General features: G+C 34.8%; 3 protein-coding genes across 7 annotated transcripts in view; 2 read left to right on the plus strand and 1 right to left on the minus strand.

Moving 5' to 3' along the window:
- Positions 1-4,818: 4,818 nt before the first annotated feature.
- LOC129262546 (alpha-aminoadipic semialdehyde dehydrogenase-like) lies at positions 4,819-34,380 on the minus strand. The gene is made up of 18 exons (XM_064099648.1): positions 34,019-34,380; positions 31,630-31,683; positions 30,892-30,957; positions 29,294-29,374; positions 28,447-28,570; positions 27,095-27,227; positions 25,386-25,430; positions 24,608-24,685; positions 23,642-23,699; positions 21,514-21,595; positions 20,722-20,816; positions 19,689-19,773; positions 18,859-18,965; positions 16,893-17,009; positions 16,188-16,285; positions 10,566-10,639; positions 9,156-9,231; positions 4,819-6,392 (listed from the first exon to the last, which is right to left on the minus strand). Exons 1-18 carry the CDS (start codon positions 34,199-34,201, stop codon positions 6,338-6,340), a joined length of 1,611 nt encoding a protein of 536 aa, XP_063955718.1. The 5' UTR covers positions 34,202-34,380; the 3' UTR covers positions 4,819-6,337.
- An 11,451-nt stretch (positions 34,381-45,831) lies between these two features.
- Positions 45,832-61,315, plus strand: LOC129262545 (kelch-like protein 24). 5 transcript variants are annotated; one of them, XM_054900672.2, is made up of 3 exons: positions 45,832-46,170; positions 53,719-55,055; positions 58,362-61,315. In XM_054900672.2, the coding sequence occupies exons 2-3, from the start codon at positions 53,787-53,789 to the stop codon at positions 58,848-58,850; spliced, it is 1,758 nt and encodes a 585-aa protein (XP_054756647.2). In that variant the 5' UTR covers positions 45,832-46,170; positions 53,719-53,786; the 3' UTR covers positions 58,851-61,315. The 5 variants fall into 5 exon arrangements, with proteins under 5 accessions (XP_054756647.2, XP_063955721.1, XP_063955719.1 ...); XM_064099651.1 differs by lacking the exon at positions 45,832-46,170 and adding an exon at positions 53,004-53,257; XM_064099649.1 differs by lacking the exon at positions 45,832-46,170 and adding an exon at positions 53,004-53,057.
- Positions 61,316-66,416: 5,101 nt separating this feature from the next.
- LOC129262543 (DET1 homolog) overlaps positions 66,417-72,089 on the plus strand; it is a 13,756-nt gene continuing 8,083 nt past the window's right edge. The window contains exon 1 of the mRNA XM_054900671.2: positions 66,417-66,675. The gene's annotated coding sequence lies outside the window, so the exon portion shown is untranslated. The remainder of the gene's footprint in view (positions 66,676-72,089) is intronic.

Below are 72,089 nucleotides of genomic sequence, written 5' to 3' on the forward strand. Positions count from 1 at the left end.
ATGATTGTGGATTTTTATATTTCAACCTTTGTAACTCGGTTTAAATGCCGTAGTTATGCATAGATCATAACATCATAATTAGAACAGATTTAAACAGCACGAGGAAATGAAGGAGATTTTTAAAACCATATTTGGTATGTGGTTATTATGATTAAACATGTCAAATGGAATGGGAGAAAGGAATTTGTCATCCATGGGCATCAAATTTCTCACCTATATCACCACGCTGCTATTTGTAAATCTCATTATTAGCGGTTAATAAGTTGCAACTCTTGACCAAGCCCCTGGTCGTTCATGGCAACTGTCTTTCATACATGTTGAGATTTCAATGACGTCATCATCAGTCTAGTAAGATTACATTTCAATTCATATTTTTGTTGATCCAGAATAACTCTTGATAAACACGTATTTGAATTTAATTATTATTGTAACCCTTTATCATGGTGAAACCTAAGAAAGAAGAATATATCGAAGAAGAGATCGTAAAAGAATCATTAATAATGACTTCACGAAAATGAAAGACAGGAGTTGACACATATGACTGAGATGCCTGGCTTTCTAGCATAGAACTATAGTCACATTAATCAACAAATTTATCAAGAAGTATGTTCCATAATAATGATAATAATACCAATAATAATAATAATAATAATAATAATGATAATAATGATAATAATAATAATAACAACAATAATAATGATGATAATAATAATAACAACAACAACAACAATGATAATAATAATAATGATAATAATGATAATAATAATAAAAGCTAGTTTTTATATAGCGCTATATACGACTCAAAGCGCTTTCCAGCATATCATTGATTATATTTAAAGTTTTTATTTTACAGTGCGTCCCAGAAAAAACGAAACCGAGATTAAGCGATGATTTATCATAACTTAATCACAAATACAATAGACAAATGACCTACCAATGTAAAGCTTAGAATCTCCTCTTTCATCTGATATTACTTAGATTATTCCCCATTCACGCATATGTGAGCAAAAATAATTTGAAGAAAGGATACCAAAAACTCATTTGGCGGGGGATATCTGAATTTCAGAAAGAAAACTACATGCCTAAAAATTTCAATATCTGCTTATTATTTGATACCTTAATCACAAAAAATTGTCAAGAAGTAAAAAAGTTATGTTCCCTCGAAACAATGCTTTTATTTCCATAATTTCATTAGATAAACGTGTTTTCACCGGTTTCCAACAGAAGCTATCGCATGATTAACAAAAGACTTAATGCATGGCTGATCGTCAACAAAACGGAGTGTCAAGTGAGTTTGAACGCTAGCCAGTAAAACCTCTAAATTTTATGAAATTATTAAAATTCAAGCCTTATTTCAAAAAACCAGAACTGTGTTATTTCTTGACCATTTTCTGTAATTGAGGTATCAAATCAAAAAGCAGATATTGAACTTTTTAGAAATGTGGTTTTCTTTTTGAAACCCAGATACAGCCCGCCAAATGACTTTTTGGTATGCCCTCTTCAAATTGTTTTTGCTCACTCATGCGTGAATAAAAAATAATCTAAGTAATTTCAGATGAAAGAGGAGATTCTAAGCTTTACAGCGGTATGTAATTTGTCTACTGTATCTGTGATTAAGTTATGATAAATCATCGATAAATCTCGGTTTCGTTTTTTTGTGGGACGCACTGTATAGTATCTATATGGTTTGCTAAACGTTCAAGCTGACCTTTCTTATAAAGTCATACACACGTACAATATAAAATATCCATATGTATATATTGTACTAAATTCTGTAATACCATCTTTACACTGTTTGTATTGTTCTTTTTATGAAGTGTGAAAATAAATGAATCAATCAATCAAGGAATCATCCGTGGTGTAAACAATTTGAATAGTACACAGGAAAGAAAACAGTGTCTCACAGTGTGTGACACAGTGTGTTCAGTGTGGAACAACAGTGTGAATCACATATTCAAATAGTCGACCATGTAGACACACTGTGAACAGTCACACTGTCGAGGTGTCCGCAGTGTGAAGATATCTCCACACTGTTGAATTTGAGCATATCCCCTAGTCAACTATGTGAATACACTGTGATCGAATTGTGCGACACTATATTCTATCAAGTACCTTCGGCCTTTTCTATATGTAATGAGCAAATATAAAGAAAGGGAAATTCATAAACTAAAAAACGATGACTGTTAGGCCTTATTTTATCATCTAGACAACCATCAATTTATATCCAAAACATGATATGCAAAATTAATAAAACAATCTGTTGAAGGGGAATAGAAGCTCAAAATATTAAACATAGAGGAGGCGCTCAAAGATCAACACCAAAAGGTTTATGAGTAATTTTTTTAAGATGACCCTGTTAATAATTACACAAATTAATTTTTACCGCGTACTTTGTGACTGGTCTGTTATAATTAGGCCAACGAACTTTTGATAAATGCTAATTGCTTCATCGGATGAAGTGGCACGATTCTTTCATGTCTTAGCGGAAAGAAACTTGATCTATTTAGAGACAATAATAAGGGACCTGAAAAGTTCGTTGAAATCAATATCAGGTTTGAACCAACTTAGTCATATATGTCTTCAAATGTTCGTAGTCTAAAACATGACTAAACATATTGTCCGATTGTTTTTTTTAAAGAAACTATGAACTAAACACAAGTCATCTAATCAAATGTCATATATCGGGTTGTGCACAAAATATCCCGAAATCATAATCTTTTTTATGGTTAAAGCATGATACACACCACGATTTATATGTAGTGAACATCACATTCTTGTGATAATCTAAGGATATTTTATTACAATTCGTGCATGAATACTTCATGACAATGCCCTCTACCGAATGATACTCGAGACTATTCAATGAATACCCATGAAAAAAAGTAGGAAAAAAGAAAAAAAAATAACAGTAAAACAAAAAGAGGAAAAAAATGTGAAGGAAAACGAAAGAAAGTAAAATAGAAAAAAGGTATGAAGGGAAAGAAGTTTCCATCCTAACAAAGAAGGCTCCAAATCAAAGCAGTTGCAAAAATAGTCATTTTCTGACTGGTTGCCAACTCAACACAAGACAGAAGAAGATTTTTCTTCTTTTGGTTCATTTTGACATTTGCTGTTGGAGAAAGAGCTGAACGATCTAGGTTTACCTTTTTATTTGGGATGATTTGTGCATGTTTAAGGGCGTAATTAATAATAAAGATAAAAATATATATTACTTGTGAGCAAATTATACAGTAAATGATCATGAAACTTATATCACTTTCATTACAATAAGCGAAAACTAACAGGTGGACAATACTGCACAATGGGCAAATTCTTAGTGACTATGAAAAATAGAATTATGCATTATTTTGCTTTGTCAAAAAAAAAAAAAAAAACAGTTATTCGATAAGTTTCTATTAAATTCACTCAATAGACCCTTGTTTGAAGCAGAATGTTCTTTAAAAAAAAACAGATTACGAGACGTGAATACATTAATTTTTTCATAGTTCCTTGTTTCACCTGTAATTAATTGGCAGGTGCAATTAGACAATAGTGTTCAGTGATACGTTGTCCTAGCAATGTAGGCCTGCCGTTCGAATTGTGCACTTTTGCGAGATTTGAAGTTTGTTGTCACTCGATTCATATTAGCCCATCAAATTTGGTATTATTGTTTCTGATGTACATCCAGTATTAAAAGCAAGTAGCCTTTAGTTTTGAACAGGGTAAAAAAGGTATGGGATTACCCCCCCCCCCCTGCCAAAGGGGGGGGTGGCAAAAAATTACAAATGCACTGAATCACCTGTGCGTCAGTTGGGGTCAATTTACTCTCCCTCTCCTCTCCCTCGCTCTTTCACCCCCCCCCCCCTCTCACACACACTCAACCTTTCTCTCTTTCACCCCCTCTCTCTCTCTCTCACACACACTCAACCTTTCTCTCTTCCACCCTCCCCCTCTCTCTCACACTCACCCTTTCTCTCTTCCACCCCCCCCTCTCTCTCTCACTCACACAAACACAATCAACCTTTCTCTCTTCCACCCTCCCCCCCCCCCTTTCTCTCTCACACAAACACACTCAACCTTTATCTCTTCCACCCTCCCCCCCCCCTCTCTCTCACACACTCACACTCAACCTTTCTCTCTTCCACCCTCCCCCCCCCCTCTCTCTCTCTCACACACTAAACCTTTATCTCTTCCACCCTCCCCCCTCTCTCTCAACCACCTCCTTATTCTCTTTGACTAATCCATCTCTATTTCACTTACAGACTTACTCATGCAAAATAAGGCTATGAGGTTAAGAGTTAAGTGTATATTTTAACTCGGTGGCCCCTTTTTATAAGCTCTACTTTCTCAGGGGTCACCAAACCATCATTCTGGGGTTTTTTGTTGTTTTTTTCTTTCTTGTTTTTTTTTTTCTTTTTTGGCTATATATTCTGTTTGTACTTGTATAAAATTATCTATATTGGTATGTATTTGTGCAATTTTTTGTACCTTATGATGGTTGAATAAATAAATTAAACTGAAATTGAATTAAGTATATCTCTGCCTCATACTAGAAAAAAAAGCATCCTTATAATCAATGAATTATTTAGATGTTACTGGCTCTTGTTACTTCTACAGGTGAATAAAAAAATCCTCATAATGCAGAGATTGCTGAACTTGGCAAATGATTTTGAATTGTTGATACTATGTTTATGAGCTTGGAACTTCTAATATGATTGGCCTTTGTGAGATTTGAGATGGATCCTAATTTCCATGCTATGGAACCCTGAATAGCACCTACCTGAAAGAGGCATTTCAGACTCTGGTCAAAATGTTCACAAACAAATATGGCAATATTGATTAGGTTTTAAAAATAAAGTTTTATTCACAGAAAACAAACTGTCATACAGTTCTTATTATCAATAGCAACCCCAAATCAAATCAAATCAAATAAAATGAATAATCAAAGAAAAAAATAAGCAAGTAATGAATACAAAGGAAAAGTGACACACAAGCATTTATTGAGCCTCTTGATCTCTATGAAGAGTGTACCTAATCGGAATACAATTTACTTTCAGGGCAAAAAAAAGTGTTTGAATTTTTAGATCGAACACACTTATAAAGTTCACATACTTCTCTTATATCAAAGTCTTGACACTATCATTTACAATGATATTGTGCCTCTATCATTTCATTTGAAGCAATTCTTACATTTTACAGAAAATTTTTTTTTTTCACAACCAAAGTGGTAGTCCAATTTTTGACATGATTCATCTTATTTGGCAAAAATAATGTATCATGTATCACATACATTTAATGAAATATACATGTAATAACATTTCAGAAGAAATTCTGGAGACAAAATGCCACTTTTGATCTCCATATGTGAAGTAATATATAAACTCTAGCGAAAGTTCAACTATAGCATGATTCCTGTATTATTGCATTATAAATATTTATGATTGCCGTTAAATCTCATTACACTTGATATCTGGTATGCTTGTTTGCATGCAAGATGGTGTAGAGACACAAAGCTTTAATAATTCAAATCAATCATGAAATTTCTAGTTGAAATGAAGTATATTTGAATGCTTGAATTATGCCAAGTATTGTGTATTACATAATTAATTATGTCACTACACAATACAGATACAAGATTTCAGAGTAGATATCTAAACAGCTGCAAAATAGACATTATATCAAGGAAGTGGGGGAAAGTGCAAACATTGTATACAGGCAAGCCAGAGTCCAAGGACAGGGATAATAATTTATCTGTAAATCTGTCCCTATGCAAAAGCAGAAGTTAATATTACCATTACCTCTGCATATGCAGCTTATAATCAAAATGCATGTTTTGTAATATGAATATTAGATTACATGGCTCTATCATCCAATATTGAGAATATTCATTGCAGATTAATAGTTTAAAAAAGTTTTTTTTGCCAAAATGTGATTACAGAGTGAGCCATGACCCCGCAACCACTTGTACAATTTGCTTAAATTTCCTTAGTTTGAGAGTCCATTAATGCCAATGCTTTACGGTCTAAGGCATTTACAATGATGCATCAGCCATCACTTGCCGAGTACTCTTTCCACTAACATCACAATAAAAAACCTCTGCATTATTTGTTTTATTACAAATTTTTCTACAAAAGCTAGTTGAAAACTTCTCCAGGTTTTCACTGATGAGTGTGACAAGGAGGCCACCGCCTATGTTTGTCTTTGACATAACAAGCATAACAATGAAGTACATACCACCACACTTCCTCATCCAAACTACAATAAATTGGCAAAATGGATTGAGTGTGACCATAATCATTTTTCGATGGTAGTGCGTGTATTTCCAAATCATCTATTGCAGCATCATTTTGTCAGTCAGTTATTCAAACTTGACACCTTGAGCCAATGGAAGATCCTTGCTATAGTTCACAGTACTGTATGGGGAAGAAAAGCAAGATTGTCAATGTCAACATGGGGAGTTCAGGAAGGGAGAAGTGGGACTAGGGGAAGGGAGAGAAAGTGAGAAAGAGAGAGAGAAAGACAGAGAGCAAACAATGTAAAAGATATCAGGAGCCATATATACATAATAAAAGAGGAGGGAAAGAGGATGGCAAAGAGAGATGGGGTGAAGGTGGATACAGCCGGTCGAGGGTGAGAAGGAAGAGGATGGGTGAAAAGGGAAGAGGCGAAAAAAGAAATAGAGAGTGGGAGAGGACAAGAGAGAGAGGGGGCAGGGATTGATGATAGTTGATGTAAAAAACGGAGACATGGGAGTCAATGTTTGTTGGAAATTAATGAAATTAAAGGTAAATCTATCACTGTCAAATATCTTGGGACCATAGTAATATGTTTGACTTGGATGAATTCCTGAATGGGTGGAAATAACACATGGTTGGCATAATCTGGTCTGTAACAAAATGCTTTGAGGTACTTTTTTAATTATAGGTCAACTTATGCAGACTTAACTTACAGTATTTCAACTGAATTTCCTCATCCCATGACAATTTCCAGACATGAGGCTTGTAAACTCTCCCTAAGGATAAGGTTTATATTACATCATAATCTAAATAAAGATTCTGATGTTACTTCTGACTTTGATGCCCTACCTTTATAAACAGTTACAAAGTTCCACGCACTTTGAGCAAAGTCACATCATATTGCATGCAAGTTACACAATAAGATAAAGTTGAATTGCAAAGTGCGTGTTTTCTGAAGTATTCATAATCTAATTAAAAACAAGGTCACTAGTACATATGTAAATCTACTTCACTAATGATTACAGCCATTTATACTGTGCTGCATATCAACGTGTCTCTATAAGTTGCCATCAGGCAACTGAGTATTGGTTTTAAGATGATAAGGATATCAACCTGTTGACAACTGAATTCTGTTTAAGTTCTTATAGCCTTTGAACATGGACTACCCAGTTCCAATAGGTTAATGCTGACATGAGAATCTGTATCATTCCATTTTGGTGCATTCAAACTCCACAGCAATATTATCTGAATGAATTTCGTGTTCTTCATATGTATGTTTTTCTTCATTAATATTGAATATGTACTTTATACTTTGCTGACTTGGTAATACAATCAACCTTCAGTTTTCACACACAATATAAAGCACAAACAATGTTCTGCCCCTTCAACCCCAAAACATTGCACTTTTCTTGAGATAAATGGAATAAAAAAGACACTATAAAATCCTGAAATATATGGACCTTTGACCTTGTGACCCCAAATACAGTAACTTGTGCAAATTGAATAGCAAAAATATATAAACATTTATCCTCAGTTTCCATACAAATATCTTTAAATCAAACTGTTAATTGTCATGGCTTGTAGATGCAAACCATTGAAATGACAATACATTTAGTGAAACAGGTAATTGATCACTCACATTCATTTCAATCAAAAGTGGAAAGAGTTAATACCAATAAGAATAGCATATTGTAATATGGTGCCAATCCCATAAACTGACCTATGAATCAATTTAATTTGCTAGTATGAATAGTTAAAGAAGGAGAAGAATTAATAGGGTTAAGAGCCCTAAATAGTTATGTAACAATCACCATTGATCTCAAGTGTAAATATATAAAAGTCATTCAAATAAATATGAAGGGGAGGGGTATATACCAGTGGACAAATCTGTGGCATGACTAATTAGGTGGACTTTGACCAACACAAGACTTTACAGGTGGGTCTGTATTGACACTAAATTGGGAAATGTACATTGGGGCAATGTAAACATGCAAGTTCCTAAATATCTTGGGTCATCTAGCCATTTAAGGGGAAGTTCACCCTGAAGAAAACTTTGTTGTAAAAATAGCAGAAAAAATAATAAAAAATATTAGTGAAGGTTCGAGGAAAATTTGTTAAAGATTAAGAAAGTTATTAGAGTTCAAAGTTTTGTATTTGTGACGTCATAAACGAGCAGCTGCCCCATATGTTATGTAATATAAAATGCATGAAATATCAAATTTTGTATGGTTCCTGATGACTTAATTTTGTTTTCTATTCATGATCGGGTGTGAAATGATTTGTCTATTGATATACAAAAGGTACAGTGAAAACCATTTTCGATTTTCTGAGAAAATGACATTTCATTGATTTGTTACCATTCGCTTTGTAGGAATGCGGCTCGCATATGACGTCACAAATCAAGTAATTGAAATTCTAATAACTTTTTAATTCTTTGATGAATTTTTCTCAAACCTTCAGCAGTATTTTTTATTATTTTTTCTACTATTTTTACAATAAACTTTTTGTCAGGGTGAACTTCCCCTTTAAATAGACATGTTTGTTCCAGTAATTTTAATAAAGTTGGTATTCTTGCAATGATATTGATTTTTTTTGTGGAAAAATATAATGTAAGCAGTGTCACAAGAAAAGGTTCTCTTCAGTTGCCCACATATTTTAAAACACATTTCATAATTCAGTACTAGTGACTAAATGTTGATATATTATCTTTGTTCGTATATATGTTTCTGTTGGTTTTTTTTAAATCACTATCCTTGTTAAAAACTCAAATCCAGCATGAATTTCTAAATATTTCATAATCCAAAATCTATATCTAAAAAAAAATATCAAACTCACCTTCACAGTAATCATTTTCATATATCTTTAATTTTCTTTCAGTATAATGATGACCTGAAGTTGATCATGTGTTTAAACAGTGATGATAAAGTTTGTTAAACTTACCAAGTAGATCTCCTCATATATTGCTTCCATGCATCACTACCAGACTCCCTACCACCACCTGTATGCTTCTCACCACCTGTACAATGTAATACATAGTGGTATAAGATTCTGAGCTATAGACAGGCCATGGATACAGGAGAGGAAGGGGGCACCCCTCTCCCACATGTATGTATAACAGTGCATTGTGCCTCCTCTTTTATGAGAAATACTCTCAACTGGGTTTAAGTGATTACCTTTATTTTTGCTTCGCAGAAAATAAATTGGCCCTCTTTATATATATATACATGTGTATATATATATATATATATATATGTCTCTTTTTTTTATGAAATCCTGGATCCACCCCTGTATGAGATCAAAATCAAGTGATACCTACATGCAAATGGCTGTGATTAACTTTCCTATTTTCCTGTGTTTCTATCAAATATAACTAAATTTCAGTGATGTACATTATTCACAATGCAAATTTAATATGCTTACATGTATGTGTTGAAATATTGTGATTTTTCTTTCAAAGAAAATAAACTAAAATGATCTGAAATACATAAAATGTTAAATTAGCTGGTTATATTTATAATGATACCATGCACATATTAATTTATTAACGTAAGCTGAAAAAAATTGGTGTGTGAGAATCGTTTAACAGTTATTCATAGGGTATATTGTGGTTTTACAGCAAGCCATAAATACCAAAATATGAAAAAATTGTGCAGCCCTAGACCAAAGTAGTCATGTTGAATAAACAAAATACACGGATTGTCCATAGCTAATTGAACCAGTGTGGATTTACTGAGAATACCAACCATGATTAATTACCAAGGAATGAAACACAAAGCAATTAATATCCTACTGCAAAAAAAAAATGTAATCGCTCATTAGTGGTAATTACATGCACTATGTAGCTTTCTGGGTGAAGTACTTCATAAAGACAGAAGCTTTGCACTCAATTACTATCAAAACTAGTAAGGTGATTTATTTTACATGTCTCATCATGGTGTTACTCTCTCTACAAAATTCCAAATGACCTCACAAACTAATGACAAAAACATGTCAAACTCATTAGTCTATAAAAACAAGCAGAATGTTAAATATCAGAACCCATGTGCATACCAAGAAAATCATTGAGGATGAAAATTTCTTCTTCCTCTCTTGCATGTATGTTTAATTGTATCATTAAAAAAATGAATAAATTCAATTCAATTCAAAATGGTTTATTAAAAATACTTTCTTTGCGGCAAAGACCGAATTGCAAAAATTTACTTTTCAAACAAATCATCAATAAAAAGGTGAGAATAACTTAGTACTACGTTATGTTACCATGATCATTTAAAATTTTCTCATATGTAAGAAATATGTCAAAAAAGTTCTTAACTGCAACAGCTTAAACAAAAATAACTTTTTATAACATACCAAATGCTCCTCCAATCTCTGCTCCACTTGTTGGAATGTTGACATTTACAATGCCGCAATCTGAGCCTTTTGGTCTATATAAGTAAGAAAATTGAAATTTGTGACTTACGTAGTTCATGATAATCATAAATAACTTCTTGTGCACTTTGAAATACATAATAAGATGCAAAACTGAATGATGGAACAGATGCATTAGTTATTTGAAATGGGAACACCTTGACAACCATTTGAAATACCTTCAAAGTAAATCAAACAAACTGAACCTACAATGTATGCAAAAACATTGAAATAGATAAAAATCATCTCGATGTTCAGTCAAAAATTTCCAAGAACCATTCAGAAAAGGTGTCATTTCACACATGAGCATTTCAAGAGCACATGACTCCAAAGCTTTAAATTGTCATAATTTTAGGGCAAGCCCACTTTTACATCTATAGACTTGATACAAATATATATACATGTACATTACAGCACAGATGGGAAAATATTAAAAAATGCACATCAAATCCCTAAGGCCAATGGGTGATTTCAAGTTCGGTGTTCGGTGTTGAGAGCGTAAAAAGGCCGCTGAACCAAGCTCCAACACCGAGCTGGGTTCAGAGGAATGATACCGATTGCGTTATCGATAACACATGACGTCACACCTCTGCGCTGCGCTGCTTAAATCATCTCAACTTCATGCAAGAAGTCTCGACGACGAAAATGAACTCGGAGAGACATGCATTAAATTCTCATCGTACAGAATACCTATGTTTTAATCAATTCAAGAATTCGAAAGAGTGAACACTATTCTTCATCAAAATATATACAGCTCAAATGATTTGTACTCATCTTAACTGTAAAAGCTAATTTTACGAAGATGTTTCATCATGTTCGCCGCCTGTTAATGAGTTTGAGATTTCCAACACCAACACCGAACTTGAAATCATGATTTTCCTAATCCCTGGGGGTTGGTGTTGGTGAATGGGGAATTGCACATAGATTGTCAACACCAGCCGCAGTGCTGGGTTCAGCAGACGACATTCAACACCAGCCTTCAACACGAACTGCCGAAAATACGTCATATTTTCGGGTCAATCCCAACACCAGCCTGATTTCAAGTATGGTGTTGTGGCTGGTGTTGGTGTTGTCACAACACCAACACCAAATTTCAACACCGTACTTGAAATCACCCAATGAGAGGGACATCAAAGCCAATCAAATGGGTATCTATGGCCATAGCTTTGATGGCTTTAGATTAATATAAGCCCTGTGACTCAATATCCATTTGCAAATCTTTGTGCATTTAGAATATCAAATATTAACTTTAAGAATACTTTTGCCTCAACATTTTAAGTAACATTTTTTTTAAATCTATTTATATTCTAAATGTATTCATATAAATGGGTAACAATGTATTTAATTCTTTACTTTAAGAATATAATACTGCACTATGTGACTATTGATCAAACAATACAGACATCCTGCGAAAGGCTTACATTTTATTTGGCAAGGTATTAAAAGCAGTTCTAACCAGTCAATCTCCCAGTAACACTCAAGACCATTCTATAAATTTTTTTTCAAATCAAGATATGACATTATTTTTTTCCTGTTTCCTTATTAGGCCTGCACAATTATAAACACAGCCCTTGAATATTTTATACTTCAGGGTACAAACCACTGAACTAGAAATACGTGGAAGTCGTGTTCACCCAAGCAAAACATCGCCGGCGAACTCGATAAGTCACGTGACCGCCGCCATTTTGCTAGGTCAATTGTTCGAGAACGCGCCGCAGAAGGCAATTGAAAGTATGTGCAAGATGCAATATGTTTTCTCTATATTGTATAAATTAATACTGATGTATACTTAGTGTGGCAAAGTGTATGTAAATGTCATTAGGCCAATCATGTACAAACATATTTCTATATGCACAATGTACTGGGACCTGGTAATTCATGTAGTTTTAAAAAAGGGTTTAAATCAGGGTGACCAGATTTCACAAAATAAAATACGGGACACTCGATAAAAAAAGATCATCAAAGAAGGCTACATAGTGTTATACTTGTGAAAAAAATATAAAGAATTGGAAGGGAGGATAAACGAAAGAATGAAAGAGAGATAGAAAAGAAATGAGAAAGAAGAAAGAAAAAATGAAGGGGAAAAATGAAAGAAAGTTAGAATAATTAAAAGGACGATGAAAGAAAGAATAAAAGAGAAAAAAAGTTTCCGTCATTCTTTGAATTCATCGAATATAGAAAGAAAAAGAAAGAAAGGGAAGATGTAATAAAGGTGAGAAAGAAAAAGTAAGAAAAAGGAGGAGGAAACAAAGAATGAAGGAAAGAAAAATGTTTTCATTCTTTGAAAGAAAGAAACAAATAAAGAAGAAAACAGGAAGGGGAAGGAAGGAAGGGAGGGAGGGAAAGAAAGAAAGAATAAGGGGAAAGAATTAAAAGGAAAAATAAAATAAAGAATGAAAGAAAGAATGAAAGAGAGGGAGGAAAGATTGGAGGGAGGAGAGAATGAAAAAATAATAATGGAAGGAGAGAAAAAACGAAAAGAAAAAGGTGAGGAAGGGAGAAGGAAGTAAATAAAAGTATAAGGAAAGAAAGAATGAAGGAAATAAAAAGGGCAGATAAGAGAAAGAAGGAAAGAAAGAAAATTAACACACAGAAAGGATTAGGAAAGAAAGGTAGGAAATATTAAAAGATAGATGGACAAAAAAAGCAAGCAGGAAGGATAGAAGGATGAAGGATAAAAATTAAAGAGGAAAACGTTCAAACTTCAAGCAAACAAAAGCAATCCAATCATCTAACAGAAATGATAATGATATTTGGTGTTTTTTTGAAAAAATAAGTGGTTTAGAAATGAATAAAATTTCAAAGTGAAACATTGTCAACTTACAAATTAGAGGAAACAGCGCCGGCATCCTACACAACAAGACTCAAAGCGAAAGCTAAAACAACTACATGTAGATCCAGTTATGTAAACTAAATAAATTTGTTCCTCCTATTAAATCGGTAATCTGAGAATCTATAATATGATCATAAAAATTTCCCGCCGATTTTGTAATTATTTTGGTGGAAAAAACTGTTTATCATGTGAGATTGTTTGCACCATTGAGAATCTGCTCCGATCCTACATGCATAGAGCCTGCCACACACAGGCATGCAGGAAGCCAGCTCGTTTGCAATGTATTGGGTTAGGATAAAAATCACCCGCAGAACTTGCAAAAGTTTAGTTATCGATTTATTGTTGTCTCTGCTTTGTCATCTGTTTGGTTATTTGATGAAAATTCGTCACTTTTCAATGTATCAACTACATTTTGTTCAATATTCTAAAAATGGGTTCGTCGGGACGCAACTTTTTAAATGGAATTACCATTGCTATGCTTTTCTGATTTGTGCTCTAATTAGTAAACTTGTTAGAGTTGACTTGGTTTTGTTTATCCATCACCCATTCCTTTATGTAAAGGTGTATTGATGTATAAGCACATGTCGTGCAACATCCATGCTCTTCCAAATTAAATTTCATAAGAATTCAAATTCTATTGTGCCCAAGTACTTAGTAGATATTTCATGGCTGAGCACACGAAGGTCAAACTTTGAAGGCTCATTAAAGTAACAACCTTCTTGTCCTCAAACTTCTATTCAATTTTTCACCCTGAATGTGTGATTGAACAGTATGAGAGGGAGGGAGGGAAGGGAATATTTACTCAAAATTTATATAGAGAAAGATGAAATGAGAAAGGCAAAATGGTAAAGATGGAGAGAGAAAAAAGAAACAGACGATCAACGAGAAGAGATGGAAAGAAGAGGAAGATCAAAGAGAGAGAGAGAGAGAGAAAGGGGGAAATGACGAGGAATGAGAAAGAGGTGAGGAGAGAAAGGCGAGACGAGAGGGAGATAAAAGAGGGCTCGATATAAGGGAGACGGGGAAATAAAAGAGAGATATAAGGGGGATAGATAGAAAGGGAAGGTAAGATAGATGAGAAAGAAGAGGAAAATCAGAGAAAAAGAAGCCAAAGAGAAAGGAAAAATAATAAAGAGGGAGATCGAGATGATATAAAGGGGAGAAATAAGAGAGAGGGACATGAAAGTAGAAATGGAAGAAATAGAAGGGGATGGAGAAAAGGGAGGATAAGAGAGATGGACAAAAGAGGAAAATCAGAGAAAATGAGATGAGATGAATAGTTGAATGAGAAGGGAGGTTTAAAAAAAAAGCTAGAGAAAAGGGACATGATTTCTAATCATTAAAAGATTTTTTTTTTAATGCAACCAGCTAGTAGGCCTTTATGGTTCAGACAATTGTAGGCCTACTCACACAGCATATTTGTTGTGGGGCCTTTCTTTGTCACAGTGTGCGCGTGAAAAAGGTCGAGTTTTTATGATTTCATGTCTGTATGTTTACTCCCCTTTAATACAAAATGTGACTAAATCAACATTTTCAGTTATGAAAGTATTCAATAACATATAGTTCATGATGTAACAAAGCAAACTAAAACGTTAAACAGCACAAGGAACACTTTCTTTGCGTTCCTTTCTCCCATCTGCCTACACGCAGCATAATTTGTCGACCAGCCAGTATTGACCTAGCAAAATGGCGGCGCGCTCAGTCGAGCGTGAAGCCCGATGCTCTTCGTTGCCGCACGGCTTTGTGTACGTTGGGAATAGGGACACGTATTCCACGTATTCTAGTTCAGTGGTACAAACATGTATACAAAATGTTCTGAAATACCTATAGAGGGCAGTATTCACATCACAATATGATGGGCATTGATTCCTAGATTTTGTTGCAACCAATTATTCATTAAGACATGTATATTAACATCTAATATGAAAGTAAAAATTCAATAAAGAATTATCATTCATATCAGGAAAAAGTTTTTTTTGTTTTTTTTATTCTGAAAACTAACTTAGATTTGAATGATAAAGGTGGTGTATATTCTGAAACAATTCTCAAGTGCTAAGTGAAATTGCAAATTTAAAAGCTTCAGCCCAGCCACTGTTTGTGTGGAAACTAGAAGTAGTTAAAAGTATAAATCACCAGTCAATTGAATATTTACTAAAGGATGGTTGGGTGGGATTAAGCTGACATTTTTTTTCAAGGCAAAAACTTCTCAATGCTGCAGTCACGTTTTCCCTACGGCGGCCATACTCTGAGTCGAAAACGGTTGTTTTATTCAAACCACCTATATGTAGCTGGTACAAAAAATGTTACAACGGCTGTTTCCGACTCGCCCTACAGCCACCGTAAGGGAAATGTGACTGCGCCATAAATACATGTATAAACAAACTTTAGGGATATTCTTCCTGCTCCTGTATACATGTACATTACAAGATGATTATGCGCCCCCCCCCCCTCAATAGAGTACCGAAGTGTGACGTCATTTGCCATGGTGTCATGGCGGGCTGGTTCTAAACAGTTGCAGTTGACAATGTTCTGAACACATTTGTATTGGCAAATGACTTTGGCTTGTCTGAAAAATAGGATGCAAGCAATCATTCCGATAGTAGCCATTTTCTCCTATGAGAAACACACGCTTTCATTCCAGGTTCAGTTGTTTAGAACCAGGCCGTCATGACACCATGGCAACTGACATCATCGCTTCGGTACTCAATAACAATGACTACGTAAGCACTTACCCAAGCCAGTGAAAGATCTTTCCTAAGTCTTGTGTGAAAAGACTGCTGGAGAGTCCTTGTTTGACCTCATTGTTCCAGGACAGAGCTTCATCAAAACTCTAAACAAAATGGAAAAACTTTATAAGTTTTAAAAAGAAACATGAGCTACGTGTACATGTATGATGATATACATAAGACAGGTATACAAATCATGCATTTCAAAAGAAAAATATAGAAAAAAATATGCGTGTGCTTAAATTTCTGCATTAGTTATTCTTATCATTATCACACTAAAATAATTATTGTCACCATCATTACCATCATCATTATCACCATTATCAACATCAGCATCATCATCATCATCGTCGTCGTCATTATCATCATCATCACCATCATCATCATCATCTTCATCATCATCACCACCACCACCACCACCAACACGATCACCACTATTGCACCACCACTACCACCATCATCACCAAAATCATTATAACCACCATAATCACCACAATAATAATCATCATCATCATCATCCCGACCAATATCATTGTCACTATAATCACTGCTACCACCACTATCATCATCACAAGCCTAATCATCATTAACATTACAACTTTCATCATCACCAGCATCAAAGTCATCAGCACCTCCACTACCATCTCCATCCAAAGTTATGTTTTACCCTTACACTTCAAATAATAATAAAAAAAGGTTATTGGAGTTTACCTTTGTTTTCAGGATATATAGAACAGGTGCGAATGATTCTCTAAGAATGATTTCAGAATCATGAGAAAGTCCAGTTACAATGGTTGGTTCTACATAGTATCCTGGTCTGTCTATAATCTGAGAGAAAGAAAAGATTATTAAAAACTATTATAATAAAGAACTACTTTTAAGAATTCCAAATTGTTAGCAGTACATTAAAACATAAAAGAGACATCGACATGCATCTTCAACATATTATAATCATCTACAGGTGTACCCTAATGAAAATACCAGAGACCACCTGCTCTAAATAACAATCAAAACATTCCACATTCATCGCGTATTTAAAAATTCAGAAATTTCTTGTTTTATTAAGCTGACAAAACAATGCCAACTAATTTCCTATAAACACACATTTGTAAAATCTGCAAGATAATATGTTATACAGAACAGGCAATTTTCAATTCATCAAATGTTATTGTAAATAATGTGATTACTAAGAAATCAAATTTGAAACAGTGGTTATCTTTTTCGATTACACAGTATTACAATAGATTAAAATAAAATCATGTGATAAAAAAATGATGTTGGTCTTCGACTGTCAAACTGCCTTAATTCCAAATAAATAAGTACACTAGTGTACCAATTATCACATCATGCAAATTGACTTTTCAAAGCTTTCTTCCACAAGGTCACCTTCTAAATGTCAATTACATTCCTTCTTGTTTACAGTTTGAGAGAATGAAAAATGAGATAAATACCGTGTTTACATGTGATCGGCTTTTGGTTCAGAACCAAAAGCCGATGCAGAATCGGCTTTTGGCCAATCTTGCACCGCGTTTACACGCTGTCACAGCTCGCTATGCAGAATCGGCTCGCGTTGCAAAAACCTGAAATGGTCCGCACCCAAACAATATACGTCATAATAAAGACAACGCTGGCTCTGTGCGCTTACAAGTACGTCATAATGGTAAAGTAAATGAAATACGCGATAATTGCCGATGCAGAATCGGCTTTCTGTTTACACGTAGAAAAAAAGCCGATTCTGCATCTGCTCGCGGTTCTGAACCTACTACTTTGGTGGTGCAAAATTGCCGATTCTGCACCGAGAGCCGATGCAAGTTAATCGCGTTTACACGCAATCGAAACGCCAATTCTGCATCGGCTCGCGGTTCAGAACCGCGAGCCGATGCAGCGTGTAAACACCTAGTAGATATCTCATCTCTGTTATTTAGCTTGGTTGTAAATTTCGCATTACTCAAGAGTATATTTCATGTTGGTATGTCCTGTAATATACAATCTTTGAATTAAAGATGCACCTGTTATATGGCCTAGTGATCTCAATACTCACATGTATTCATATTAAAAACTACAGTGTGTGCACAATTCGATATTGAATTATCCTCAATAATAACTACTCCGGAAATTGTTTGTTTTTGAATTATTATTGTTCATGTGAACTTTTCTCTTACAAATTAAGACCTTAAGATATCCTCAAACAGACATGTTCATGAAAATATCAGACCAGGGTCCCGTAACACAAAGGTTAGCGATTAATCGTATGCTTGATTTTCACGATTGATTGTACATTGTAGTCAATGGAAACAATCGTAGAAAAGTGTTTCTACGATCATTGCTAAGCAATGTGTTACGGGCCAGAGTACATTTTTATTAAATTTAATTGATCACAGACTTAAAACAACAATCAATAGTATAATTGATTGTAGCTTCTATGTCATTGGCATTATTGGCGTTCATTGAAAAGGAGTTGCATTCAACTACATACACCCAGAAATAAATTGTGCCAAAAGACACAAAACAGTCTGGCACCAATAACAGATGCTTACAGCCAGCATTCAGAACCATAAATGAGTATTAAGTCCAAAATGCTTGCTTTAGATGAGCTAAAAATAATAATGTGTATGATTTTTATTTTGTTTCAATTTGATTTAAATGGCAATCCTTTGTGCAATATGCCATCATTTACCTTTCCTCCAACTTCCACTTGTCCACCTTGCGCTACAGCATCTGAAACAGCATTCTTAAACACTTCCATGCCCTGTTTAGAATGCATGGGACCATATAATGTGTTGTCTGTAAGAATACAAAGAGAATAAAATTACAACATTTAAATCCTGTTTTATATATTAATAATTATAATATTGTACCTCATAGCACACAAAACTTAAGGTTCATAAGTACCCTGGATGTATACAGTTATATCCTCCTCACGCACAGGCATTTCAAGGAAAGAATTTTCCTGCTAGGCATATATTAATTCACCTAGGAAAAGTAAAGCACAACACACATTAATTTCTTAATTTCTTGCTGAAGAAATAACACAATGGCTGGAATTTGAACCTATAGCCCTCTTTTCGAAAGGCGAGTGTCAGAACCATTTGTTGGAACAATATTAGAGGTCGAATGACTTTTTAACATAACAATGTTTTAAGTATAACACCAAATTCTGATGACAATAAGTCATACAATGCTTTTGTGTATGGATCAGGCAAAAATATTATTTTTTCACATTCTTGGGCTACTTTTTACAACCTACTGCCTAAATCTGCAACACTAGATAAGCTTTAACACTGCAATTAATGGAGAGTTTGTGGGGCTCTTTTTTCATTTCCAGGGCTCTTTTAAACATTCCCTCTTGTGGACGGGCACTTTCAATGAAAATGTGTATGAATCATCTAACCTCTGACAAATAAGAAAAAAATCCTATTAATCAAGTTGATTTTGACTCATACAGTATATTAATAATCATATTTCCATTCATAACACTGCATAAAACAAATCAACTTAATTCTTTACCATCCAGTGGATCTCCAATCCTTATTGTTCCATAGGCCTTCTTTAGTCTGTTCACAACCTCATCATGGATGCTTTCATGAAGTATCTGACAGGAAATAACACTTTTACTTATCAATAACAATTTTTCATTCAGAGATAGCATTCAAAGTGAATTATATTATAGAAAAGGCCAAAGGGTATTTGAATCTGTAATCAATCAGACCCAATTTCGCAAATCTGATCTTACAAAAGTTAAAAAAAAACATTCTAGCCAATCAAAAATGTGATACATTGAAAAAATAAAGTTATCTTCAAATTTTGTATTAAATGGGGTTTGATGTGAGAACAGACATCATAAAACAATAGGGACTATATCCATAGCCCCTACTCATATCAGCTCTCCCCCATAAGTACAAAAACTTCCTGCATGAGCATAGAAGTTATTATCATTATAGTAGTATTACAATACTGTAAAAGCCAATACAAGAAAAATGAACATTTTAATAATGACTGATACAATTGCACCATATGAAAATGTAAACTGTGACAGTATCTTCAAAGGAAACTAGCTATTACAAAATCTGAAACAACTTCTAATTCTAAGCAACAAAAAACACAATAGAAGTAATCAAGGAATGGTTTAGGGAGAAGATGAAATAATGCTTTTCTCTTTGAAATAAAAAAATCCTTTAATTAGGAAGCATACCTGATAATCAATAAGAATTGGGGACTCAATAACACAATAGACAAGGAAATACAAATTCATATGTACTTAGTAGGTACATGTATATGTGTAGCTAAAAACTTGAGTCTGTTATCTCTTAAAGGATTACAACATGTAGGATTTTAAAGTGGATTTCCCAATCCCTCACTACCAGGGTACTATTGTAGTTCTTAGAAACTTGCAATAAAATAATTGTTAAGCACTTTCTAGGAAAGTATAACCATACACTGTACATTTATACAGAAAGGGAATGATTAGAAGGTAACAATGGTGAGCAGGATTCCTGCTAAGATGTAGCTAAACAGGTAACATGGATGGGGGGGGTCTTACCAATCTCCTAGTAGTGGTACATCTTTGTCCTGTTGTACCCACACTGGCAAAGAGAACGGCAGGTACGACCATATCAAGATCAGCATCATTCATCACTAGGAGAAAATAAAAAGTAATTGCTGATTTATTCGCAAGGAAAAAAGAAACTGATTTTGCTCTTTTTTTTGTTCTGATTTTAATACACTACAATGTTTATTCCTATGAATGTATCAATTTACATCAAGCTGTAAAATTTAGAAGAGAGAGCCTGTAATCATAGGGAAAATCATGATAACTATATTTAGTTTTACTGAATGATGCAGTTCTGGGAGACCAAATAGGTTTATTTATTATCTTTATTGCCAGCCTAAGACCCATATTACCCCATCTTTGACTTGGGTCAATACCAGTCTAATTGAGCAATAATGTGGTATCTCCTTACAGGCAAGTCAGCATTAAAATCCTTACAATGGGCACTGAACCAGGAATGCTCAAGTAGTTTACTACATTAGCTGATGCTTTACAATATGGTTACCACACTTGGCACTGAAATGTCTTGAAACATAAACCGATTTTAATTGGAATGAGATATGTCTAAGTTATACATGTAGGTCCTAGAACACAAAGCCTAGTGATTGATCATGCAACTTGTTTTCACAAATTTTGCTAATAATGATCAATGTATTGTAAACCAATGTTTAAAAAAAAAATAAGTTCTATAGTTAATCACAAAGCTTTGTGTTACAACATGCTCATTGACTGCATTGTGTTTCCATGACTTACTGCAACTGTTCTATCAGTGTTTGAGCTTACCAATTATAGCATTGTTTCCCCCAAGTTCAAGAAGAGACTTTCCAAATCTATCTTGCACCACGGTGCCAACTTTCTGTCCAACCTAGAATGGAAGAATTGAAAAATTATTAATTCTTTCTTAAACAATTCTAATGAAAGTGAATCGAGTGTATGTCCTACCCACTCAGCTTTCATTTGATATAGATTGAATTACAAGTGGAAAAGGTTTTTTAGAAAATAATCTTTGGGCATAAATAGCTCTTCAAAACCTGTTATGGTTCAGATCAACTATAGGGAAAGGCAGGGTAAGTTGAACCATTTTTGCTTTTTTCATGTTAGAACTTATATGATTCTAATCTTATAGAAATAAGTACCTTGCCTTAATATCTAATTCTTAGGAAACATTTTTACCTATATATAACATTCTACTCCCACACTGAAAGTCACTGTCATCTTTGAAAAACAAAATGTCAAATGGCTCAACTTGCCCCATCCATGGGGTATGTGGAGCCACCTTCTGGGGTAACTTGAGCCACAAAAACTATGTACAAAAGGTATGGGACAAGAACTACATGTAGCATGACAAATTTTTATTTAACGTCTTTTCATTTGCTAATTCTCTATAAATAATAACATCCTCTAAATGTAAAACAACTGTATTCTGAATTTGGTCCTTTCTGCATGCATTTTAGTGGTTTTCAAGTTTTCTTATTTTAATTATATATACATATTATCATATGAATTACCAGTGCTCAACCTGCCCCATGTTGGTTGGCTCAACTTACCCCAGTCCGAACTTTATGTGATATTTTCACATCCACACATTTCTTACGCATCCATCATGTAAAACACTATGAATGACGATCCATACCTGGACTAACAATATTGTTCTTATGTCTTTAATACATTTTAAGATGCGTGAGAGTTAGGGCTGTTATCGATAATGTTGTTATCGCTAGTCCTGTCGATAATTGCTTGTTTTTGCCATTTAGCGATATCGATAACCTTTCTCTCTTTGTCGATAATACCCGCTATTATGTAGGGACACAGTGATTTTCCGCGATTTCACTGAATTCACGGAAACAGCTCTTTGAAAGTGGCTTTTCAAACGGAAAATCACGGAAATCATCAAACTGCACAGAACAGCATCAGAAATTACTCCAAACTCTCAACAAAATACTAGCCACAAAACACGATCTCACCCCCACTTCGCTATTATAGCGAAGTGGGGTGAGATCATGACAATCCAAACATCGTGTCTGCATTCAACTCCATTCGATCGAATCGAAAACATCACAAGCGCAAGCTCAACTTGAAGGCAGCTATCACACAGCCTAGCTGTGTTCGAACTATGTTCGAAGATGTACAGCACGATATAAAAATATCGGATAGGCGAAAGATGTTGACTGCTCAGAACGATGTCGAAAAAGCCCAAAAATTATCGATAAAACTTCATCCAAACCTAAAAAATGCTAATAACGTGAAAGGTGAGGATGTATTTATGCTAAATATGTTTGTTAAAAGATGCTATGTAGTCATTTACATCCGATAAACGCGGATTTTAAAGCGTTCTTGGTACAGTGGCAGATACAAATTTTGACCAACGCCAGTATGTGACATCGCTATAATGCATATAAAAGGCGTATTGATTATGTTCTTTTGTCGATAGTTATTGATATCGTTAATATATTTTTAGCATGATATCGACAGAGAATTTTCTCAACGATAACAGCCCTAGTGAGGGTAAAAAGCGCTGATCTATTTCACACCTTTTTTTACTTTTTGGACTGAAAATTGTATTTTTCCCTCTGAAAAATTATTTTGTTTCAACATTGAAAACAATGTGGTGGGGTTAGGGGTTATGCAATTGGTCATCAATATATGACACCACCACAATATCTGACTTATTCATTATCGTCCTGGGGGTGGTGGCAAACTTTATGGAACTGTTAAAAAAACCAACTGGTCACATGACTAACTAATTATTGAACCAAACAACAATTAGTTCTAATGCACAGTGACCAAAGTACCTCTAGCCATATACCCAAGTCCTTTAGAAGCGTACACTGTATGGAGACGCTTTATTAAAATGTGATATGAGCTTAACAAAATATGTTTATAATTATTATCATAAACTTTGAATACTCACTGGAGTGCTTCCTGTGAAAGACAAAAGAGGAATTCTGGTATCCTTTGCCATCGCTTCACTGTCAGAATAATAAAATGGTGCATATCGTATTTCAAGTAATGTTTAATGAAACAAACACATTTTAGGGCTAAGGCCTTGAAACATTAAGAGCTACAATAAAAAAACTGAGAGATAGCACCACCAGTACCATACAGAACAAACTTATTGAGGTGCCCTGAGTATACATCATCATTGTACATACCATGATCATAATGATTACACTGCATGAACAGTCAATAGTTGTGAAAATATTTTCTCGCTATCTTTTGCCTTTAAATCTTTTATGATACATATGTACAAAATATCAGTGATACAATCATGAAGATGAATCAATACAGAACTTACAAATATTTAGGGAATATCGGATGGCCTTGAGTGGGATGTGTAGAAATATTGTTCTTCAGCGAGTAACAATATATTACTACGCATCCCACGAAAATTGGTCATCCAATATTATTATTTATTTAGATATTATTATTTAGATACCCCCACTCCTTTGCCACACCTCCTGGCAACTACATGTAATACGCATGCAATTTCATTGTGGCGTAACAATAGCTTCATGCGCAGAATCAAATATTAACCAATGATAATCTTGTGGGTGGGGCAAAACATTCATTTCATCCAATATGGAAAATATTGGATGGTTTTCATAGGCATACACATTAAAAATCAGTTTAGATATTTTGTCTCTTTGAAACAACCTCGCAAGATGTCAAAAAATATCTGCGCCTCTAAAACCCAACATCTAAATAATAACATTTATTATTATTTCACTTCTGTAGGTTATTGAAGTAATAAGAAAGAGAAAAGCCATACCTATTAAAGACTCAATAAATTCCTTTTGAAATCTAAGCTGGTGACATACAATATTCATTACCACACATTTTATGTTGAAATTCATGTCTCTTGGAGAGTTTTACTCACCCGATATCCCCTCCTCCACATAGCAGTGTTACAAGACCAGGGGGCATACGGTTTGCGTCCATTACTGACTGAACAATCCTGTCAAAAAAATATTTTCAGATATAAAAAAGTAATTTCTAAACAAAATATTGTTTGTAACTATAATACACAAGGGCTGGTTACATCCATCATCATAATCAGCGGATGATGATGATCCCAGAAAAATAACATCTATGAGAATTTCCATGAATATGAACATCCAACCCCCTATATGCAGCACCTTCATGAAATTAATTCTCTCAATTTTACATCACATATGAAAAGCTGTGATGTTCTTAAATTATCATGAATTTAGCATTTCATTAAAAAGTGGAGTAAGAATGGAGGAAAGTAGATATACAAAAAGTTCATTTCATGGAACTGCCTCCAAGTGAAAATGAATGACAAAGAAACCCCAGACAACAATTCTCAAAACACAAATTATTCTCTTATGTGTTTCAAATTATTGTAACATGCATTTTGGGGAAATATTTCCATGAAAATTAATCTTTTAGGTAAATGGGCCTAAGCAAGATCTCGGTCTCCACTAGAAACATATCACTTCTCTGAGATCACATTTTACTACTTCTTAAGATCTCTCTGCACCTACATGTATGCTGATGAAATTCAATTCATATTTCATGACTCAACTACATGTTTTGTATAATTCTCTGAGAAAATAAAAAAGGTGTATATTGAGAGTAAACAAAGTGCAATTTGTGTTTGAGTTTATTGTATTGATTATGTTTAGAATACTTACTTTGTTGTTGCAATGTTTACAAGTGGAGTTGTTGGGGCTCCTTTCCTACGAAGTGAAACAAAAATAACAAAGGAAGATATAACTCAGAGACATTTCTAATTTCTCTCAATCAATACAAACGATGAAATTCATCACTAAATACAGGTGATTGAGGTATCTTTATTGAAAAGCATCAATAACAAATTGCATTGCTTACAGATATTTATATTTCTCAAATACATGTTAAAAGTCCAATCTATAAAACAAATAACAGTCAAGGTCTTACCTATGAAAGTGTATTCATAAACCTGAGCACGAAGGGACTATTACTATAATTGCTAACTCTACAGTGTGTATCAAAAAAAAGTTTACACTTTGAAAAAATCCTGTAAAATTGTACATTTGTAATATCCTGAACACTTTTCCACATTTTAACATTGGTACAGGTCCATTTAATCAAATGACGATATAACTGTCGAAAAATATTTCCGCTTGAGTGAGCACCACTTACTTTTGAAAAGTTAGTGAAAAATGATTTGCGCAGAACTTTGAAATAGTTATGCGAATAAAAGTAGACCTCAATCATGAAGAACATGTAGAATTTAGCTATTAAAATTGATTTGAAGATATCTTTTACCTTTTTTGACTTGTTTCCTTGTCCAAAACACTTCGAAGAGAGCATTTCACCCCACCCCTCTCCCCCACACACAGAGGCCATCGTGACAATATTTGCTTTACACTGAGCTGTGATTTACATGGAATGGCTTAAGCTTGACTTTCATTTTGTTAATCATTGCCAAGCTTGGGAAAAGTGTGGAGAAACAAGTATTAAATGAAAAATGAAATGTAAACCCACTGTCAATGATAAAAACTGAGTGAAATAATGCTGGAGATGTCTGATTTAAACTTTTGTTCAGATCCAGTTATGTCCTCAGATCCAGCTCGCACAAAAAGGGTAAAGGTTGTGCTTACTAAGTCCTTAATTTTCGATTTGGGTGGCAAAATTGTTACAAAATGCTTGAATGTATCCGTCTTATTTCAATTGACTAAAAGTGCAAGGGAAATGTATGAGAAATGTTTTGCAGGGTGAGTTTGATTTCGCCGTTTCCCCTTAACACAGCGTGAAACAAGCATTTCTGCGCAAACAGATTTCTGTGAGCTTTACAAAAATGGACAGTGCTCACTCAAGTGTAACATTCTGACAAAACTTTTACTTTCATTGGATAGATGAGACCCAAACCCAAGATTATATGTGAAAAATTTACCCACATGTTGTATATTTTTTAATTCCCAGGGCTTTTTCAAAGTGTTAACTTTTTTTTGATACGCACTGTAGAATAGATTGTCATCTTTACTTGGGAGATTAATAAATCATTTTCTTGGGAGGTAAAATGCTAGGAAAATGAAAATACATTTTTCTCCCAATATAAATATATTATTGGGTATATGCAGGTAGACAAATAGCAGTGTTTCTCACTTAACAAAGGTAAAAATTAAGAATAGAGAGAGAGGGGAATGACAACAGCAAAATAGAAAAGAGGCTAAAACAGTTCAGTTACAGAAACAATCACAAAATGAATTATAATATTATTAGTATTATCTAGGCTACAATTAATACAAATGCCCTTGTGTGCATATCTGTGTTGGTCAATTTAAATACACTTTGCCTTCAGAGCCACAACCTTTTAAATAAGAAAGAGTTACTTCATTGATTTCCTTGTCATACTTACCACATGATTGAGTTTCCACAAACCAAGGCAAGAGATGCATTCCAACCAAAGACAGCATTAGGAAAGTTGAAGGCTGTGATGATTCCTACAGGTCCTAAGGGATTCCACTGCTCAAGAAGTGCATGACCAGGCCCTGTCAAGATTATAGCAAAAGTTTTTTGAAAATCATTCTTACGACGATCCTTCTTTCACAAGTAAAACAAGTACCCCTTTATAGGGTTCCACTTCCAAGTGAATGAATGACCAGGCAAAACTTATGGCAAAAATTTGAGAACATTTTAAGATAATTTTTCCTACAGGGACAGGGGCTTCCAATCAAATGGGCCGAGGCCCATCGGTAACTTATACTTAAGAGACCCTAAGCAAGATTCATAATGTATTGCAAAGCAACTTATATTCAGTGTACCTGTATGTCCCTACAACCATTGCTTTTTTCATATCTCTGAATCTTGATAGAGATTTCAGGTTAGGCTTGAGATTGGATTTTCTGTTCAGAAAGAGAGATTGCAGTTAGGGTTAGTGTGAGGTTTGATTTATAGATACGGCTTGAAATGTAAATTTCCCTTTGGAGTAAGGTCACACAAGCATATATAAAAGCATAATCTTACAAGATTTTAAGAAGAAATTGACAAGTTCATTGCATATTCCTCACTACTTGCATTCTTGATAAGAAAAACAAACAAAAATCATTTGCAGCCCAAAGGCTGAATTACAGATTTTTTTTTTGTTCTTTGGGCCTGATGTTGCCATCATAAAATGATGAAAAGCGGCCCATGACTGCCACATAATAAACCGTCATTAAATAATGTGACAATAGTAATTACATGGAATGGGCAGTCAACCCAAACCAAATATAACCAGGGGCCGAAGCCATTTGCCCCTGGGACTGAAACAGGGTTCCCCCTTCACAGCCCGTACGGATGCAAGCTAGGGTTGTCATCCCCAAAGGGAGCCTGGTCAGCTAGGAGCCAAGCTAGACAAGAAAGTAACCTTGATTTCTAACCTCCCCTACGAATTACAGATTTTCAAACATAAAAGCAAATATACAAATATACATCAAAATTACAACATAATGAAAATTAAAAGCAAAAGTTCAAAATACATTTTAAAAAATAACGATTTTTTATAAGTCTACATGCCTGAGGTAAATAATATATAAGTTATTGTGAAATAAGGGCTTGGTAACATGACAACTGCTGTACAAATAGTATGTAGGCCATCATGTCTACTTGTACTACTTGCATTATCAAAAAGGAATTACAACATCCCTCCTTCATATGCCCAAGGTTGACAAGACTAAAAAAATAAGAACTTTTAAGTGAAAAAAAAACATCTTAAAACATGATTCTTACTTTCTGATGGGAAGACGTGTCCTGCTAACGTTCTGGAGAGACCAGTTGAGAAGTCCAACATGTCAATGAATTCTTGCACTTCACCCAATCCTTCTGATGCAATCTTTCCAACTTCTAAAGATATCTACACAGTATACAGAAAAAACACAGTTTGCAAATCTTAATATCAGGGTAATTGGTTCATTACAACATTTGTTTGCATTTGAATCAAGTTTACATCAAATCCGTTTAACAAAATCAATTTCAAATGTTTCATTTTTATGGAACATTAACTCTCAGCTACCCAAATGACAGGAATTCATTAGCTTAAAACAGTAGCTTGTAACATGTTACTGATAATCTAGTGTCAAGACTCAAAGAGCTTTGTATCAAAACAACTGCTGTACCATTGAGCCATCATGTCAACCTTTGTTTCTAAAGTAGGAGCTTCATGATAGCCTTAGCTTCACTATCCATATATGAAGAGTGTTTAGGTGCCCGTCCCATTTAAAAAACAATCCATCCCTCTGATAGGATGTGAAATGAGTGTCCTGTGTAGATGAAGCCTATTTGTGTAAGAGAAGGGGGAATCTCAGTGTAGTTGTCCAACTGCACACCCCCAATCAGTGATTGGGAGGAGAGACCCATGCGTCACAGTAAATTAGTTAAATCTTCGCCTACCAGGCACAGGTGTAAATTTGATTAAAAATGCCATAAGCATTAACAAAATTACAGCATTATGTGCTGGTTTTAAGTTTTTGGAATGATGGTCCATGATTTTGATCCATAGCACTTAAAAACTGATAAAGGCTTAACTCTTTAATCATGAAACTGGCACGTACATGTATATTGCACACACTTTACTTACCAAATTTCCTAAGAATTGTTTCTTCTCCCTCAGAGCCTCTCCTACCTGCCTAACAATCTCACCTCGATTGGGTGCTGGTATCTGCAAGTGCACAAAAAGAAAATTAAAGTACAGAACTTCAAGGTGAAGAACATCACTTAGATAAGTTTCAATCTAGATGATTAACAGAGAAATTTTTCCCTTTCCAGAATTTTCAGGACAAACTATAGAAAATAACTCTGATAAGTTCTATTTATACACACAAATTGGCTACTTAAGTCAGGAAGCAATATAACATTTCATACAGTGCTTGATGATGAATCAAAATGAATACATCAAATAAGTCCAGGAAACTGTAAAACTTTGTCAATGTCTTACTCGAATCAAATCATAAATTCCTCTTCAAGTATCCAAAGATATTTTACGACACCCTTACCTTGCAGGTACAAACCTTCGCAAAACATCGCTCCATATTCTTAACTACAATGGTAATATTCCTGGGGCTTGCCCTATCCACCTAAACCCAGCTCTTCAGGTATGTGACAGAGTGAGGTTTTACTATACAATGCGTATTAATAAAAAGTTTACATGTTGAAAAAGTCCTGGGAATTGAAACAGGGATAATTTGTTCACATATGTTCTTATTTTGGGCCTCATTCATCAAATGAAAGTAAAAATTTTGACAGAATGTTACACTTCAGTGAGCACTGTCCATTTTTGTAAAGCTCGCAGAAATGCTTGTTTTCATGCTGTGACAAGGAAAAAAGGGCGAAAACAAACTGACCGTGCTGTACATTTCTTATACATTTCTTTTGCATCTTTAGCCAATGAATTGAAATAAAACAGATATATATGAACATTTGTAACAAGTTTGCCATCCAAATTAACATTTTAAAACCCTAGGTTACAAGCACAACCTTTACCTTTTTTTGTGCCAGCTGGATTATAGGGCATAACTGAGTGTAAACAAATGTTTATTTCAGACATCTCCAGCATTTTTTCAAGTGGGTTCACATTTTATGTTTCATTTAATACTTGTTTCACCACCTTTTTCCCAAGCTTGACAATGATTAACAGAAGGAAAATCAAGCCTAAGCCATTTCATGTGAATCACAGCTCTGTGTAAAGCTGATATCATCACGATGGCCTTGATGGGTGGGGAGGGAGGGGGTGCAATGGTGCTATATGAAGTGTTTTGGGCAAGGAAACAAGTTAAAAAAATAAAATATATCTTCAAATCAATCTTCCTAGCTAAATTCCATGTGTTCTTCATGACTAACGTCTACTTTTATTCATATAACTATTTCAAAATTCTGCACAAATCATTTTTCATGAATTTTTCAAAAGTAAGTGGTGCTCACTCAAGCGGAAAGATCTTTTGACAGTTATATTATTTGCTTAAAGAGATCTGTACTGTTTAAATGTGGAAAAATCTTCAGGATCTTACAAGTATATAACTTTACAGGATTATTTCTAAGTGTTTTTTTTTTTTTTAAACGTACTGTAGTATATTGATGACTTCAAACACGACACAATTATGGATACATTAGAAATCCTTAGAACGGCTTCATGTTAGTTCATTTATTGAATAATGAATACCATATTTCAAATCTACTTACATCTGACCATATTTTGTAGGCTTCTTGTGACATCTGAATAGCTGTTTCATAGTCTTCGATTGAGGCCTGGACAGAATAAAATTGATGTTTATCATAACATGAGAATGAGGAGAGAAGGAAAACAACATAAAGAGGGAGGGGAGAAGACAACAACAACAAAGCAAAGATTATTACAGTATTAAAGAATTGAAGTTTCTTTAGGATTAGTACGTATACTGTGGAAAACTTGGCAAAACATTGTCAAATTTTAAAGTCTTTTATATCCATTCTGCTATAAAGATGTGAACTTAAAAACAAGGGTATAGCAATCACAATTGTACATGTCACTAAAATTGAAGAAAAGAAATGTGGTAACAACTCATTAACAATTATTCGTTACTTTACTAATTTTTACTTCCAAATGATAGGTAATTGTCTTGCCTTTTAGTTTTTACTGATTAATCTAAGTTTCGTCATTGATCATGCATGCAATTGGGTAACACTATGACTTTTAAGTAGCGTACACTCATTGATCAACCAACATCATAATTTTACAGTCAAGCATCACAAGTTACATATAAGACTATGCATAGTGGGCTCTTGCTCATCTCTAACATCTTTCTCGAACAGAAAATACAACCTGTCCCAATACAAAACCCCTGGCAATATATCTCATAGTTCCCTGTTTCTGCTTTATGTCTCAGAGTTTGCTGGTCTTCACCCTTTGTCCCTCAAGGAATCACAATGAAATTAACTAACCTGTCTGACTCTGGCTATGGCTTGTCCATTTGCAGGGCAGATGGACGATACAACCTGGAAATAAAAATGAAAATGATATATGTCAGCGATTAATTGGGAAAATAAATGGAAAAAAAGTTAAATCAAAAATCAAAAGAAACTTTAATACAAGAATGGCATTTCTTCATGAGGGGGGATCATAAAAGAGTTCTGTTGGTTTGTATTCTTGCATAATTTTTTAAGGACTGAAAGTAGAGTCTACAGGAAAAATTGAATACCTGACCATTTTTTATCAGCTAACACTGATATTAAAATGTACATTGATATTGATATCATCTTAATGCAAAGTATAATTATTTCACAATTCAACAGAGGTTAAAGAGGCACATGGGGGGGCACTTGATTTGAGGAACAGTGAAATAATATTATCATAATCATAATCACCAATGTTTTAGAATCTCCAACAATATAATTGTATTTTACTATTTACTAAATGTTGGTTGGTTGATAATGATTTTGGCAAATCCGTCAATTTTTTATTATTATTGCCTTCTTCTATAACAATCAGAAATAGTTTTCATTGTGATTGGATTGGAAAGGAAGACATTTAGGTTAAAGGTACATGTAATCTTTTTCATTTTCTGGTATCCATGTGACCCTCTTTATCCTACTTTTGTATAATGTTGTTTAGATATTTGAATGCCAAATAAACTAAGAATATAAATGCACTTTCACAACAACATTGTCATGTAACAGTCAATGGGATACTACAATGACTGATGACCTTTGTTGTTGGCAATCACTCACTGCACTTCTGCTTAATGTATATGGCATACATGTAAAGAGATTCACAAGACCAAAGTGCATGTGATTATTGTGCATACAACTTGTCTAAAAACTATAATAGGCCTACTCATCATTCTGGTAAGAAAACTTCTGATTTTTTTTCAATAAGATCTAATCATTTATTTTTTCAACATCAGAGGCATCATTTGAATGTCTAAGACAAGTTTGTATCCCTTTATATTTACTTGAATTCTCTAGACGACGAATAAGAAGGGATTTTTGTTCGTTTACATAAATGGAGCAGGACCTCCCGTGACAAAAGCATTAAAGCTCAATTATAAGAATATTTTTTTAAATCACCAATGCGCTACACCACCATGACTTAAAACTTTTGGCCTTGAGCCCTTGACTTCTTTGCTGCGTCGTATCATCATTTGCTGCTCGTAATTTTCAGATATTGTGCAACTTGTTGAAAAAATAGACCTAGTACTAATATAAGTGATTAATAAGTGACTTTATTACAGGTACCAACCAGTTACCCACAAAGCAAAAACATGTAATGCGCCATTGACAAGAATTATGCAGCATTTTGCCAAAGGGAATTTAAAAAAAAGATCTATGACAAAAAGATGAAAAAGACAGGTTTTTAATATCTGTTTTCTCAAATAGCCCTATAGAAGATGATTGTTTTTTTGCGAATTTTCCAACTTTTCCCATAGAAAACACACACTCTGCAATTTAAACCAATCGTAAACAAGACAATTGATCGTGTTTATGATTTTATTTATTGTTATATAATTGGGTATTATATGGTAGTAATGAGATACATACAAGTATGGAACCTACACCTCCATATAATTCCATTTAATTTGAAGTTCATTGAATATATAACACTGTCTATACTCTGTTTCTAAAGGGGCTTTCACAATTGCTTGTACGATCGTTTGCGATCATTTGGTCACAATACATGTTGCACAGAATCGCAACGGTTGTAAGCAGTCGCACCGCCAATTGTGAAAGGGGCTTAAGTAATAGGCCTAACTTTGTTAATGCCAGGTGAGACACGTACACTTATCTTAAACAGTTAAAAACCTAGATCCACTCCTTGATTCTATATTGCACAGGCAGGGAATCAAGTCAATAACTCAACAAAACAATTGATGTTATTGTCAGTTAAGCAAAGATCTAGCAATTACAGTACGGAAGGATGAATTTAGTTACTGCACATTGCAATCATGGCAATAGATATCACAACTAGTATCACTTTGTTTTCTCAGACCTTCATTTGCATTCATACATGCAGGGGAGTAATCACATTCGTACGTGATAGGTCAAACCCCCGACACACCTCCAACTAACGTGCCTAGGCTAGGCTAGGGAAGTACGGTAATTGAAGTTGAAGCCATGTTTAATATTGCAGTTCATTATTTACAAAATACAAAAAAAGGTGGAAAGAAACAAAGAAATTAATGATCAATTTTAAAATTGTATATTCCATGTTCACAGAATAATATACGTTAATTTCACTCATTTCACTCCAAAATCGAGAACAACAGAGATAAAAACCGTGCATCGAAATGCTGCGGGCGGCCGGACCAGCGCCAGCGGGACTAAGATTACAAACCTCTCCACGTCCACCCCATCGATCTCCGGTGAATGCTCCGTCATTTTCGGTTCCTAGCCCCAACTCTTTTAACCATCCATACTTTGGATCTTCGATCAGAAGACTGGAGCTAAATCTAGTCAAAATGGGTCTTTTCAACTGCAATGTTTGACGGCTAACACTCTTCAGCAGATGAACAGCCATATTTTTAGCGTAATTTCCTTCGAAACCGAGTTTCCGATGCGAGGTTAGTTGGTACAACACAGGTCAGAGATCGTCAGTACATGGGTATGGTATATACGGTACAAGGGCTAATGTTCCTTTTTTGACGAGCGATCGCATCGCACGCATGCACGCGATTCGCAAACTATATAGCAAGGCCCCGATTCCACAGAGGGGGAGGAGAGGACCTTTCAAAGACCAAAAGTTGACAAGGTCTTAGAGCTGCAGTCTCCAAGGACCAAGATCAATGAAATTTGTCATCTCTGTGGAATGTCTCAGAAAGACCCCTCAAAGAATTTTTTTAAGTGAAATCTTTAGAGACTGCCGAAAAACGGGCGAAAACTAATAAGAACTTTGAAAGTTCATTGAAAGACCATCATTCCTGTAACACCGCTGAAAGACTATTTTGAACCGTTTCAAAAAGTTTTGGAGATCATGGAGTTCAATTTTATTTATTTAAAACCAAAAACATCACATTATATTCAAAAGAGATATACATACAACGTAAATGAGTACATAAACACACATCAGTTAGATTATAGCATAGACGAATTGGTTCTATAGGACCCGGCTTTAAAAGCAAAGCTTGTGAGTGGGGCCCTGGAATACTTATGATTATTAACATAGAACATAAGATATAATCTACAAGATACATAAGGAGAGAGAAAAAATAAAAGATGCTCAAAATAGAATGGGAAACTATTACAAACACACATATATACACACACCAACACCCACATGCACATGAGTATAGGTCATCAACTTAAATGCAAAAAAAGTACTAAAATACATATTGAAGGAAAATAATCAGAATCTGTCGAGAAAGCAAGTTTTTGATAATCTTTTGAACATGAAAAGAGTTTTACTATATCAACAGGTACGTAAACTGTTCCACTCTTTAATGCAGGATATATATGAAAGGAGGTCAGAGTGACATTTGTTCTCGCAAATGGCTGACGAATAAGATCCCTTTGACGTGTATTATAATTATGTATTTGTGAATTCTGAAGAAATACTTTTTTTATGGTACATTTTTGAGGCATTGATTGTAGTTTGAACATGAACTATGCACAATAAAACGACACAAGCTCACTTAGTGCATGGAAGCATTTTCAGAGGAAGAAATAACGGAGTACTTGGATGTCTATAAAACTTTAGACTTTGGTATACGTCGTATTGCCCTTTTCTGCCCGGGGGGGGGGGCACTTCCATTGACTATAGTGGATACCATGCGCGACATGGGGTCTCGAAAAGCACCCTAAACAAAACTTGATGCACCCCTTTACAAGCATTGGCGTGTGACACCCTATACCCTTAACAAGTATGGGAAACAAAACGATACTCTTGGCAAGTATTCCCTGATTGAAAGCCCTAAACAAGTAAAGCGATATTTTAATTGTTATACTGTCATGGACGTCGGTTTTACCTTTAATACCTACATCATTCTTGTCATTGGGTTTAGTACGGCCCCACCTCCCACACTTCGCACAAATCGTATTCTAAACACGTAGTGTTGACTGTTGGGGCAAAAAGTACGGTACATCCTTTATAAAACATATTAGTCTTAAAGGAGAATGAAACCCTTGAAACCAGCTGAATCCATATCAAAGAGAAAAATCAAAGAAACATATTGTTGAAAGTTTGAGGAAGATTGAATGAATAATAAGAAAGTTATGAGCATTTGAATATTGAGATCACTAATGCCATGTAGATCCTCCAATTGGCAATGCGACCAAGATCTGTGATGTCACACACGTACAACTCCCTCATTACTCTAGTACTTATTTCACTTATATTCTCACTTTTATAGAGTCTATCACAAGGTGAGGTGTTCTCTTTATGAGAGGACAAGTACAGAGGTTTCACAACATTATATCATTGGTGAATCGTTTGTCATATGATTAGAATGAGCAAAGAGAGATGTTTTGGGGTATATTTTCAGTGTCCAAAAGGGGAGAGTTGTTCATCTGTGACATCATAGATCTTGGTCGCATTGCCAATGGGAGGATCTCCATAGCATTAGTGATCTCGACATTCAAATGCTCATAACTCTTCTATTGCTAGTCCTATTTTACTCAAACTTTTGTTGATCTTATTCGTTGATTTTTCTGCTTTCACAAAAGCTAACTTGCTCCAAGCGTTTCATTCTCCTTTAATTTTGTTATACCCTCGCAAATTTGGCCCTAAACACGTAGCTTTCCTAGCGAAATAAATACCCTTTTTCCTTATTTTAGTATTTTGACACCCTTATTACGTTACGTACGTAATGTGCCCTATCTTGAAAAGGACATCCTTTTTACGTGCTTTTTGGTCGCGCATGGTATCTACCACACTCGTCAATTATAAGTGCCCCCCGGCCCCCCCCCCCCCCACTTTTTTCCAAAACCGTGTACAAAAACGTAAAAATGACCATAGGGTTGTGATTGTTTGCATGGTCAGCCCCCCACTTTGAAAACCGTTCCGCGGGCCCTGAATTTATCAAGATAAGTCTTGAAAGTGTTTCCCAAGGCAACATAAACTCGCAGTGAAATAATTTGTGAAAGTGAATCTCCACTCTTTTTTTTCTCTACTGCATCCGAGTTCCTCTGAATCCTCTCTCCGAATCTATATATTTCTTTCTTTCTTTAACATTTTTTTCTTTACCTCTTTCTTTCTTCCTTTATCAATTTCTTTCTGTATTTTCATGGATTCCCTCCTTTTTTTTATTTTTTTCCTTTTCAAATAGCGAATTGAGACATTTTGGCTATTCATTGGTTACCGGTATGGCTTTACAACGTAGTGCTCATTCACCCTCATTTCCATGCCCCAAAGACGAAGGTACTTGATTCAATACCCCAATCATCAAATAAGTTGATCATAATGACTGGAGTATTTTAAAGGCATGCAAAAATTATATATAAACTAAAAAATAACTAAAAATGCATTTTAAACAATAAAGCCTTCCGTTTCTTCTTTTGGTAAAAGCCTTTCTTTTAAGATTAAGATTTTTAAGTAAGGCTTTAAAAGATTATGCCATGTCTCAACTTACTTACTTCAACTGAAAATCCCATTTTCCTATACACACCATTATTTTTTTTAAGTCAATTCTATCCACTGAGAAACAATATGTCGTGGGGACGTGTTACACAATAAAAAAATAAAGTGTACGTTGTTTAAGCAAGTCACTCTTACAAGTTGTATAGTTTCTTTAAACAACTTGTTTAAAACCTTAAATAACGTTGTTTAAATTTTGAACAGTTTGTTTAAAACTCTTAAGAACTTGATTAAAAATTTTACATTTTGACATTTTTATAAAGAAAATTCAATGTTGTGATAGATTTTGACATAATATTCAGATAATAATATCATATTTCACCCATCTCTCTTTTTCTTTCATTTTCCTTTTTTTTCTTGGTCGTGAAATATTGGGGGGGCAAAAGCCCCCAAGCCCCCCCCCCTCCATTTGTACGCCACTGCTTATCTGTCCCACTAGTACTATATGCCTAGCATATAAAAATTGTTTTTCTTGTTTTAAAGGGGAACTCGTTAACACATAAAACGGGTCTTTCTCATGTGAAAGGGGCACAGAACACCATATGCAAAACACGTTCGTGAGGGGCAATGATACGAGAAAGGGCACCTATTAGAAGACAAAACGGGTCATTCTCAGATATGAAAGGGGCACAGAACACGTTCAAGGGGGGTACTTTTCTTGGGTAAAAGGGGGCACTGATTCGAAAAAGGGTAGTAACAAGAATTAATGCAAGGAGTACTTGCTCATACATAAAACGGGTCCTTTTCAGGTGAAAGGGGCACGTGAGGGGGCATTTTTCTTGCGTAAAAAGGGCACTCTTTCAGTGCTTCAAAAAATCTTCTCCCCCCCCCCCCCCCCTGGATCGCCGCCCCTGGAAGAAGTGATAAACCCCGTTTTTAAGTCACTGGCACTGAACGTTGGTCACTTGCGAATATTATGCGAGTATGTCTTTATTTTCAAGAGGCTGCGCGGTTCGTCTAATTTACCCTCGCCGATGTTATCGGCGTCGAACAGAAACAGACTGGTGTACAACCACGTCTTCACTCTTCACTTGATGTTATTGAACTTCCAAGGTCGGTATTTTGGATTTTGAGCAGGCAGGCCAACATAGAAATGCTGATCACATTTATGACTGATTTGTTCTAAAAAAAAACATTTTAGAATAAATAAGTGAGCCTTGATAACATAACAATGAAGGGTGAAATAGTAATAAAGAGACTCCCAATGCTTATACAAAAAAAACGAGCCCATTGTCATTGTCACAATCCTTGATCCAAACTGTGTGTCACTGTTCAAGCACTGGCTGAATAAATAATCGGCACAAACTGAGCAGACAATAGCAACTGTTGACAATAGGGAGTCGAATATTAGGTTGATAAACATTCATCTCGGACACATGCATATAACTCGTCTATTGTGAAGAGTCTTGTTATTAGCAGCATACATACTTGTTTTCAATTCGGCTCGACCCCCTACAATACCATTGTCGTAAGCCTATGATGCAACGCATACCCGAACGCATACATTAATTTTGTGATCAGCGGAACGTTATTGATTTGATATTATTCAGAGGGAAGGCTGTATATAAAAATCACCATGTTCTGGGTACCTATCATTGTGCGACTATAACCTACGTGTTAATCTAGTATTGAATGGACTATATCGGGTTTTTTTAGTCTGGGAACAATATCTGAATAGACTCGACTAGACCGTGAAGGACGCAGTTTAATCTCGGACTTTCAGTGCTTTTTAGTGAGCTATGAGCATGAAATTGTGGGTAAGTTACTATATTCTTCCTTCCAAATAGTTTAAAACACGCACGGATCAAGACACTGTGCCAGTACAATCTCTATAAAGCAAATAATATTAAAACGTATAATCATCAAGCACAAGGACTTTCGCAACTCGCATCATTGGCATGTTCCATGATCAACAACTTATATCAGTTAATTGGTTCAAACGAATTCCGAGAGTGTGTCATTAACATTTTTCTATCTTAGAAAGTCATGCAATCATTGTGTCATGGAAAATGGAGAACTCATTGTCTTCTAAGACACCAATGAATTTGTCTACACGATTTTCGCAACTCTAAGTCTATATTATTATTATCTGTAGTAACATTTGATTTTATATATTTACGTTATATCATAGGACAGATAAAATTGACCATGAACCACATAAATTCTGCCTGTTTTTTTTCTGGGTTGCTTGGTATTGTTATGATAGTAGCATGATTTTTATCACCCCCACCCCGCTATGTAAGAGGTATAAAGACGAATTTATTTTTATAATGTCTTGTAAAGATAACATTGTCTGATGAACTATCTACTGAAGATAACGACCTCTTGAACTTGAAATTAATTTTATCATGAAAAAAAATTGTAGTTTGCAAATATTACAGTTGACAAGGTGGGGTGAATCCAGAATTATTTCAATAAAATCATAATTAGAAATATATCTTATTGATTTCGCTTGTGGGTTGGCGGATTTGTTCATAATTACAATATTTTAGAAATTCATCCAGATCCAGAATCGAACTAGTTTAGATTATTCATAGATCCACTGTTATGAATAAAGTTTGAAAGTATACATAGGATTATCTTAAAACGCACGGGTTTTGTATTTTAGAAAATAGTGATGATGTTCGGATGACGGGATGGTTCGTGAATACAAGTAGCATTCATTCATAGAAAATAAAAGGGAAATATGTATTAAAAATTAGGAACGGGTTAAAGTCCTATTTTCATTTCAATTTCATCGACAGCGATGTTCACTTATAACTCAAACACTTGTAATTATCAGGGGCGGATCCAATCTTCGCCAATAGGAGGGGGGGCCCGGATTTTTTTTCAGCCATATTTTCCCCGATCGGCCGCTCGAAGATGATTTTTGTTTGTTTCTTTGAAGGGGTAGTCCTCATAGTAACTTCCTTTATTCTTAAATAAATCAACATGAATATATAATATCATAATCCTTAATCATAATTTATAATGCGAGCGCAAAGCGCGAGCTATTTTTTTTTGGAAATTATGATGTATTTTTCCTAAAATTTGAACATTCTGGGCAATGTTTGTTTTCCTGAAAAAAAATGTATATGCAACTAAATAATTACTATATATATGAACGCGTAGTGCGAGCAGAAATGAACTGATGGAAAATGTATCTGTGACAGACTTCGATTGCAGTTAGCCATGAAGATGTTCCGTTTTCAACAATTAAATAATGCGAGCTGACATTTTTTTTACATTTTGACCTAAAGAATGGAATTTCTAAGCACTTTTTTAAACTTAAAAAGAATAGGTATATAGTAAACAATTGCGCGAGCGGAAAATTTCGAGATTTAGACCTACAAACGAGACACTCTATATTCATGTTTTGTAATTCATGAAAAGGATGAGTAATTGGGGGTCTTCCTTACATTAATAATGTGAGCGCAAAACGCAGGCAGAAAATTTTTATTCACCTTTTGAACTGATTGAAAAGGTACCTGTTAAGGACTACTTGCACTTATGAAGACCTTACATATTTCAACAATCAAATAATGCGAGTGCGAAGCGCGAGCTGAAATTTTTTGACATTTCTACACAATGAATCGAAAATTTTAATCAATTTTTGTAATCGTGAACAGGATAGCTAAATAAATAAACAATTGATGCAAGCGCGAAGCGCGAGCAAAAAAATCGAGATTTAGACATAAAAACGGGACACTCTGCTCATGTTTTGTAAATCATGAAGAAAAGTATGAGTAATAGGGAACCTTCCTACATTAAATGATGCGAGCGCAAAGCGCGAGCATAAAATTTTGATATTGTGCTCTGAAACTGGATAATGATTTACATAGAGAACAAGTTGAGTATATGAATAAACATGCTCGCGCGTTTCAGATTTAGCCCTAGGCATTCTAAATACATCTTTTATCATGAGAATCAAAGCAAGCGCGAAGCGCGAGCTTAAACTATTTCATATTCCGATCTGAAAAAAATCAATTTCAGCTCTATATTTCAAGCAGTTTGTAGGAAAATTGTAAGCTGGATATGGATCGCACTTAATAAAGAGCTGATATTTTTCATTATCATTACTTAGTGTTTTGACATAGGACCGGGACATCCTTAGGACATGTCATCATGTGAAAATGATGACTATCTTCCTATTCCTCTTGCTAAGCGCAAGGGAGAATGTAATTATTAAATCGTATTTATTAATGCCTAATGAGGGTGAGAAATCTGATGATACTATGTTCTGAGAACTGGACATTTCAAGCACTTTTGTGATTAGGAATGGGATGCATCGGTTAATCTATTTCTAACCATTAATGCGAGCGCAAAGCGGGAGCCAAAAATGTTGATAAACTGTCATGAAAAGGGGATTTTAAGTAGTTTGTTGTATAATCAATATTGAGACATACATGACTCGCCAATCAAAATGCATGTAGCGTTATCTGACATCAGACCTGAAAATTGATATTTTGAAAACTAAATGGAATACACGAAAATGATATATCAAAATTTGCGAACGCGCAGCGCGAGCAGAACATTTTAATATTCAGACCATAAAACTTTCATTTTTACAGAGCACTTTTAAAAATTGATTTGGAAACCACACAAAATAATGAAAGTTCGATTTCCGAGGTGAAATGTATAATGTATATGAACTTCCAAACTTGATATTTTAACTCCATATTGAACGAGATATGTAAATCGCCTAATAGGGAATGTGAGCGCGAAAAAGCGCGAAGCGCGAGCGAAAATTTTAGTGACATGAGAGATTCTTTTTATTTTCCAAGTCTTCCCCTCATCTTATTTTATTCACTCGTCTTCCTCTTCTTTTTTCCTCTCTTTTCCCTCCTTTTTTTCTCTTTCTTTCCTTTTTCCTTTTTTATTTTTTTCGCTCCGCCAATAGGGGGGGGGGGGGCCCTTGGATCCGCCTATGATTATTACATTGGTATAATCCATCATTTCCAAATCATTCATTCGCTAATTCACCTTTTCAGTTCCTCTTTTCGCCGTCCTAATCAGTGCCTCCTTTCATTGTATTTTCCAGTGATGTTGACATCTAAATTATCGGAGTTTGTAAACACTTCGTTTATTATAAATCGGGGCAAAAAGCGAAACGCCTAAAAAACAAACGTGACTCGCATTGAGTTTGATATGATATCCAATTTCTACACTCGGTGATTTCCGTCGTGCATGGTGGACAAAACAAATAAAATGGGTTGTCCTGTCAACGTTGCATGACATCATTATGAGTCCTATATAGAGGTTTTTTAATCATAATTTGGAGTCCTAATTTTTTTTAGAGTAGCTTGAATTGTTGGGTTTGTCTTAGAACTTATATTATCAGTTTACAATTTACAATGTCAAGAATACTACCAAAAGAACTTTTAGAGATAACATTCACTCTTCAAAATGAAAATATGATTTCCAATTATTTTGTTGTGATTTGGTCGGGGATATTAGGTCCCGATGGTATGATAGTGACATTGACTCCTTCCTGTCTTGTTATCAGATAATCTTTGTGTAACGGGCCCCAGGGCTATACTAGGAAACTCTTGCTAAAGTTCTCTCCTTCTGTGATTGGCCTAGATGAATCACTGCAGAAGTTTTTTCTTAATTCTCTTCGCTCACAAAACGTTTTCAATTATACAGTTCACTGGTACAATCTATGAATTATAATCGACAAAATAAGATATGAACCTGAAAACAAAACAAAAATAGGCCCCGAAAAGTTATCAGCGGAAAACTATTAGAGGTATCAGAGGCAACATGAAAAAATGGATTCCGTAAGGTTCCATATCCCTCCATGAACAAATCGTGGTCATGGACAAATCTTATTTTTTGTTTTGTCATCCATGTCACCCTAGTTCCATATCAATCGATTTTAAACAACACCTGAAACTAAAAATAAATAGGTTTATATTGCATGCTTGTTTGTATACAAGTCTAATCCAATCAAAATTCCTACATTGCCGTTCAAACTTCAAAAGATTGGAGATTTGAATTTTAATGATGAAATCAAGATGTGATAAACACATCTAAGACCCATAATCCTAACAAAAAATTTGTTGAAAGTGCAAAATATTTGTTTGAACACGTTCAAGTGTAAACACAACCCATGGACCGTGATATAATGCGATTATAAGGATGAGAAATGGCGGATATACTCGGATATCAATGAAAATGTAAAGCAAATACGTTCGCGTAATCGAGTTTCCAATTATCGAAATCCTTAATTCATACAGACCTGTCATTTTTTATTGTAAAATACCAATAACATCGCTTTAGTTATCGTATAAATGCAGTAGACAATCCAGTCTGGATAAATAGATTGCTCCATTTGAAACTCGAAATTATAAGTGAACATACAAAGTTCCCATAAATCGAAATAGCATAACCTTTTAATCAGCTGAAGAGTTTTTGAGAAAAATTATTCAATTTCGTAGTCGAAATTCATAAGTTACCATGAAAGGCTTTTCGAGATCAAAATAGCATATTTTTCAACGAAAATGTTTTGAGAAAAGAATTACTTAATAAAACTGTTCCTTCTGTTTAGACTTATGCGGGGTCGCGATACTTCGGGAGCATCCAATAAAGAAAGATTAACAACTTTCAAAATTCACAGGATATAGTTTTATAAAATATTTAGTGTGAATTTTAAATTTATTGCAGTTTACTTCATTGTTCGGTGGAGTCGAGGAAGATAGTGACATGGGGAAGGATATAGAAAGCAGAGATGGTTTGCAAGATCATTCCCACTGAAAAAATCGAGTTATCGTAATCATAAAACAAAATTAAATTGCCTGATCAAAGTTTTGGCTCATGAGCTGTGATTTATAAAGATGCATTTCATAGCACATTTTTCACTTGACCTCGATTTATTTAGCGATGATAGAGCAATGCTGTGAATGATTGACAAATGCCTGAAATGTCCGTGATAAACACCCCAATTTTACGCTCCATTTAAAGAGAATGTGGCCATGATGAACAAATAATAAGCGAAACATTTAAAGGGAAAATGAATAAGCACGTCGTAAAATATAATTGTACGACATGCTGGCTGTCAAATCTTTTCTACGATTAGTTTGGTAGCGGTGTAAAACGTGATAGTCTGTGTCGATTGTGATTTATTTAAGTCGTTTCATGCCCCATTTCAACTGAATGATTTTTGCAATAAATATTTTGATAATGATTTTATTTTTATTATTTCTGTATACAACATCCATTGAAAAATATTTGGGATAGCTGATGATTTTTTTTGTATCTATGTTTTGAATAGTATAGGTGTTGGATTGTTTGTATGTTGGCGAGGATGTCGCTTATTTTGCTGGAATTGAGAAAATAATGACTCTGGTCACTAGCTGTTTGATTGTTGATTATACAGAAAATATATGTGTTTCTGTATAATTTACTTATTCCGAAATCATATCAATAAAGTGTTTAGAAAAGGAAATGCGAAAATGAGATGCATGTAGAGTCGGAGTAGATATGTATATAATTCAAGTGTATACTGTTAAACCAATGCATGTCTTGCTATCTATCCACCAATTTGCCTTTGATTTGCCTATATAGGCCTACCTTTTATTGTTTATAATGATTATTTAGTGTTTTTCAACTCTGCTATTTACAAAATAGAATATTGTTTCACGTTTCAACAAAACTCAGTATTTGCTCCTCTCTCTCTTTGCCTTTTTTTTCTTCAACTATATTGTCTGAGAGCACGTTCGAGTGAAGTGTATATACCTAATCAACAAACACACCATCATAATGAAATGACAAGTCCTTCAATATTGGCGCCCTTAAACCCTTACTACAATCATGACAATGGAGAGAATTTTCTATTTTCTTACACACGAACTTTTACGTTCCCAATTATATGACCCACCTTTCCATTAGCTCGTTGACTTCTGTTTTCCGTATATGGCCGAAACAAAAAACCTTCATCCAGCCGACCCTATAGTAAAATGCGCCCACTATTATTATTTGTTTTCATTTTTTATTCTTGAGGGAAAAAATACTGTGCGGACCGACCCTAATTTTATATTTTACTCTTGTTTTCATCCATTTTAAACTAAAAATAAAGCTGGGAATTTACAAGGTGCGGTCGACTATCGATCTCCGATTTCCGCGTATCATGCTTGCTCTCACCCCCCATAAACTTTCATATCGTGTCTATTAAATAAAATACCGACTGACCAACTTGTTTTCAATAGGACTACAGCACGCAAACCTTTTCGGGCATGTGACCCAAAAAGATTTACAGGTACATCTACATCAACGTTGTGATCTCCATACAACTTTACTATCCGGGATAAAAATATTGATACTAACCAAAATAATGTTCATACATCATTTAGACTCCGATGATTCACAAACATAATTTATGAAATGAATTCAGACTAAACTGTTTTACACTAGAGGTACGTTTGCACTCACAATTTCTATACCATACAGAGCCCAATCGGTTGTTCATGAATAGATATGCAATCTAATTTCAAAAGTAAGTCATGGTTACTATAGAAACGTTTAGGTCTGGTGACCATTTTGAGATTCATTGAGATAGAACGTAAATAATTCAAAGAAATCTACTGAGTCCATCGAAGGGTGAGCTATATGTCTCTTAAGATTCTATCCCATACAATAACAACTTTACGCTTGGGATATGTATACTTTCCTTCACAATTCTTTGGCCAGTTATTTTTCTTCAAAATAACAAGGAGATTCAATCTCTCGACCTCGCAGTCCAATGATTGGATCTATATATGAGATATACGTCAGTACTCTTTGTCAATAAAATTATATACAGATCTCCAAGGAGGCACACTGTTTATAATCGTGGTATAGGGGAGACGTGTTATTCTATCACTCTGATCATATAAGAACACAAAGAAGTGTATATTTTGTAATGCTGATTAGCTTTTGGCCTGAGGACAGAATTAAGTGAAGTAAGTATTACTAGTAGCTAACTTGATTAAATATTTATGTTACTAATTTCATTATTCAATGCCACCCCCCCCCCTCCCTTCTCAGAAGGCAATATTAGCTTATCACATAAGGAGAAAGTGTAATCTTTAATGATTATCTCTCTTTGATATCTAATTAGTTACATGGGATAATCTAGAAGCATTGTCTTACTGGTTCTATTGATGTGTAAAATCATTATCAACTTGTAGCACGATTTGGTTTGGGTTTTTTATGTATGATTTTTTCCCGCGTCCAAATTAGTTTTCAGTCAACGAAACGATAAGATCTACGTTTTTGTTATAACTTTTTGTGTAATTTCATGGGATTTCGTGGTAGGCATATAAAGTCTAGAATTTATTCGGATTCGGTTTTCATAATAAGGGTGTTATGACAAATTGGTTCATTGTGTATGAATTATTCTTATTTTAAATTTTTATCAGTTCAGTGAGAATTTTGAGCATTGAAAATTAAACCTCTTTACCAGCTAGGGTGACTTTCATAAACAACTTCTATTTTTTTAATTAGCATATACGATGAGGAGTGGGATGGACACAGTCCCTATACACATTCACTTAAAGCTCATTAGATTGCTTGTACTTTTTTTGCGACCACGCCCCAATGAGGTATTGGTATTGGTAGCAACTGACTGAAAGCAAAACGTGTATAGAGCACATTGGATTCCCTTAACATCTGGTGATGTTATTCCGATTCACAAATGAATTCAATCTCTTCCCGGGTTGTTTTTTTTTTTTTACATTTCTTTCCTTACATCTCTTTATTCTAAACTAGACCAAAGACATCGTTAACATAATGATCCCATTATTGCTAACGAGCTTGTAATTGCGTAAGCCCGTAGGACAAATTCGGCGATGTATAATCTATTTTAAACGTGATTGTGGATCTCTTTTTAAGTATAAGAGAGGGTGTATGGGTGAGAGCGGGGGGTATCAATGATCAAATATAAAAGATTGTATATAATTATAGAGAAGGTAGGATTAAGGACATTTTCACGCAGTGTCCCGTGCATAAAAATCACCATTATAATCACATGGATAATTATGTGGAATAAATGGTATAATCATTTTTAATGATATAAAAGGGCCAACTAAAAGTAATTCTACTTTCCGTCAATGACTTTTTTTCTTGTATATTGTTTATTTACAGCTTTTACTTTTCTCTGGTTTTGTTATTTTTTCTATGTACTGTTTTTCCTGCTATATATTGTATTATGATTGTAGGCCCTATATATCATGTATATACTTGTGCAAAACTCTCTTGTAGAGAAGTCTTATATACTGAAGATACTACCCTGGTACACGGAATAAATGAATAGATAAATAAATAAAACTACTTTATTAATATTAGGCTTTCCTTTTATTCACAGTAAAAAAAACTATAATGTGGAGCCGTATACTTTGTATAATGATAGTAATACTCGTATCCTTCTCAAGCCCCGTAGGCAGGGGCTTCAATAATATGGGGTTCGATTCCTTTTCTTCCTTGCTCAACAAATTGACGAGCCAAAAAAATGGTCATCAGTCACCGATCCCCCCCCCCCCCCCCGGATACGGGCTTGATACTTGCTTCAAGGTTTACACAATTTATATTGCATTAAACGCCTTGAGAAATTGACTTTTTAAGTATACAGAAGTTTCATTCCCGCATGTTTTATGAATAATGTCAGAAGTCCTTTTGTACCTTACAACAGTGTGAGCCATATCGCATTGTTGATCTCTTTATTTGATTGCTTTGTTCAATTCAACTTCATATTTGCTTTAAACACCTCAGAAGCACACCCCGCTCCTTCCCTCTCACGGTGCCTCGATAGTGTGAGTTTCATAAAACTGCAAATAAAAGTTATCATGGTTATATAGGCACGGGTTTACCAACGACTTGGAAATGACAAAACAAATTGTCTTCTCCGTCATTTTGATGACATATCTAAATAGGCAAGTTATGAGCATTAAATCTATTTACACTATTTTTTGGTAGTTGCAATTACGGTATTAAAAATCAAACAACAAAAATGTTATCGGAACACTGAGCCGAATGGGGCTCCCTTTGGCACTCCATCATCCGTTTTACTTGTGAAATAAAAAAGAGAGCAACCGTTTCATTCGTTTTCAATTTCTATGAAATTATGGGTTATTTCGGCTGACCCGTCTTGTTGCAAGGGTGCACAATATCCATGTTTTGTGAAAAAGTCGTAGTGCTATTCTGCCTATATGCAAACTTTTGCTACCAGGGGGTAGCTTTCACAAAATCGATGGATAGGCTTTTTATGTATACCCTTACACCCCCCTCTCGGGAATAGAATAATACCCTGACAGTTTCTTAGCTATGTACTACTCCTGGTGCGAGCCTTTGTGTCAAGGTAAAACAAAACATAAAAAGTCTACCCATATTCTTTGCAACTTTGTACTCGAGTTCCTTCAATTTCACTGTACAATACCACTAAAAAACATTCGTAATCAGCTCATTCGCTTTGATTTATCATTGAACAGTTTTGTCTTGAAAATTTTTCAATACTGTAGTTTGTTCCCCACAGAAAAATAACTTTGTACAGATATGGCCAGGTGACTCAAATCCAAATTAGATCCTTGACAGACTCTACTCGGAATTGATTCGGACCTATATCACAGAACAAACTCAAAACCGACGGACTCAAAACTTTACTCAGCGGATCGAAATTCATCTGGTTGTTTTTCCCCACTAAATCAGCAAATTGGTTTATCCGATGTATTTCGAAAGTGACAAAAAAGGCTTAATGTGCCATGCAGGATCCGAACCAGGGATGAGGGAGTTTAACATGTTTTTTTCACCGTGCGTGTGAAAAGTACTACCACCATAAATGATAACTACTCAAGAGGAAAATGACATGAATTGAAATATGGCAAATGATGGCGACAGTATGCTTGTCGTAGTAGAATAGTTCTTTATCTGTAAGTTGTTCAATGTCACATTTTCGACAATGGAGAGATTTAAGGTAGTCGATACAAAGAGAATCATCAAAAGAACGAAGATGAAAGACCCCACACGGACCTGTTTGTCTCATTCTCATGTTCTTTTTAGGCTTCTCTCATCTTCTCCCTCCCTCCCTCCCTCCCTCCCTCCCTCCCTCCCTCCCTCCCTCTCTCTCTCTCTCTTGATCTAATCTCCTCAAAAAAAAATTTGGAAATCCGACTTTGATCGATAATCCCTCCTCGGTTTTAGTAAATATCAATGTGTGATTAATAGCAATGAATATAATATTTATTTTTCTTTAAAACGATACCCCACATGATATGATTATGGTCCACATGGAGGTGCAGTGCGTTGAAATGTGGGACTAGGTCAAAATTCAAAAGTTGCAAAATGACACAATATTGAAAGTCACTGTTCTTTTTTTCCGTGGTGATGAGTGAGTTTTTCAGCATTTTTTTTTTTACTTTGATCGATAATTCCTCATCGGTTTTAACAAATATCCATGTGTAATTAATATCAATGAATGGATCATTTAATTCTCTTTAAAATAATACCCTACAAGATATGATTATCGTTCACATGGAGGTGCGGTGCCTTGAAATGTGGGGCAAGGTCAAATTCAAAAGTTGCAAAGTGACACAATATTGAAAGTCACTGTTCTTTTTTCAGTGGTGATGAGTGAGTTTCTCAGCGGTTTCTTTTAATTGTTTTCATGCACCTTAACATCAACATTAACATGGAATCAAACACACCTCTGCACAAGCAAAAACATAACAAACAAACATGCATGGGTATTTCAAACAACGACTCAAACCATGTTATCTCACAGTACCATCACTACAGAAGCAGGGGCTTGATTTGAAATGGACGTTGTTAACAGACGTTCATCTCTACTGACACAGACAAAAGAATCATGTTCTTTATTGACCCTTCATGACCATTTCTGCTCGTTTTGCATCTTTTCAATTCAGACCTCATCCCACACTTTTGAATCCTGCTCTGTTTGTGATGGCATGATCATAACAAGCATGGTATCATTATTAGGAGAATTAAATGATCTTTCGAATGATATCAAATATGCATTGTGTAAGATTGGGAGTTGGGAGAAATTAATGGTCAAACTCAGATTTCCAAACTTTTTTTGAGGGGTTTATTTTATGTTGTCACAAACCTGACTATATAAACATTTACTTGATTCTTAACCTTTCATGTGTAAAAGGGAGTGAAAAGTATGTATTGTTCAATTGTTTTTGTTACTTCAGACAATACAGAATTTTCTATATAAAAATGAATATCTTGCACACTTTATATACACTCCTCAAGAATTTTTTTCTTTTATGTAGGCCATTCTAAGATTGATTGCTTATTCCAGTTTTCGAAAAGGTTACAATGTGAACACGCCCCAGTGGAGTGCAAATTTTATGTGAACTCTGGAACGCTAACATAACATGCAATTTGGACAAAAGATTTTATTTTCCAACACCAGGCAGTAACTCTTGTTGAATAAAAAAAAACAAGAGTTTAGCTCGAAATATCGGCTACGCACTGCTAAACATGAAGGACGAGGGAGATACAAGCTTTTTTAATGAAAATTGTTTTTATATGAAGAAAAAACGAAGAAATTTATGAAATGAACAAAATATATGTTTATGCGAATGTCTATGACCCGATCATCAATCATTACTAGGGTCAAGTCGGGTTACATAATTTTACAGAAATAAATATATTATGAATGTATATCGATACATCCGAGCATTAAAAATGGGCATTAAGCCATTGTATTTTTATACCAAATTATTACAATATTGCAAGCATTCAATTAATAATGTCAGGGTAACATGACTCAATATATTTATTTTTTTCCAGAATTGACACATTGCAAACAGGAAATCCAAATCAAATAAATGAGGGTACATTTGCTATACCACCTTTGACATTTTGTCATCATTACCATTTTATCACTTTTGTGATATCTGAGGTGAAGAAATTCGTTATTATACTGCGACCTTGGTTAAGACAACTTTAATTCGTTATTAGGTAAATTATTTATTGCATTACTCATCCTTTTGCAATAACCACAAATTTTTACACGACTTCCTTTTTGTAACAATTTGCAATAAACCACGATAACCGAACTACTGCCCACTCTTATTCTGATCAATTACATCTATTATGAAGAACTTGATTTTCGTCATATTCAATGTTATTTTGATGGTTGAAAATATATTGATATACAATTCTTGGTAAAAACTATAATAGTTGAACTGGAAGAGATCAGTGCAATTTATAAAATAAAACGATCGGAGAGGGTATATTTATCGAAAAGAAAACACAAAAACAATTCCTCGTCAGTCATGGTATTAACCGCAAAAAGTATATAGCTGATGATTTTTTTTACTGTATTTTGTTTTGTGAACTGGTCGGTTAGCCTTGTAAATATACATAAAACGATTCGGTGATATTTCCTGAGTATAATCGTAAATATTTTCACATGCATCAAATACATTTTTAAATTGACTGTTTGTTTTGGTCAAGGAAGTGTTTGATAAAACTGTTTGCAGTTTTGAAGAATAGTAGGTGAACAATGATAATTGTTAATTTATTTTGTGCAATTTCTATACCCAACTACGCATAGCAATATTATATAGCAAACAGAAAACAACGATTAACAAGATAAACATAAGTTTCTCAATTAATTGAAAACTTTCTTGGAAAAGGTAAGTTTTCAGTTTTGTTTTGAAGAAATCGACATATAATGAAAATATATTTATTATACACTATTTCTGTTATGACTTAGTCATCTATTCTAAATCTATGTTTTATATACGGTGTAGCCAAAGTTATGACATCGTTTCCACCAATCTAATCTAGATATCGATATACACTTCTTCCTTATAACTTCTCCACTGATGATTAACCCCGCTATTGTTTCTTTTTTTATGGTAAATGGCTCTGTCTAGATTGCTAACAATGAAATTGTCCGTTTGGAGGAATAAATCGATTTGTCCCTATCGAAATCAGGAAACGTTTATATCGATACGAACGAATTGCGTGTCTGTAAATAAAATAATGAAAAAGACCATTGTTAAACTGGTTCAGGTGCTGCATATCTCAGTCCCCAGTCCCTTAGTGATTTTCTCATCACTGCATGACAACGAAGAGAAGGTATTCAATTTTATAGATTATGCTTACATCAGTTGGTAGGCCTATTTATTTATTATAAACATAACTTATAGTTGTCTACTGTACTCAACTAGTTGCCCTGGTATCACAAAATCAAGTGTATTATAGAAAATTTGAACTTTTTTGGAGAGCGGGAAGTTGGTATAGATATTCATTACATTGCCACACCTTGTAAGAAATAAAAGGGGAACAAACAAAAATTTATATCTTGGGGGATCTGTATTTAAATTCTCAGTAGTTCATTGTTTGCTTCGGGTCTTTGTCCTCAGTCATCAACCGGACGGTGATAATCTAGGGCATTTGATGAACCCAACTATGGATCAAAAGCGTGATCACAGGGGAGCCGGAATTGGGGGTCTCTCGCATTTAGGTAATCTAAAAATTCGAAAGATTTTAGGGCCTTTTCACACGTGAATCTAAGCACCACGGTGGCGAATTTTCTTATCTCGTATATAGACGAGAAATTTAATTTTCTTTAACATATTTGAAAATAAAAATCCGCCACCGTGGTGCTTTTTTTATATGAAGTTTTATGTGAGGGTATGTCAGAAACCCCAGTCACTTTGTACAGGAAAGCTATTCGGTGAGATCATAAAAGATTACGTCATGCGACGATCGATCCCTGAATATTCGAGATACTGTCGCTCTCGCAAAACCGGGAGTGCTCCTGACTGAATATTGTACACTACTTTTAATCAATGTCGACTGACTGAGTCATTATGTGCGTCGCCATTTTTTTCCTTCAATTTTATAAAACAGTCCTGTTTATTTCCTCGTCTTTTCAGTTTATGATAATGCGTCCCGGTGTGAGATATCTGTTGGAACTACGTGCTTTGAACACCCTGCATTCGAGATTGGGCGTTACCTTTAAAACGTCATAAAGTTGCTAGACTCGCTAAAAGGAAACATTATTTATGACAGGTTATCTCCCACGGAACAATGCCGACTATGCATGCAACGATGCCCATCCTAACGAATAAAAAATTGTGTTTTGATTATGCGCATGCGTGCTTGTAGAAACAGCTCGACAAACAAGAATCTCGTCAGAAATAAATACCAATGCTTATCTACTTGAAACTCATACTCAGAAAACTCTTATTTCGTATATACCGAGTTGAAAATTTGCTAATTAACATGACATTTTGGTTGGAACCGAAGGTACATGTAAGACTGATAACTGAGATGATCGATTTGAATATTTCTGGTATATTTCAAATTTACTGCTTGAATGATAGAGGTATTCCATTTTGCCAAATATATCATATTTATTCTCAATCCTAGGACCAAAAAATATTTTTAACTTGTTTTCGCGATCGTTTAGAATTCTTACATTTTTTTGGCATGATTTGACTATTTTGTCTTAAATACTATTCCTTTTGCAGGATCAACCTCCGGATGAGCTTCCAGATTTGACATTTACAAGGAAGTGAGGATATCTTCAGACTTTACCATGTCTGTAGTTCTTCTACCCATCTTAGACTCCAAACCAGAGATGAAGAATACCATCAGCATCAACAACAATGAGCCAGGCACAAGCGACGAGGAGGTCATAATATTTCGTGGAACTGGTCATTCCGACCTGCTCATGAAGGGACTGTGCGATCTCTGGAAGGACAACCAGTTGACCGATATTGTTCTTAAGGTTGAAAACAGAACATTTCCTTGTCATCGAAATGTCCTGGCTGCAGTTAGTCCCTACTTCCACCGGATGTTCTGCTCAAACATGCAGGAGAGCAAGTTATCGTCAGTGTCTTTGAAAGGCATCAGCGCAGACAGTGTTGCCCTTATCCTGGACTTTGCATATACATCAGAACTGTCTTTCACCCAACAGAATGTTCCTCTTATATTGGAGGCTGCGGATATGTTACTTATGACTTCTGTCAAGGAAGGATGTGTGGACTACATGGAAAAGCATTTGCATCCTTCCAACTGTCTAGGAATCTATACCTTGGCAGAAAGGTTCAGTTGTGACGAACTCGCTGAGAAGGTGTGGAAGTTTTCCGTCCGGAACTTCAGATCTGTCAGGAAGTATCCCGAGATTCTTGATCAGTCATTCGAGATGATTGAGAAGTACCTATCCACCGATAACCTTGTGATCTTGGACGAAGAAGAAGTGTTCGAGACGATCATTGCCTGGGTCAACCACAGCCGAAAGATGCGATTAAACTACCTCAAGCAACTATTATCGCACGTCCGTGAACACCTCTTGCCCACAGAGTACTTGGTAGATAAGGTGCTCTCTCATCCACTCTTAACGAAATCGGAATCGCTGTCTATGACCATCGAAGTAACTGCCCGACATCGTGCAGCTTTGAATTACAATGCACCTCGATTACGATCTCGTTCACGTCGTGTGGTGCTTGTAGTCGGAGGCATCGGCCCGGCCAACATCAAACTGACTGAGGTGAAATACTTCGATCCCGTCGACCGCCGTTGGTCAACATTTTCCCATCTTCCGTTTGACTCTGAGCCAGTATCATGCGTCACTGCGGTGATAGATGATGTTTTCGTGATGGGATCAAGGGGTTCGTTCACTGTCCATCGGGCGGAAGACTCCCAATGGGTTGATCTTCCTAGTCTTCCTCCAGAACGGGTTCGACATCGGGTGGCGTGTACGTCTTCTGAAGACGGCAATCTATATTTCGTCGGCGGATTCGACGGTGTACAGAGAGTTCGACTGGTGGACAGATTCGACACAAAACACAACATGTGGCATGAGGTAAGCTCGAGGTTTGAAAGTTTTTTAAACAGGCTTTAAGAAGAATAATAAGCATCGATATCCCCATTTATCTCATAGATTAACATTTTAATTGATATTAAACGTGTTTATCAAACAATTTTCATGTCAATTTGATTGAAACGGATTTTTTTTTACACAGATTTTACCGCAACTTTTCTGGATTCATTAAATGCAGGCATACCTTACTTTGGCACAAATCTAATTTTACATCTCAGAAAAAATACCTCCTGATTACCCAAGCGTTATATCACATACCACATGGAAATGATATGGAATTATCTGGAAGAAAATACTCTAGACATATGTGTTCATAATGATTTTTCCAATTAAATTGGCAGTTTTCGAGGTTTACATTTTTTCCTGACTTACTCGGTATAACAAAATCTGCCTTGACCGTATACAATTCGTGTAAACTAGTTAAGTTTAAACTATTCAGACATTCATAGAAATTTATTTAGAGCTTGGACTATCGATTCTTCAGAGTGGATATTAATTTAGAAGCGCATGATAACAGAATCAGTGTCGAGATAATAGATTTAGCTAAATGCATGCATGGTGTTTATAATTAGAATGTAAAATTGGGTGCCAAACTTTGATGGGGTCAGTGTCACAGATATGGCCTTGAATATGAAATAAATGCACTATATTTCTTAAAATTCGGTTCATTGTATTTGTTATATAATCAATACATTTCAACTGATGCATTGCGTTATGATTCTTATAAATTCGATATTATAGTTTAATCTATGGTCAAACTAAACAACCAGTCCGGCACTGTTGAATGAATTTCATTCTTTCTTTTCAACGAAATTTGATGGGTTGGTTATTCATCCTAGACACACAAAAGATTGATGCTATTTCTATGTCTATCACACCGTGAAGCTTGTCGAGTTATATATATTTTTCTTAGTATTATATTTCCTTGCTTTGTTCCTTTTTATTTCAATTATTAGAATTAAACAAATTTGTACATCAGTCGATCAAATTTTATTTGAATTTCCTTTCAAATTCTCGGTCAACCCTGCACTTTGGACATTTTTTACCATAAGAACGAAGCTAGACTAACTTACCACACTATCACAGCCCACCCTTTCCTTCCTACGATTTCTAAAAAAGTTGGAATAGCTTCAATGAATTTCAGAATGTATCTGATAGGATAAATTAAATAGATACTGATAAATTCCGCCAAAAAATACTTTGAAGTTTTGTTTTTAATAAAGTCTTCAAAGCACGATTTTCTTGGAAACGTCATTGTTTTGCATTTATACATTAACATCCTGGATATGACTCATGACTTTGTAGAGATATTTATTTTGAAAATTCTTTGATATTTGAACGCCACATTGCCTATATACGATGCGGTAGTTATGCTTGGTCGCGTCAGTCTATAAGTCGAAAAACAACAAGTGAATGAGAGATTAATACAGTTTCAAATTACCAACACTTCCTACCTTTCTGGTGGGAACAAAATACCAATCTATGTGAGGCATTTTGATGCAAACGGATATTTTCACCATGAGATTTTCTATTATTGTTTGTGTTCATTTTTCTCGAAGCGCCATGAGCACCGAAAGGTGGACCTATGCGCTATTAGTAGCCACCATTATTATCATTATCATCTACGTGAAGTAGTTATACGATTTGTAGTAATTACGTTGAACAAAGCTATTTTAAAGTGATTTCTGATTGATAAGATATATATTTAGGTTCACCCGCTAGTGACCGTAGCGAGCGAGCGGTTTGGGGGGAAATCAAATCTGAAGTTGTAAAACTCGCTGTTTGGTCAATAATTATGGCGCTAATTTCTGTTAAAAGGGCATCCTTGCGAGATGTTGCAAGTACAAATCACAATCTCAAACTTGTGGATAATTCATGTCGTAAGACATGAAAATTAAACATTCCGAGTAGTGTTTGTAATCATGAAAAAGATGTGCATCTAAGTAATTCATTAACGGGAGCGCGAAGCGCGAGCTGTACATTTGTGATATTCCAACCTAAAAATTTGACATTCTAAGCATTTGTTTTGTAACCATGCAGGAACAGAACGAGTACCTTACAAAACAATAATTGATGCCAGTGCGAGACGCGAGTTAAGACACTGTGATATTCCACCCTGAAAACTTAAAAAATTCTAAGCATTATTGTAACCATGAACGGGATGAGTACCTTACTAAACAATAATTGATGCGAGCGTGAAGCGTGAGCCAAATATTTTGTGTTATTCTAACCTAAAATTTATAATTTTACTTCAAAAGGGTGTTTCATTTTGAAAAATGTCACATTTCATTTTAAAAAGACATTTTCCATTCTAAGCCTTTTGGGGGTTACTAAACAATATTTGATGCGAGCGCGAAACGCGAGCCAAACATTTGAGATATTCCAACATGAAAACTTGACATTCTAAGCTTTCTTGTAACCGTGAACAAGATGGATACCTTACTAAACAATAATTGATTCGAGCGCGAAGCGCGAGCCCCCCAAAATGTGATTTTCTAACCTAAAATATATTGTTTTACTTTTGAAAAAGTATTTCATTTTGTAAAAGGACACCTTTCATTTTGAAGAAAGTACACTTTTCCTACGATGATTTTTTAAGGGGGGCAAGTGCCCCCTGCCCCGTTGGTTCTGCCGCCCCTGGCATTGACTATTATCACAAAGGGTTGTGCCTCACTTTTTTTACGATCCTCTTGCGGGGTTGTTTATTACTTTAATAGGCTTCCTCAAATTTAATTATCCATATCTCATGAAAAATTAAAATCAGTGACAGTGTACTGCGTTTTGGAGCCATTAGAAACTTTGTTATATAGCAAATATTGATAAACACTGTGAATAACACCTTTGTGTCATTATACACGGAGGGTTGATCCATTGTCCCAATTTCAAAGATATGGTATACAATTGAAAACAGACTGTTGTATCGTGTGAAAAAGATCATATTGATAATTTTTGGGATGGGAAATTGGAAATGAAAAAAACCACATGTTGCATCACCATGGCTTCAAATTGCAAAAGAATTCTCCTGAATACAGATCAATAGTTTGATGAAATAGCTTGATGTTACACTTCGATTTTTTCCTCATTACGTTTGTCTGCTACTGGCATTTTCCCGCTTCGTCATTGCATTCCTACTCTTTAATATATAAATTAAAAATTTGATTATTGTTATTTTTCATTACTGTTATCAATATAATTTTTCTCACTATATTGACTTGTTCAATATTGTTGTTGTTCTTACTTCCATTATTGTTACTAAATTTATATTTTCTTGTTGGTACTATCTCACAGCTTGAGCCCATTCCTATTGCAGTCAGCTCACCAAGCACCGTTATCTTCGGCAACAAACTCTACGTCTTTGGAGGCGCCCTTGCAAACGGTACCGCAACCGATCTCGTTTACAGCTACGATCTCGATGACGCGTCCAGTCACCGATCGTGGGAGGCTCGTAACCCGATGCCGCACGCTTTCTCCGGCATTACGGCAGTCGTCCTCGAATCCTACGTCTACATCGTCGGGAGTGTGTCGACTGTTGTGCACCGGTACAACCCCGTAGAAGATTCGTGGAGCCAGGCTGAGAACATGGCAGAGACACATGCACTATGCGGTGCGACGGTGTGCGATGGAAAGATCTATGTGATGGGAGGAGAGAACCAACCAAATTCGCCGATCAGTGAAGTTGAGGGCTACGATCCGACTACGAATCGTTGGAGACCGTCACAAAACCTCCCTTATCCTATCAGGTTGCACGGCTGCGCTACGGTCATTAAGAGAATATGATCGTAGCTGGAAGCTCGATTTCTATTGGCGTTATTATTGCTCGTTGTTAATCTGATGTCCTTCTGAAACAACTCAATCACAGTCAAATCCCAAAGCGACTCAAAAGCTAATACTTAAGATTATAATAACTGATTGTTTAGAGAAAGAAAGTTTATTGCAGAAGTCGATCAAAAAATTACAGCCATGTATCGCTTTCAGTCGTGTCTGTATTGGTTCCATAAATCATTTTCAAATTCCATTGAACCCTATCTATAGAATACAAATATGTGAGAATTAAAAGCAGTAAACATATTAATTTATCATGTTTATAATCATCGCCATTAACGTCACTTTAGCTGAAAATTTGTTACTGTCAAATTTCAATTAATCATTTTGATCACCATGTAGAGGCAATGATGACGTCAATAATTAGAATTAGTCATCAGTCCGTCCTCAAAATAAATGAGGCATGTGAAGCAAGTCAATATGACAACCACATCGAGTTGTTTTAATGTCAGTCTTGTGGTTACAATTGTGTGTAGTGATCATCGCTATTTTCATGATTACTTTCATGCATTCTTGTTGTTTTGGTGAACCTCACAGATGTTTCGACAGTATTTTAAAATATACATGTTTATATATAAATGATTGTGTTTCTCAAATAAGCGGCAATGTTTGATGGAGTTGAGGGATATATATTCATTTATTTTCAGTGGAGAAGCGACAGTGAAAAATATTAGGTACATTTATTTTTTTACAGTACTAAGAAGGAATGTTTGTGTTTTATCTTAACTGCGTCAGATTAGATTGTGATAGGTCTTCCGTTTTTGTTTTGTTTTGTTATGTTTTCTCGCATAACTTCACATGTGAAGTTCACATGTTCTGTCATTTTGCAAATTACAAAATATCATGTATTCAAAACTATCAGAACAAATATTGTATAAGCAGGCAAGAGCGCATGCATTATTTCCTCGATAGTCTCGATTGGCGAGTTCAATGACGTAATTAGAATGACGGTATTTACGTTTTCATTTTCAAATTCACCTTTGCTCTCAACAATGATTGTACACATTAAACGAGGAGTAGAAATAATATTAAAAATTCAGTGCTGCATTTCAGGTAGTTTCAGAGGTAATTTAATCTGAATTAATGCACTTTCGTAATGATGGATGGTTGGGATAGGGCTGAAACTGCATGCCTCCAATTTCCACTAAAATATCTCAAATGTAATTTCATTCAGTCAACGTCTAATCAAATTTCCTTGAATACATATAAATTATATTTTGCCTATCTGAAAAATGAAAATAATAGATGACTTCATTAAATGATATTGATTGGTGGCTCTTTCTGTTTGCCCTCTCATAGGTTACACCGCTGACATCAGATGAGTAGTTGTAGGTACGATGTAATTACATTGTCGCAAATAATAATTGATATATATTATTTTATATTTTTTAAGAATTAGGCTGGCGTTTATCCAAGCGGCGAACGTATGGTTCAGTGGAATGAACTATTGTTTCATCCTCCCACTTGAATACACTCTTGAAAAGTTGGGCAACATACTGCTGTGGTTTGGTATGGTTTTATTCACGATTTAAACAAATACATAGAATAAAAAAAAATAAATAAACATCACATGATCAAATGATTATATAAACTTAACAATGAATGTAATACAAACATGGGCAGAAATCCAGGGGGACGCGTCCCCCCTACCCAAAATAGTAGGGGGACACAATATCAAATGTCCCACCTACTATGTTTGGTCTTTCATGATGAAAAGACATACATCATTAAAAATCGAAATAAAACATGTATTTAGGACGAGATGACCTTCCTTTTATTTGGTGATTATCTTTTTTTTTTTTTTGCTTGTCAAATCTACTTTCGTCGAAATTACCTTACTTTTGGGGTGATTACCTTTTTGTTTTTGCTTGTCGAATTTTCCAGCGCCTGGTCCTACCTTTAGGGAGAGATTTCCGCCCTTGAATACAAAATTATATCGCAGGGTCGAATAAACCCGTTTCAGATTGGCTATAAATAGCAACAATTGGTTAAAAAATTGATCCAGCTCTGGGTAGTTTCCAACCAATACTGTGTAGTTTTCACCCAAAGCACACATTATTGGTTTGGTTTAAAACCCAGCATTATAAACTTTTAACCAATTGTTGTGTGGACAGTATGTTGCCCAACATTTTTAAGAGTGTATGACATCATGGATTTAGGCCAATATGAATCAGACTAAGACCGTGGCCTCCTCAGGTCTTTGGTAATTAAAGCCATATTTCCTTGGACCATATTAACTTTGGACGAAATACAAAGTCGTGTATAAACTTAACTTTCTATTAATATGTTTACCGATTTGTGTATTGATGTAGATTATAGCAATACAGGTTTTATAAAAAGATTATCATTTATAATATAACAAATTGATAATAAAGTGATTTTATATTATAATAAATTGCATAAATGTGTTTATCATGTGATTGGCTTTATTGATTTATTTGTTCATTTATTCAACACTATATGTTTATTCGTCTATGAACAGTTTCTATTATAATTATTATTTCATTATTCCTTCATTGTTTAATGGTTGATAACCAATTACTTGGTTCGTTGGTCGATTTATTGATTGATTGGTGATTGTGGTTTGTTTGATTGATTGATTGGTGATTGATTGATTGATTGGTGATTGATTGATTGATTGATTGATTGATTGATTGATTGATTGATTGATTGATTGATTGATTGATTGATTGATTGATTGATTGATTGATTGATTTATTTATTTATTTATTTATTCATTTATTTATTTATTCATTTATCTATTTTTTATTGATTTGATTGATTGATTGATCGATCGATCGAATGGTGAACGATTGTTTGATTCATTATTTATTTATTTTGTTATTTATTTATTTATTTATCTATTTATTCATTTATTTATTTATTCATTCATTTATGTATTTGTTTGTTCATTCATTCTTGTTTGGCCCATATATACATTACATCAACTATTAACCTAATGCATTTATTTTCTAATGATTCTGAAATATACCATTGTGAGGACGGTTAAAGGCCAAGTCCACCCCAGGAAAATGCTGACTTGAATAAATAGAGAAAAGTAAAACTAGCATAGTGCTGAAAATTTCATCAAAATCGGATGTAAAATGAGAAAGTTATGACATTTTAAAGTTTCGCATATTTTTCACAAAACAGCTATATGCACAACTAGGTGAGTCAGTCGATGAGGTCAATCACTCACTATTTCTTTTTTTTTTTTTTTTTTTAATTATACAATATTTCATTTTTTATAGATTTGACAATAAGGACCAACTTGATTGAACCATATAGTACGTATTAAACAATGCTAATTCCACAGGGAGGAATTAATCATTGTATCACTTGACAATGGGGAGAAAATTAGAATATTTTATATTTCATACAATAAGATACAAAAGAAAAAGTGAGTTGGTGACGTCATAGTTTCCTCATTTGCATACCAGCCATGATGTGCATATAACTGTTTTGTGGAATTAAGCGAAACTTAAAAATGTCATAACTTTCTTATTTTACATCCGATTTTGATGAAATTTTCAGTGTTATGCTTGTTAGATTTTTCTCTTCTTATTCAAATCAACTTTTTGTTGGGGTGGACTTGTCCTTTAAGACTTTTGACAGGCCCTTGTTTCTGCTAGCGGGTTCGAACATAATATAAGAGAAATTTCGCTGTTAATCCATCTTTTAAAAATAATCCTTGTTTTAAACGCGGTGTCTCCACTACAACTACTTCGGGCAGATTCAAAGAAGACTCGATGAAGTTATATCGTAAAATAAAATTGAACGTAGTTGTGAAAAATCAATTTCCGCAGTATAAAATAATTTTATTAATAATAAAACTTTTCTTAACTACGTGTGATGGCTTTATACTTCTTAAAGTAACAGAATGGTGTCAAAATGTAGTGAGCAATTAAGGTGACTGGCAATGCTATGTGAAATTAAAAAATATAATGATATAAATACAAATAGATCTCACAACAAATAGTGTGCTGGGTTAATAAAGCATGTTCAGATTCAAAACTCTGTGATTCCTTATAACAATTGAATTTCCAATTTGGCTATTTTCTTTTAACTTGATCAAAGAATTTTGGATAACATTCTGACACTGTCCGTTTCGGGAAGGTTTACACAAACGACCAGGAAAGGGCGATCAATTCGAATAATTCAGTTGACATGTCGACCTACACTCTTAGAAATGTTTTAACTAACCCAAAATTTATTTCAAATATGGACCTACCAACTGTTAGTTGAAAGTTAGTTGAAACAAAATTCCATGCAAAATAATTGGGGTTGTTTTGACCAACAATTATTAGGTTCATATTTGAACGAACTCTTGAGGTGGTAAATCGAATTTCTGAGAGTCTATTTGTAAAGCAAAATCAAATCACCACAGCTTTGTGAAGTTCTTAATGACTTAGGATAATGAAAAACAAAAAATCTACCTCATATGATCTATGCAAACTGTTTTATTTTTTACCATACTGATCGGAATACATACCACCCCCCCCCCCCATGGCGCAACGGGGAGCATGGGGGCACGTGCCCCCCAATCGGCTAGCAAAGGCCAAAAAGGAACCAGGGAAATGGAGAGAAAGAGGGAGAAAGGAAAAGAAACGTAATGGGGAAGAAAAAAATTATTGTTTATTATAATGTTATATTATGTTATAATTATTTTATTTTATATTACATAAGAAACAAATTTTTTCATAACTTTATGAAACAATGTTTTGCTCAGGGCCTATGTTTTCATTGTCCCTGGTGCTCACATTGTCTGTTTAACGAGATATGTAATCCTGTTGTACTAAAACCTCCCGTTTTCAAGTCAATATACACCAAATATTTCATCGCACCTCCAGTTATTATTTTTTATGTAGTGACATATGCTTCTTTTTCATGACTACTTAAAGTGATTGCCCCATTTTAAGGTCTTAATATGAAACATATCCTGTTCGTGCTTACGTTCACACTAGTGGATTGGTGAGATATATCTGCTCCTTTTCATGAATTCCTATAATCAGTCCTTAAAATGTCCCTTTTTCTGATCTGAATATCAAAAATTTTCAGCTCGCGCTTCGCGCTCCCATCATTTTGGTTAGTGAAATAAGTGCGGTCTTCGTGAAATCCTACAAACAATCCTTGAAATGCCTCTTTAGGTCTGAATTTCCTAAATTTTCAGCTCGCGCTTCGCGCTCGCAATATTTGATTAGTGAGATGCATATGTTAATATTGATTACAAAAAATTGCTTATAATGTCCCCTTTTAATGGATTCTTCTTATTATTATTCTTAATATTATTTTAGGTCTGAATATCATTTTTTTTAAGTACGCGCTCGCATTATTTGATCAGTGAGATACATATCCGTTTAATGGCACTGTCCTGAACATGTCTCTATTAGGTCAGTATACCTGGCAACTGAGCGCGCTTCGCGAGCTCACTAAGTGACTCAAAAATTTTGCTGGTGCCCCCCAATGCCGTGACCCAAGGTACGCCATTGCCACTCCCCCCCCCCTTCTTTACACTTAAACTTTAAATAAATACGCAGGGTTTTCGACATGATTGTGACATGCAGCTTCGTATGTATATGATTGACTATCAACAAAAGTTTGCATTCCATGTTCTGAAAGTCCATAACCCATTTTATCCTGAAAAGCTTTTGAGGTTAACATATGTGAAATATGTTTAATATCTGAAAATATAATCATTATGTGCCCGCAGATCCTTCCAGCATGCTTTTCTTTTCATAACAATATTTACCAAAATCCAAGAAACTATGTTTACGGGAAAGCTGCTTGCATGGTACTACAAAATACCAAAATGGCGTTAGGTAAAGACGTGCTCAAAGAATTTCATCTTGCACTTGTCAATAACAAATTTTAAAATGGTGATAAAAGGTTACCCCACTCAACAGAAAAATGTCGCACAAGACTTTGATGTTGAACCAGTGAAAGCAACTCCATTAAAAGTTTACTCAATCAAATTGCAATTACCATAGTTTTTTGTGATTTCCATCAATCAAAATCAACGATTGCGATTGATAGGTAAGGCAAATAAAATTCTGGGAACTGAAAATAGTTAAGTCTTTGAAGGCAACCTCTTTCATAATCTCATCTCATATTAGTTATTTTTATTTTGTAATAAACCCTTTTTTCATAAAAATTGCAATATATAATTAGCCAATGATTTTTCTTTTATTAGATCAAGCATGTCAAACTTATTGATAGGTCGACTACGTTTGTTCTTTGGAGAATTTGGAGGTGGTAATAAATCATTTAAGTATATAATTATATTTTTCATAAACTGTTTATGTTGAAGAATAGACACAATAGCTATGTAATGGTGGTTTTATGAATTTTAGACATAATTATGCACGTACGGGACACTTTGCAATATGCATTGTATTTAATAATAAATAAAGGGGGAATACTTCGTTATAGCCTATATACGGAGCATATTTTCTGTGTTTTTGAATACTTATTAAACTCTCGTTCTTATTCACCAAAGAAGAAGTATTCAATATTGATGATATCTTGATCATGATATATGACAAATATAATTTCAGTCAGCAAAAATTAAATGGTCCCATAAAAATCTATTCCCAATCGTGCAATTAATGTCAAGTCTTGTTCATTGTGTTTCGAGTAATGTTTTTGTCCCATGATTATCGTAACACAATTGAAAAACAAAAGGATTATATAATTTAAAGAAACTATAAACAAAATTCTTAATAATACTTCTAAAAAGAATTTGATTCAAATACAAAATCATTCCGTCAGAAAATAAGAATGAACGAGATGGATATTGTTTTTATTTAGCAAAAATATATTATTTTAGACCTTGGCAATGGGACAGTTAAGTAGAGGTGCCGTGGCCGAGTGGGCTAAGGCGCCTGGCTATGCATTTGCTTTTAATAGACTCCATTCATTTTGGAAAAACATGTGAACAATACGACACCCATTTACAAATTCAATGCAAATATTCCAAATGTTGATCTACAGCTCTCGATTTCCTAATTCCTTTCTGTTTTTATTTTTAACTCAAATCTTGCATTAAGTTGTTTCAATGTATTCAGTTTATTTAATATCATGGCATAACGTTATATCCCCCTCCCCTCCGCGTGACACGCAGACAAATGTATTAGGAATATGATCTCAAATGAAAGTGATGAAATATAAGAAAACATTTTTTTAATGTTTTAGTAGGGCCTATCGCTAGTTCGTTTCTTCCTGAAAAACTTGTTTTTTCGCTTGGAGTTCATCTTTGGTTTATGTTTTGTGTGCTGTATTTGTGTTAGAATTTGGGGCAAGTTGGGGTTTATTGTGTACGTGTTTTTTTTTCTTATTTTTTGTTGTTGTTGTTGTTCTTTTTACAACAGAAATTGCACACCCAACTCTCAGTGCACTTTTTTTTCCAACTGAGATATCCCACATGTTTATGAGCACCGTCTACCAGTCTTCACCACCAACCACTGACCAACGCTACGCTAACGAACACTTGCTGCCCTCTACGTTCGTTGGTCTTCATCAATTTCTATCAAGCTAAGGAGTACTCATACTACTTGAGCTTGGCCTTGGTAGTCTGCACAATTTAAGTTGAAGTGGCTTTGATTTTACACTGCGAACATGGATGCTAATCGATTTTTCAGGAGATATTCATCATAACTAAGCCAAGAATTCTTCATTGTTGTATTAAGATGCAAAATTCAGCAATAGATGGAATGAGCAATGAGGTACGCTGATTGCAAATGAGAAGCAAGTCAAGTGCCGTGCCCCACATGTCTATATTCGTGTAAGTATACATGCATAAGTGCATGAAAAGGCGCTATCCCTATGGACGGTCTCACTAAGTTTACTTCTCTCTCATTAATAAGACTAAGAGACATAGTCAGATGTAACTTATGATGAATTGGTAGTGTTTTTTTTATTATTGGATAATGCTGTAAGTCGAAGCTGTGATCGGCGGCGAAGCACACCGAATGATAAATTGCCAATTTTCATTTTCAATCGTCATTCCATATCTGCACAGAATATAGGAATTTCGAGCCGTTGTTTATCTCGAAGTTTGGGGATTTTTTTGTCGGGATATGTTTAAAGTGTTTTGAGGTGCTAGCTATTTATATATTTAAGGAAAGAACTCTTGTTTTCTGAAAAAGAAGTGTACATGTTTCTGTAGAAGACACATTTTCGTAGACTAGAGTCAGAACCACTCACACAACATGCGAGGTTAGTATACTAACCTCGCACAACACATGTGATTTCATAGTGCATTTTGACGTTTTCATTCATCACACGAATGTGAGGGACTAAACTACGCCAAACCTTTCAATATTTGTCCACTATGTTAATTTTGATCGTATGGTTTAAGTTTTTTAGAAAAAGAAATTATAAATTATTTATTAAAGTGTTTTTATCGCTTACCTCCAAATCTCAACCAGGATACTTCGCTCGGTCCGTCCTTAGTCATCCTTCGTACTGCGGTGGAAATTACGCAAACAACAATCGAAATGCGAAATTTTCCTATCGAACATTCTCGATTCAAGTCGTCGGCGCATAATAGGAAATTGTACCAAAAATCAACATAGTTCTCTATTTATTCAAACAATTTTTTCTGGGGTGCACTTGACCTTTAAGAGATTTTCCAATGAAAATATTACATGGAACTTGGAAATACAAATCATAATTTGGTTGAACAAAATGTTTTCTGTTAAAGTATAAAACAGAAGAGGAACATATCCTTCACGTATTTTTATATCCAAAATATGTTGCCTTAGTATGGAATAATCACAATGACATAAAATGAAAATGGGTAAAGTACCTTCCTAATGATCATTGAGATTTCGCCTATGGAATCATTGTTTAATAATTTTCAAAGCTTTAAATAGATGAAAATGTTCATTGAGAAAATATACATTTATATATATGAACAAAATGATAATGTCCCGATTGTTTCGCATTACGTGTGTTAGATTGCGGGCGTTTGTGTGTGTGTGTAGGAAGCAAGATATTCGTGTTAATGTTTGCACAAAAAAGGAGAGGGAAAGGGAAAGGAAAAGGGGAGGGGGAAAGGTAGAGGAGAGAGAGGGAAAAGGAGACCATAAAATAGAAAGAAAACAAAGGAAAGGAAGAGGGGAAGGGAGAGAGAAAGAAAAATGGAAAGAGCGAGAAAAGAGTAGGGGAGGGAGAAAGGAAAGAAAAGAAGGGAAAGGAAAAAGGGAGAAAGGGAATGGAGGGGGCGGGAAAGGAAAGGAGAGACAATAAAAGACAGATCAGGGGAGGGGGAAAAGTAGAGGAGAGAGAGGGAAAAGGAGACCATAAAATAGAAAGAAAACAAAAGAAAGGAAGAGGGGAAGGGAGAGGGAAAGAAAAATGGAAAGAGCGAGAAAAGAGTAGGGGAGGGAGAAAGGAAAGAAAAGAAAGGAAAGGAAAAGCGAAAAAGGGAAGGGAAAGGGAGAGAAGAAAAGAAGGGAGAAGACGAAAATGGGGAAAGGGAGAAGGAGAGGGGATGATGAAGGGGATAGGAAAATGTCAAGTTTGAAGATCTGCATATTAACACTAAAACAAAATTAGACTCCCATGTTTTATTTATAAAAATACCTTCTTTTTCATGATTATAAAGGTTCAAATGCCCTCGCATTATTTTTCATTTAGATACAGTCCTGTCATCAATATCAATAACTCTAAGCGCGAGCTTCGCGCTGGCATCATTTTTGTAAGTGACATTTATGATGTTGTTCATATTTTAAAAATGTCCATTTGTTGAGGTTTAAATGTCCAAAAGTTCAGCGCTCGCATAATTTGTAAGGTAAATAGGCCTACCCTTTTAATTGTTATACAAAGGCGCTTATACAACGTCCAGAATGCAGTTCGGAATATTGAAAATAACTAAAATAAAATATGATGAAAAAGTATCGTTAAGACTGAATTAAGAAAAAAAGAAGCTCACGTTTCACGCTCGCATTTTGATCCGTTAGCTTGTGATAATAATGGTGACTTTGTTAATATATCTTAGCGGACATGTCCACCTTTTGGTGCTTCAAGAAAAATAAACACAACACACAAATAATAATAGAAAACGAACAAGAATAGAATAGATAGTTACCTATCCCCCTATCCCACTCATGAATTCTTATTTAAAAGTCCCCAAAACGTCTTTTTTTCGTGTTAGCTTATTTCATATACATATATATATATATATATATATATATATATATATATACAGTGCGTCCCAAAAAAAACTATACACTTTTGAAATGGCTGCCAAATAAAAAGTATATCACTTTGGGGGAAAAGACATATATATATGGAAAGCCGATAAAGTCGTCTTTCAAATGACACCAAAATGTTGGAAAACTATTCATGCTTGAGTGAGCACTACCCGCTTAAACAAAGGGTATGAAAATTAGGGTGGGCAGGAATTAGCCTTTCGGTTTCTTTCAGTTTTTGAGAGGCGAGTCCCTTGGAACTTGCAAACTGGAGGGTTTTCTGATGAATTGATGGTCATTCATTATCAATTTAAATTGTTAGAGCAAATTTCATGAATTATCAAATTGAAATTCCATGCATGAGTGAGCATGAATTGCAATCTTTAGTGAAGCATTTTAACTTTACAATGTGGGTCTCAGCAGTGTGTTCATTGGAGTCAGGAGAATAGGGGTAAGAAATGACTTCAGTGGGTGAAGTAAGCTGATGGGAAAAGGGTCAAAAGAACGTTTAGCCTCCCTCCTACAGGTCCGTCCCTCCCCCTCCTGTTGAGATTGAGACTGATTGCTATTACATGTACGCATTAAGTGCAAAGCGGACTGTCAATTTGATAATAAATTCTGAAAATTAGATCATCAACTTTTATCTATCAATCATTCAATCAACAATCTGTTAGTAAATAAACTCAATCAATGTGATCAATCAAATATTCACCCTTTTCAATAAATTATCAATCAAACATTCAGCTTTTTCAATAAATCATTTCATAAATCATAATTAGTCAAGTTCTTAATGAATCATTCAATGGAAAAGAAAGACCCATCAACCATCAGTCACTTGGCATTTTAAGTTTTAAATACCAACCAAGAGAAAGAAAGGGGTGGAGGGCGGGGGTGAGTACATGACATGTAATTTGTAAGAGAACACAAAGAAGAATGCCCCTTTAACCCAGTCTTACCCTATCTCATCCCCTTGCATGTAACAGGTACCATCACATTACCCTGACTCTCACAAGCACACTTGCTAAGATCCACATAACAAACGAAAAATGCTACACTAAAATTACAATTCCTGTTTACTCATGCATTACATTTCAATTTAGTAACTCGTGAAATTTGCTTAAGAAACCCAAACTGATCTCCATTTATCAGTAATTTAGCATAACACCCTTAACTTTGCAAGTTCCAAAGGACTCACCTCTAAAAAAAATGGAATTAAGGCTAATTCCTGCTCACCCTAGCAAAGGCTAGTCTCTCAGGAGGGGTGAAAGGGGTAGAGAGAGAGAGAGAGAGAGAGGGGGGGTTAAGTGTTCTGTTGACCCATATCCCGTCAACCTACTTCCCCCACCTAAGTCCTATCCCTATTCTGACTTCCATGAACACATTGCTGAGATCCACTTAAAAAGTGAAAAATTGTATTTCATGTTCACTCATACATTAATTTTCAATTTAATAATTCTTAAAATTTGCTCTAAAAACCTAAATTGATAATGCTTGATCATTGATTTATCATGATTTATCAAAACATCCTCAACTTTGTAAGTTCCAAGGGACTCGCATCTCAAAAACTGAAAGAAATTGGAAGGCTAATTCCTGCCCACCCTAATTGTTATACCCTTTGTTTCAGTGGGCAGTGCTCGCTCAAGCATGAAAAGTTTTCCAACTTTTTGGTGTCATTTGAAAGTTGACTTTATAGGCTTCCATGTATGTAAGTGTTTTCCTCTAAAGTGATATATTTTTTATTTGGCAGCCATTTCAAAAGTGTATAGTTTTTTTTGGGACGCACTGTATAGGTCTCCTCATCATGGTTATAAAAAGTGCTCAGAATGTTTTATTTTCAAGTCCTTGTATCAGAATTTTCAGCTCGGGCAGCTCTATCGCATTTTGATTACTATCCTGTTGATTTATTTACTTGAACAAAATATGTAAAATGTCCAGCTTTTAGAACAGATATCAAAAAAAGGTATTCAACTTTGATCATAGATGAGGAAGAAGAAAAAAGTGCAAAAAAATAGGAAACAAATTAATGTGACGTAATTTTTCTTCATTTCAAGGCGACTCTTTACATTTCATCATCGCTGATGGCGCTACAATAGAAAATACCGAATTGACAGCAAAAAAAAAACAGAAAGAGGAAAATAATGCTGAGCGTCTAAAATGCAGCTAGCAGTACAAGCTGCAGAACCGTAAACAAACATCTTGTGAATAATATCGCGCGCCCTCTTTAAGCAAAAGTTTACAACCACGATTACCCTGCGGTATCTACGTGAAGATCACGAGAAAATGCTTTTTTTTTCTTAAAAACACACCAAAGAGAAGACAAGAAACGATCCATACGGTTCGGTAAGTGTCATAGCTCAATTAGAAACATTATTTTAAAAGGAATGGCATAGTTATTTTAGTAAAAAGGGTGTGAAAAATTCGCGTGCACCATGTGCATATGAATCCTTCGCACGCGAGATGCATTGATGCCATGAGTGACTGGCAAATAATAAAAGTCCCCAACGTCACATATCCATAAACAGTTGATCGGGACGTGTTTCAAGTTTGTTTTTAGGTAACTATGGCTAAAATTAATTCTATAAACTTGTCATAATGAACCCCAGTTCTCCAAAAAGAAATACAAATGATGCATTATAAAACAATACCAATAGAAGTCCTAAATATCTCAGATTACTAAACGGATGATCAGGAATATTTTGAAAGTGATAACAAGAAAAATTATTTAATATTCCTTCCATTATGAACTCCCATTCTCCCAAAAGAAATACAAATGTCACTTTTTTAGATAACCGCGGAAAGGAAAATAAAACAGAATAAAAGTCGACAAGTCGTAAGTATCTAAAACAGACGATCAGGAACATTTTGAAATTGTTAACAAGAAAAAAATATTTCATATACCTTCCGTTATGAACTCCCGTCCTCCCAAAAAAATTATAAATGAAGCATTATTCAGACAACAGCGGAAAGGAAAATAAACAGAATAGAAGTCGTAAATATCTCA

This window comes from Lytechinus pictus, chromosome 5, assembly GCF_037042905.1.
Source record: "Lytechinus pictus isolate F3 Inbred chromosome 5, Lp3.0, whole genome shotgun sequence".
NCBI lineage: Eukaryota > Metazoa > Echinodermata > Echinoidea > Temnopleuroida > Toxopneustidae > Lytechinus > Lytechinus pictus.

Excerpts from the sequence above, each read along its gene's own strand:
- LOC129262546 (XM_064099648.1), bottom strand. The coding sequence starts at position 34,201 with ATGGCTGTTCATCTGCTGAAGAGTGTTAGCCGTCAAACATTGCAGTTG. Across the intron at positions 27,228-28,446 it reads ACACGTCTTCCCATCAGAAA|GGCCTGGTCATGCACTTCTT; the intron begins GTAAGAATCATG and ends TAATCTTGACAG. Across the intron at positions 19,774-20,721 it reads GTACCACTACTAGGAGATTG|ATACTTCATGAAAGCATCCA; the intron begins GTAAGACCCCCC and ends ATTTCCTGTCAG.
- LOC129262545 (XM_054900672.2), top strand. The coding sequence starts at position 53,787 with ATGTCTGTAGTTCTTCTACCCATCTTAGACTCCAAACCAGAGATGAAG. Across the intron at positions 55,056-58,361 it reads AACACAACATGTGGCATGAG|CTTGAGCCCATTCCTATTGC; the intron begins GTAAGCTCGAGG and ends ACTATCTCACAG.